At 44.8% G+C, this 69,290-nt stretch overlaps 6 protein-coding genes and 1 non-coding gene across 7 annotated transcripts; 4 read left to right on the plus strand and 3 right to left on the minus strand.

The window, feature by feature from the left end:
* Positions 1-18,878: 18,878 nt before the first annotated feature.
* On the plus strand, positions 18,879-24,326 carry ift52 (intraflagellar transport 52 homolog (Chlamydomonas)). Its single transcript, XM_030091769.1, has 14 exons — positions 18,879-18,941; positions 19,907-20,065; positions 20,212-20,299; positions 20,959-21,088; positions 21,177-21,252; positions 21,447-21,518; positions 21,618-21,744; positions 21,816-21,899; positions 21,998-22,066; positions 22,137-22,291; positions 22,363-22,450; positions 22,608-22,716; positions 22,787-22,932; positions 23,005-24,326. The coding sequence occupies exons 2-14, from the start codon at positions 19,947-19,949 to the stop codon at positions 23,044-23,046; spliced, it is 1,305 nt and encodes a 434-aa protein (XP_029947629.1). The 5' UTR covers positions 18,879-18,941; positions 19,907-19,946; the 3' UTR covers positions 23,047-24,326.
* Positions 24,327-24,964: 638 nt separating this feature from the next.
* mybl2b (v-myb avian myeloblastosis viral oncogene homolog-like 2b) lies at positions 24,965-31,961 on the plus strand. Its single transcript, XM_030092015.1, has 15 exons — positions 24,965-25,603; positions 25,848-25,944; positions 26,073-26,144; positions 26,327-26,419; positions 26,506-26,726; positions 27,313-27,445; positions 27,580-27,639; positions 27,711-27,896; positions 28,129-28,404; positions 28,482-28,624; positions 30,300-30,399; positions 30,505-30,615; positions 30,858-30,968; positions 31,048-31,179; positions 31,265-31,961. Exons 1-15 carry the CDS (start codon positions 25,578-25,580, stop codon positions 31,391-31,393), a joined length of 1,890 nt encoding a protein of 629 aa, XP_029947875.1. The 5' UTR covers positions 24,965-25,577; the 3' UTR covers positions 31,394-31,961.
* A 583-nt stretch (positions 31,962-32,544) lies between these two features.
* Positions 32,545-41,183, plus strand: rpn2 (ribophorin II). Its single transcript, XM_030092472.1, has 18 exons — positions 32,545-32,614; positions 32,939-33,129; positions 34,694-34,789; positions 34,981-35,156; positions 35,235-35,310; positions 35,400-35,534; positions 35,609-35,785; positions 35,864-35,982; positions 36,536-36,641; positions 37,143-37,234; positions 37,317-37,431; positions 37,508-37,702; positions 38,480-38,566; positions 38,674-38,769; positions 39,076-39,151; positions 39,774-39,903; positions 40,252-40,363; positions 40,980-41,183. The coding sequence occupies exons 1-17, from the start codon at positions 32,602-32,604 to the stop codon at positions 40,301-40,303; spliced, it is 1,932 nt and encodes a 643-aa protein (XP_029948332.1). The 5' UTR covers positions 32,545-32,601; the 3' UTR covers positions 40,304-40,363; positions 40,980-41,183.
* A 1,738-nt stretch (positions 41,184-42,921) lies between these two features.
* Positions 42,922-44,341, minus strand: ghrh (growth hormone releasing hormone). Its single transcript, XM_030090868.1, has 4 exons — positions 44,298-44,341; positions 43,867-43,953; positions 43,119-43,223; positions 42,922-43,045 (listed from the first exon to the last, which is right to left on the minus strand). The coding sequence occupies exons 1-4, from the start codon at positions 44,339-44,341 to the stop codon at positions 42,922-42,924; spliced, it is 360 nt and encodes a 119-aa protein (XP_029946728.1).
* A 2,364-nt stretch (positions 44,342-46,705) lies between these two features.
* Positions 46,706-51,147, plus strand: cdk5rap1 (CDK5 regulatory subunit associated protein 1). The gene is made up of 13 exons (XM_030092114.1): positions 46,706-47,155; positions 47,226-47,329; positions 47,424-47,458; positions 47,583-47,683; positions 47,750-47,960; positions 48,127-48,247; positions 49,338-49,568; positions 49,645-49,742; positions 49,813-49,868; positions 49,941-50,071; positions 50,151-50,300; positions 50,380-50,520; positions 50,629-51,147. The coding sequence occupies exons 1-13, from the start codon at positions 46,912-46,914 to the stop codon at positions 50,755-50,757; spliced, it is 1,752 nt and encodes a 583-aa protein (XP_029947974.1). The 5' UTR covers positions 46,706-46,911; the 3' UTR covers positions 50,758-51,147.
* On the minus strand, positions 50,783-57,701 carry LOC115388827 (bactericidal permeability-increasing protein-like). The gene is made up of 16 exons (XM_030092115.1): positions 57,647-57,701; positions 55,792-55,896; positions 55,601-55,715; positions 55,389-55,520; positions 55,147-55,302; positions 55,003-55,066; positions 54,829-54,889; positions 54,658-54,749; positions 54,398-54,574; positions 54,074-54,133; positions 53,825-53,992; positions 53,678-53,745; positions 53,547-53,589; positions 53,122-53,185; positions 51,941-52,017; positions 50,783-51,832 (listed from the first exon to the last, which is right to left on the minus strand). Exons 2-16 carry the CDS (start codon positions 55,886-55,888, stop codon positions 51,791-51,793), a joined length of 1,416 nt encoding a protein of 471 aa, XP_029947975.1. The 5' UTR covers positions 55,889-55,896; positions 57,647-57,701; the 3' UTR covers positions 50,783-51,790.
* Positions 57,702-59,717: 2,016 nt separating this feature from the next.
* trnas-cga (transfer RNA serine (anticodon CGA)) lies at positions 59,718-59,799 on the minus strand. Its single transcript has one exon. It is a non-coding gene; the product is annotated as a tRNA-Ser (tRNA).
* Positions 59,800-69,290: the final 9,491 nt, after the last annotated feature.

Genomic DNA, 69,290 nt, shown 5'->3' on the forward strand with positions numbered 1-69,290 from the left:
AAGACAGTCAGACTTGGCCTCATCACCGTTCTCCCTGAACTTAGAGTTGCCAACCGTTCCTTGAAAAACGGAATCGTTCCGTATTTGGGTGTAAAAGTGTGCGTTCCGTATTGAGCTGAAAAGGAACGCACTTTGTTCCGTATTTTTGTGAGAGTCAAAACGTGAGCAATGGAACATGCGCTTTTCTTTGAAAACTTACGGTAAATTGTTCACCGGCTCTCTGACGTTCTGTGGCCAATGAGCTGACAAACATGGCTTGACAACACATCTCATTGGTCAAAAAAAGACCGTTCCTAGGCCACGGCAGCTCATTGGCCAATAGTCAGTTTGGTCACAGAGCGCACGGGAAGAAGTAAATCAAAACATTAAAGCAGCGCAGCGTGGCTTCCAGAGACATGTAAGTTTGTGCCGTTTACATATCGGATATATCATGTTCAGTTCATTGATTTGTGTCTGCTGCTGCAGACTGTGGAGTGTTTTCATTTTAGAAACGGAACCTTGTTGGTTTTTCTGTTCAGAAGGTTTTTCAGTTTTGATTTTGCACTTCTTAAATTGAAAATAAAAAAAAAATAACTTGTTAAAATCCAGAAGAGACAGCAGCTGTTTGATGTTATTTTGCACATTTAGCAATAAATATAGAATAGAATAGGAATAGAAGACTTCATTAATCTCACAGTGGAGACATTTGCAGGTGTATAGGCTCATAGAACCCACAGCAGGGTGCAAAAGTAATGAATGGTGCAATAATTAACAAGTTATAGTGCAAATCATACTAGGATTGATAATAGAAGCTAAAGACAATGAAGATTTAACTGTATGTACAACCTGAATCTTAAAAATGTAACAGGATATATATATGTATATATGTATATATATATGTATATATATACAATATATACAATACAATATGCAATATATGATGCAATATATACCTATACAGTATGATATAATATGTACAATATGCTTTAGCAGAGTGAATGGATGATAAAGTGTCGCTGAATTTCTTAAAGGGGGGGTGCAGGATATTATAATGTCCAGGATTATTGCTCATATTCTACACAGTAGAACTGTACAGTCTGACAGCGGTGGGGATGAGAGACCTGTGGTAGCTCCTTCCTGCTCTGAGGGTCTCAGTCTCCTCTGAAGGAGCTGCTGAGCTGCTCTACCGTCCGGTGCAGTGGCTGAGAGCTGCTGTCCATGATGATGATGATACTTGAATGATAACTGTCTCACTGTAGGCCTCAAATACAAACAGATCAAACTGATCATGAGTTATTGCAGTCTTGCTACTGTAGGTGTGATGCAGTAGCCTAATGTGTTTTTATAGTCTGTAATAGGTATAACTGTGGCAAAATGCTGTTAGATATGTTAGATATATTGACCCCCCAAAAACCCAGTTTCTTTCAGCTGCCCGCAAGAGGTGTTCCTTATTTCAATCTCTGGGAGTTGGCAACCCTACCTGAACTCCATCAAAACACTAACAGTGTTTTGCAGCAGAGTAGATGCTTTGAGGAAATCCTGCAATGAATGTGAGGCAGCATTTATACTTTCTAGAATCTTGGTTTGCATGTTGAGCAAGAAAATAAAGGAAAATCTGTTTCTGACATTCTTAAGCAGTCTTGCTTCATCGTGCTCCTCTTTGTTGTCACTGGTGAGGAATATTTAGATGAGGGCTTTCATAACGTCTCCATATCTGTGCTTCAACACAAAAAGACTGTCATGTCAAAATCAATCTGCCCTCCGTCAGTGATGGTGTGAAATGTTAATAAGTCATGCCACGTATCAGAAATGTTCACCCTCCACGACAATCCGAAGTCTGTTGTGAAAAGAAATACTGCTTTTCGTTCCATGGTGTACTGCAATTCACCAGCACAGTGATCTGCAGACCTCAGAACTCAGAAAGTCAGTGTGAAAGGGGCAGAAAGGAACTTGGTCACCAGTTAACGTGGCGACCACTTGACATGAAACACCAGGCTCCCCCGGCTGTGTTACAATGGCACGTCTCACCTCAGCTCAGGAGAGATTTTTTTTTTTCTGAACAAGCCTCTTTCTTTAAACCATGTCTTAAAAAAGGTGTTCATCTTAAGGCTGTCAGTCGATGAAAATATTTAATGGCAATTATTCTCATGATTGTCCATTGTGAACACTCAATTTTTCGCACATTGACAGCACTTTACTTTTACGCTAAATGGTGGCAGAGAAGACAAGCAGGAAAGTGATATTATCTGGTGGTGACACTGGAATCACTCATAACAGAAAAAGGAGTGAGCAGCAGCATGTGATCAGCTGCAAACACTGAGAGAGCCACAGAGAGATGTGTGGCAGAGGTGGAGAAGAAGTGGCATGGCACCGTCAGATTCTGCTCCAGGTGGAGGCCAGCCTACACCCAAACCCACACCACTGTTCACCAAAACAGCCTCCATCTTTGGGACGGCCAGCGTGTTTGACAAAGTGTCCGAGCACTCTTTCTCCTCTGCTCCTCGACATAACAAAACATTTGTGAATGAAAAAGTGCAATAAAACAAAAAGTTCTTGAAAAAATGTAAACATAAACACTGATTTAGCTTTTTCCATTTTCATCCCAGTCAAACTGTGAACACGGGTCGTAGACAGATGACGCTTCAGACACGTTCTGTGTTGTAAATCTCGGTCTCCCACTCTTTACATGTGAACGCACTGGAAGTGTGTTTCTAAATCTGCAATGTGGCCAGAGTTTTCAGATATTTTTTTTTTTTTTTTTTTTAACATGTAGTTGATTTACATGTAATTTCAAGGGCCAAACTATTTCAAATGTCACCATTTTCACTCATCTCTGGTGTCATGTAAATGTATAATACAGGCAAGAATTTAAAACTACTTTCAGCCCTGAATGTAACGTCATACATTGGAGCCTCTTGACAGCCTGTTTTGGGCTGCGGATCTCATATTTATCATACCCGAATCTGTATGACTTGATCTGTGGAAGACTGCACTGACATGGAGGTACCTGCATGCTACAAGGACCAGAAGCAGGATGTGACCCTGGTTGGATTTCCAGTTCTCTAAAGGAGCAGGTTTTAACTTCTCTTCACATGAGTGAGGTTTAGCGTTCAATGCAAACATTATTTTATGATCATTCTTATGATAATAGAGAAAATTTCCACACAGTGTTGATGGAGGAACGCAGATTTTTTGCTGATATAATTGTGCATCCTGAAATAAAATACAATGATCTAATATAATTCAATATAATATAAGTCAGAGGCAGAGTCTATTCCTTCCAGGAAATTATTCTATTGACACAATACCAGTGAGGATTACAAGAATAAACATGACCGTCCAGCAATCATGATCATCTGTGTTTCCCTGAAGAAAAACCTATAGTTTATCGTTACTTTTATTTACAGACCATAAAACATGTTCTGCACTCTCAAAAGCACTGGGTAGTTTTCAACCCAAATTGGATAGTTTCCCAACCGAACACTGATTACATATTGGACCTGACATGTGCTGGGTTATTTTAACCCAACAAGTTGGGCTACTTCATATCACCCAAAATTTGTATTTGCCGTATTTTCCGCACTATAAGGCGCACGTAAAAGCCTGTAATTTTCTCAAAATCCAACAGAGCGCCTTATAATTCGATGCGCCTTTTTTGCAGGAATTACGGTAATCACCCTGATCACGTGAGCAAACAACCCCTGCTTGCTAAACTGTTAAGCTAGCTAGTTTAAACAGAACGGCACACATGAAGCTTCAGGCACATTCTCCACTCTCCCAACCGGCACGCGGCTGCACAGTCGGCTGACGTGGGAAGTGGCTGGACGCCGGGCGGCAGCCTGCACGCTGCGACTCCGACAACAGGTGGCCCCCGCCCGGCAGCCCACCCGCCAGGATGCCGGAGCAGCTGGTCGGTGGGGCACTTCACTCAGGAGAGCGCAGCCGGCTGAACCCCGGTGACCAAGCAAATTAGACCAGTCGTGGCCGCTCTGAGCTGCATATCCGTGAAGAGGAGCGATCATCAGTCAAACTCGCTCTGATATGTCACTTTACTCACACATTTCAACTGAGAATGTAACCACCTAGACTGCCAATATGTATTTGTATTTCGCTCATACTATTCTATGCATCCTTTATACATTTCTATACATGCTATGTACATCCTTAAAATGTGGTGCGCCCATATATGACTTTTTTTTTTTAATAAAAGCCATTCATTGGCTGTGCGCCTATTAATCCATTTAGCCTTATAGTGCCAAAAACACGGTAATGTCGTGTTGGGCGGTGGCTTGCAGGCAAGAAGACAAGGCAAGGATTGCTCTATTGCTCAACCAAGCTTTTATTGTGAGAACAACTAAAGCAAGGGAACATTTCATACACCACTCTAAGGCAAACATAACTGCAGCCCGTAGGCCCCAGGTCACTCCCCCAGCAACCCCCCTGACCCACGGTCCAATACATGTGAAAATAAAAGTAAAAGAGGTAAATGTTATTTCAGAAATTCTCAAATGACAGGACTAACTGAAGACTAGACGAGGTCTAAATTGGGATTTAACTAAATCCATGTAAGCAGACTTGGATGGGTCACTCAACCATCACATGACAATTCTGGCTAAAGGTGGTCATGACAAAGTAATTTTACTTTTACTGTACTTTTTTGAGCTAGATTTTACTTCAGCTAGATTTTTACTGCGCCAGTGTTGGGAAGTGAAGGGGCAAAGGAAAGAAGAAGAAAACTAGAATTTGGCACTCAGAGAGCACAGACCTCCGCCACAGCTCAAATCAGTCACCAACAACCATAAGAACACCATATATAATCACAACATTGTGATCAGGGTGTGATCAGAGCGGAGCGCTGCAGCGTGCGGTGCCTCTCTCTGTCACCCTGTTGCCCTCTCTCCCTGTGTGTGTGTGTGTGTGTGTTTATCTGAAAAGGCAAACCGAAAAGCAACATAATTAATGTTATTTTACTTCATTTTAATTTGAAAATTGACCGGATTCTCTCATATTTTCCGTTCCCGACTTCCTGTGTGGTGCGATCTGCTCTGTCTAGCTTTACAACTGGCGATGCATGGCACGCGGCTCGCGGAGAAAATAGAGAGGAGCGGAGCGGCCGCGGTCCACGGCGCGGGCCGCTACGCACGCGGCGCTGTCCGGCACCTCTTGTATGAACCGTCAGATAGGTTAACAGGGGCGCCGATGTGACAGTCGGTGCGCGGCGCTTCTCACTTCCACGTCGAAAGGGACGCATCTTGTGTGAACCAGGCGTTTGTCGCCCCCTGTCGGCGGGCCTGCTCAACTGTGTGAAAGACTCCCTATCTCTCAATGATAAAGAATCCTTTAAAAAATTCCTGAATCCAGACAGTGATCCGGATCATCACCAAAATTTAATCAATTCTAAGTTAGCCCAAGACCCACCTTTCCACAAAGTTTCATTGCAATCCATCAATTACTTTTTCCGGGATCTTGCTAACAAACCAACCAACCAACCAACAAACCGACATGATTACATTACCTCCTGGCGGAGGTAATAAAAATACAGTGAATATAAATATGACAGTAGTAGACTGCTGTGGGGTTACTGGACTGACATCCTGTGCTTTGGGATGGGGAGAAGCTCACAGCAGGACCTGTTGCTTGATAGGGACAGTAACTGCATAATGATTCGAGTTTTCCTGTCATTGTCTCCAAAACAGCAGAAAAAGTCGCTTGATTTGTCGCTAGTCGATTTGACAAAAAAAGTCATTAGGACGCTTTGGAAGTCGCTGGATTTAGTGAGAAACTAAACAACACTGCGTAAGCGCGAAGTTCAAATGTTACTTTATTTGTTGGGTAGCCTGAGTTAACCCAACAAATGTCTTTTCTGCTGGTGTTCTTTAGCTTCACTTTTAAATAATATATTTTTTCTATATTCTTGATTTTCCCATCTGAGTGACGCATGTCTACACTGTAGGAGAAGCAAGACGAACTCTGGATTGAATTGTGTGTATTGTATATACCTCAGCAGTGACAATAAAGTTCACTTTAACTTTGGACTTAAAAACAATGACAGAAGATGATCATTTTCCAAAACACTATTATTATCGTAAAACATCGAATATCAGCCGGCTCCAAATAAACCGCCGGGTCCCATTTAACTGCCGGGTGCAGCAATGCATTTTTACAAATAATGTCCCATGTAAACGTCAGGTCTAATTCACCAGTCACATGTCATTGCCACTGATCAACATGGCTCCGGTTCAGTGTAAAAATAAAAAATACGACCTCAAATTCAAACTGGCTGTCGTCAACTATGCTGAACAAAACTCGGGAGAAGAAGCAGCTCGACACTTCTCTGTTGACCCCAAAAGAGTGAGGGAGTGGTGAAAAAAAAACTGCTCTCTAGCATTTTTCCGAGGTGGATAGCAAAAGGGCCAGGCTGTGTGGTGGCGGGAGAAAGAAAGCTAGCGAGGAGCTGGAGGTAGACATGCAGGAATGGGTCACTGGTAAGCATTTACGCCATGAGAGAGTGACCTGAAAAATGGTCAGGGCGAAGGCTAAAGAGATTTTCACCACCGTGAGCGACAGCAGTGACGAGAGGTTTTCTGCTAGTGCTGGATGGCTGGACTGTTTCCTTCACCGCAACAACTTTACTTGCAGAAGACACACAACTATAGCTCAGAAAAATGCCAAGGAATTCACGCTGGTGAAGTTTGTAAGATTTTCATCGCGGATGATTGAAACAATGAAGATGCCAGAGAAAGGCATCATAGCGATGGATGAAACTGCGGTATGGTTTGACATGGTTGGGTCAACTACTGTGGAGACACGAGGCACGCGCAGTCTACCACGGAAAACTACCGGCCACGAGAAGAGCCACTTGACCTTGGTGCTGGTGGCGAAAGGGGACAGGACGAAGCTGAAGCCCTACGTGGTTTTCAAAGTAGGCATCAGGGAAGTTAAGGCAATGCAAAACATCAGTGGAGTGTTGATAGCGTCCTCTAAAAACAGCTGGATGAATGATGACCTGACTGCAGACTGGCTGCGGAAAGTTGTGGGGAAATTCAACTTTGGCCCGCGTCTCTTCGTCTGGGATGAAAATGTCTCATTTTACTTGATTTAAGACAAATTTACTTAAATATTATATTTGATAAGTTTTTACTTGAAATTAGTTATATATATATATATATATATATATATATATATATATATATATATATATGTAAGAAACATGTAAAAATAATTGTTGCTCTTAGAATTCTGAACTAGTCCTTTCTCATGTTGTGAGAATGACTGTTTATATTGTGTAATGAAAATGCTTTGAGCATTTTCAGGCAAATTGATGATAATTTCAGATTTTGTCCTTTTTTATAGTCCATGAACTGTGACTGCAATGAAATAATTAAAGCAAAATGTTTTGAACTGCTTTCAGTATCACTGTCCCTATGTCACGGTGCGAGGTGGAAGGAACCACGCGCAGGCAGCCAGGTGGAGTTCAAAACTCATTTATTGCAGGAAACGGGAACACAGGGATACAGAAATGCCGGATGGAGGAGTCGGGTAGACGGGGAACCGGAAAAGGGGGGACTTGGGACTGGGGGCACAGCCTCAGCAGCAGACGAGGACTTGGGACTGCACACTAGCAGCAACAGGAATGGAAACAAAACTAATCCCTCCCCAAAGGTGATCCGAGGGCGAGCTTCTATGCCAGCGGGGGCCACAGGCACACAATCGGGGAACACACTGGGAGTTTGCTCGGGGGCCGGCCGCAGACCGGGCCGCACACCGGGAGCTCAACCGGGGGCCAGCCGCAGACCGGGCCGCACACCGGGAGCTCGACCGGGGGCCAGCCGCAGACCGGGCCGCACACCGGGAGCTCAACCGGGGGCCAGTCACAGACCGGGCCGCACACCGGGCCGCACACCGGGCCACACACTGGGAGCTCGACCGGGGTCCAGCCGCAGACTGGGACGCACACCAGGAGCTCGACCGGGGGCCGGTCGCACACCGGGCCACACACCGGGAGCTCGACCGGGGGCCGGTCGCAGACCGGGCCACACACCGGGAGCTCGACCGGGGGCCGGTCGCAGACCGGGCCACACACCGGGAGCTCGACCGGGGGCCGGTCGCAGACCGGGCCACACACCGGGAGCTCGACCGGGGTCCAGCCGCAGACTGGGACGCACACCAGGAGCTCGACCGGGGGCCGGTCGCACACCGGGCCACACACCGGGAGCTCGACCGGGGGCCAGCCGCAGACCGGGCCGCACACCGGGAGCTCGACCGGGGGCCAGTCACAGACCGGGCCGCACACCGGGCCGCACACCGGGCCACACACTGGGAGCTCGACCGGGGTCCAGCCGCAGACTGGGACGCACACCGGGAGCTCGACCGGGGGCCGGTCGCACACCGGGCCACACACCGGGAGCTCGACCGGGGGCCGGTCGCAGACCGGGCCACACACCGGGAGCTCGACCGGGGGCCGGTCGCAGACCGGGCCACACACCGGGAGCTCGACCGGGGGCCGGTCGCAGACCGGGCCACACACCGGGAGCTCGACTGGGGGCCAGCCACAGACTGGGACGCACACCGGGAGCTCACTCGGGGGCCAGCCGCAGAGCGGGCCGCACACCGGGAGCTCGCTGCTTGTAGGTATCAGAATTTTAGCTTAGAGGGGGTCAATTGAAACAACTTCCCCGGGGGCACGTTAGTGTCTTAAACTGGCTCTTGCCCTGGCTATCATTTGGTGTTTTACGGTATTTTCAGTTTTTTTCCACAGAGACAAATCCCCACGCTGGTGCAGCAATGTTCAAGCACAGTCAGTTCTTTGGGTGGGAAAACCAGAGCACCTGGAGAAAAAACCCACACTGATCTGCTTCCATGACCTTCCCTGGACAGTCGTGTGACTGCTCTTCACCAAGTCGTTCAGAGCTACAAAAGACAAAACAGATAGAGGAACCACGTTAAGTCCTTGTGTTGTTCATCAGTTCAAAGTGAGGATGTGTCTTCTTACCTGTCTCTTGTACATAAGGATGTACGCAGAGGCTTGTCGCTGCTCACAAACATCACAGCCGGTTGTTTCTGTGACCACTGAGTCATTAAAGGTGAGCCAGCGGTCGGTCTTCCTGTCTGGGTATTGCGGGTCCACGCTGTCGCAGATGTAATGGCCTAACAGGAAAGAGAAAAAGTCATTTTTTGTCTGAATGCAGTGACTGTAAACTGAGTTTCTATTGAGAAGTGATTATGGAAGACATCGCTGTTATTTACTGACCGCTGTGAGCGTTGCCAAAGTGACTGATCACACTTGTGAGACTGTAGGCGCCAACACCCTGAGAAGAAACACAGTTCATGAAAGTTAGACTGATAAATGCACGAGTGGACCACACACGGTCGAAATGCTCACTTTTACATCATCTGATTGTTTAGAGATCAGATCTACATGATTTACCATGTTGAACGGCACGATAATCTCCATCTGCAACTCCACAGGTTCAGACACCTTCTCCAGATCAAACAATGGAGTGTAGCGGAACCTCTTCAGGTGCAGGACAAGCACTCTGTAGGAGAAGAAATGACAAAAAAAGACAAGTGGGTCAGCATTGAGAGGAAGCAGAGAAGACTTCAGTAATAGTTACAAATCTTAAGGACCTCACATGGTCACATGACCACATGTTACGGGTGATGCACTTACTCTGGCAGCGTTACAAACTCGGACCGTCGAAATGACGTGTCGTCCCCACAGTCACACCTGAACTCCAGCGGAACCTCCTGAAAATCAATAAAGACACAGAAAACTGTTAAAGATGGAGCAAAGCAGTAACAACAGTATTTACACACACACACACACACACACACACACACACACACACACACACACACACACACACACACACAAACACACACACACACACACACACACACACACACACACACACACACACAAATCTTGATATTACGCATGATGTTCCTGAGTGAGGATCAGTGAATCTTACCCTCATGTAGTTCTCAAGGAGATCCTCCGTGGTGCATTCAGGGTCCACATCCACAGACAAGTTGATAAATTCCTCCAGTTGTATAGACTGGATTCCACACCTGCACATAAAAAAAAAAAAAAAAATACAAGTTATAATGAATCCGCTGAGGTTCCGGTGTGCCTTTATGCCACATGGAACAAAAAATGGTTCATTTCAGATCTCTGTTCTTGCTTTTGAAGAAGCAGATCTGTGGGTCTTCATAATGTTAACCTTGATATTTCAGTTACAGAAACGTGATGAAAGAACATTGGTCTGTGTTGAACACAGGCATCTTACCCGCTGCACGTCCTGATGTTCTCCATTGTGAACATCATGTGCTGCTCCACTGGACAGACGTAGCTTCTCCCCATCAGAGACGCTGTGTGCTGGAGTTGAGGAGCCAGAGAGCGCACCTGGTCCAGAACTGTGGTGAGGAACTCATGGACATCCTGGAATCATAAAAACACAGACAGAACTTTAGACATGAAGCACAAACTATTAGCAAGAGTTGAAAGTATGTAAAGAACCACCATTCTCACCTTCTGTCCATTGTCCTCAAAGTCAGCACACTGAGAGGAGACGGTCTCCTTGAATGAACCCAGACGCTGCTTGTCCACGGACTGCATGGACGCCCGAAGCTCCTGGAGTTCGTGAAGTTGTCTGCAGACAGACAGAAAGACATATTTCTGTTTTAATATCTGTTCTGTACATGACTTCTAATATTTGTATACTTCCTTTCCCCAAATTCTCTTTGGGCTTTTTTTTTTTTTACATGTTGGAACAATTTGAAGTGGTTGATGTACCTCAGGAGCGCTGCCTCAGGGACAGAATTCCAGATCTCCTGCGTCGTCGAGATGTTGCTGATGAATCCGTCCAGGGTCAGCAGACTCTGCAGGCTGGAATTCATGTAGCAGCTTTGACCGATGTTGGGGAACCTGAGGAGTCAATCACAAGAGAATATCATCAGTTTTTCATTGCGCAAAGCTCATTTCCTTCAAATTAGATTTATGTCTTGCACTGATGCACTTACCCAAAACAGTCTAGTCTGCCACGCTGGTCATCACAACCAGCTCCCAAATTATCGTCCTTGTCCCTACAATGACATTTGAAAAGACTCAGTAAACATGAGATAAAACTTGACATGTGAAACTCAACACTGATTAACAAAATGGATCTTACAGAAATTCCCTGTTGCCAAAGTCATCGTTCATGTCCTCGGTGCTGTCGGAATCCTGGCTGTATAAAATGTCCTTCATGTACTCAATAAAACTGATGTGGTTGAAGGACCCTATATGCTTCAGGGACATCTCTGGTTTGGCCTTCACAAGATGCTGAAGGATCTCTGAAATGGAGAGCTCTTGCTGCTCCAACTCATCGCTACTGGAACTGTTTACGGTCAAAAAGACAGATATTTAAATGTTAGAATTCAAACATGTCTTACTCTGTTGTTCTCATCAGTTTTACATATGTTTAAACTGGCATCTATTCTGCAATTAAAGCTGAATTGCACAGGATTTTCAAAGATGAGAAATCAAGGAGAAAATGTCTTACGAAGATGACGACAGGTACATGGGACTTGGCATGTCTTTCTCCATGGAGCTGATGGTGCTCGAGGATTTGACGCTGCTGGTGGAATTCAGGCCAGTGTCCTCAAAGGAACCCGGACAGATCTCCTGGATGACTTCAGCAGGATCCTGCATGTCCAAGCCATTGCCAGTGGAGCTGTTTATGGTCAGAAAGACAGAAATTTAAATGTTAGAATACAAACACATCTTCTTCTGTTGTTCTCATGTATTTTATCTTGAAATAAACAGATTCTTGGAGGACAAACTGGCATCTAATCTCCAATTCAGGCTGAATAGGACTGTTAGATTTTCAAAGATCAGAAATCAACGAGAAAGTGTCTTACAATGGTGAAGTCTGGTCCATGGAGTTTGGCACGCCCTCCGTGGGGCTGATGGTCTTCAAGGATTTGACCCTGTTGCTGGGATTCAGGTCAATATCCATGAAGCAACCCGGACAGATCTCCTGGATGGCTTCAACAGGATCCTGTGGGTCCGACTCATCACTGTTCATGGTCAAAAAGAAAGAAATGTACGTGTTACAATTACAGTACATACAACTCAAATCAATCCCTGTGAAACTTTTGCAAAAGCTTCAGTCAGTGACTCCACTCCACCAGCTGTAACTGCTCGGCTTGAAATGATGCCAAAACTGGTGTTTCCTCATATTTTGCTCAGGACTTCCATGACTGTCTCAGTATTTTATCATTAGGACTAACATGCAGGTGGAAGTGAATGAATTGATTGATTGATTGATTGATTGATTGATTGATTGATTTTATTTGTTTCATTCTTTTTTAAAAGAAAGAAATGAAAAGGAACAGAAAGAAGTTATGAAGTTATGAATATATATAACCTCGTGTAAATGTGAATGAACTTGTTTAGATGAAGTGACAGGACGACATGAGAACAAACAGAATGACAGGAGTGTTACCTTTCTACAGGAGGCACCGAGATGCTCGTCTGCTCAGGAGCGGGGAAGAAACAGTTGTTTTTCTGTTGGAATAATACAACAAGATCATGCTATTGTTAAAAATGCACAACAATAACAATTTTGTAGCATTTTATCAGTTATTATTGTGGTCACTTTTCCTTTCAAACATACCCTGCAGCATTTAAGCCACCGCCAACATCCCTTCTTCTTCTTCTTCTTCTTGTTCTGCTCTTGAGTGCCCTGGATGTCTGAGGAGGCATCCCTGTTGACAAAAAGGATTTTCAATGATTTTACTGTTTGATGCTGTGGAGGAAATAACTGCAGACTTCTGTCAGACATCTGTAGAAATCTGTCAGAATATTTACCTGTCCTGTGGAAGGGAGTCCTCCACCTTTGTGGGCTTTCTCTGCACAACAAAAACAATACTGTAAGAAAACTCTATGAATGAAAACGTAAATATTGGACTATGATACCACAAACCAATAAAATTACTTAAAGGTGCTGTAGGCAGGATTCTGCATCTCCGCCATCTTGCTTAGGGTTACCTAAGCAAGATGGCGATTTGACCCATCTAAGATGGCGATTTGAAACCCAGCACAGCCAATCCTGTCCTGTTTTCTCTGACATCACGCTCTTACGCAAGTTAAGCCCCTCCCACAAGAGCGCGCGACAAACCCCCCCTCGACCAATCACGGTTAGAGCCTCATGGACTCCTCTGATTGGTCAAAGATACCTGGAGCTGTTGAGATTCCTTTTCAGCTCAGAACAGAGACAGATGGAAACGCTGCGCCCTCGCAGTAGTTCAATTATGCTACACTCCTAAAGGATTATCAATGGATATTCTAACATTTAATACAAAGAAAACACAGAAAAATTAGCATTGACTAGCAAAATCCTGCCTACAGCACCTTTAACAAACATACCAATAATTTTCCAAAGAGACGCCGATACCATTTCTTCTTTGGTTGTGGAGCTGAAGAGTCAGCAGATGTATCTGGAACACGGCTGACAAAGACAAAAATATATACAGTGATTCTCTATTTTTCAGTGAATAAGCAAAACAACCCAAAAAACTTTCACATGGTACGGACAGGGATGGCTTTGCTTACCTCTCCATCACCACTGTCAGCTGAGAATCGTTCATGGAAGAAGGGTGCTTAATATTCATGCTTGATGTGAGAAATGTTGACAGAATTCTCCTCCAAGACGAAAGAGAGTTGACCAGTGTCAACTTTTGAAACTTTACCGGGGAGGAGTAAAAAAATACTGAAAATATGTCGAAGAAACTTCAAGTTGTCGAACAGAGAGCGCGTCGGTTTGACCGATAGATTCAAATTTGATCAGAGTGAGGGGCTGTGCAGAGAACACAGTTCACTTATGACATCATAGTCTCAAAGCAGCCTCCTGTGTTGCCATGGTTACATGGTTTCTTTTTAAATACAACACAGTCCAATGGTGTTACCAGGATGCCAGGTGTAGGAGGGCATTAATCTTACTGGGGGGCGCCGCTGCACCTTAAGACATGTTTTTTTTTCTCCTCTGTCAATTAAATTCCTAACCGTAATTGTAACATTTAGGCCCGCGGGACGAGAACGCCCTCATCCAACGGGAGGCGGGGCTTCTACTGACATGGCGTGTTGGAGCACCGGGCGGGGGGGTCACATGCACGATTCATTTGCACGGTGGACGCCAAGGACTTCTACAGAGAAAACCCAACAGTTCCACATGAGCAAGCCAAGCGACTGTGAAAAGGGAAAAGTCCATCTTAAAAGGAAGAAATCTCTGCACAGTGACTCAGAATTAAGGTTTATTCAGAATACATATTGCATTTGGAACGAGGCGTTTAGTTAGACATGAATGGGAGTCAATGGAAGGTCCCCACAACAGTGGGAAACCCAACACGTGTGTGTGTGTGTGTGTGTGTGTGTGTGTGTGTGCGCGCGCGCTGCCTATAAAAAGACAGTTTTGTATGTTTCAAAATGGTGGCTTGAGTTTCTAGAAAAAACTTCAGTGTAAATGCTCGTTTTGTTAGTTCTTAACGCTAGCGTGAGCGCTCATCTCGGTGCATTTCCGTTCAGCGCTGCAGCGTAGCGTTGTTTTCTGCTCGCTTCAAGCACACTTCCATATGCCAGAAACACGCCAAACAAGTTGCTGTACACATGTTGTTGTCAAAGTTCCTAATATGCTTCTGCCTTGGAGAATATTTGTCTGTAAGCTTTGTGCAGATATTTGGGAGACAACTCAGGTGTTATTCTTTGCTATATTGCAAATGTGTTCTGTTACTGTCAACAGACAAGTACAGCAGTATGAACCAGCAGGTTTCTATGTGTTTGAGGAGTTGTGTAGTTATTGATGAAAACTGTGTGTTGCTGTAGTTATGTAAATGTGCTTAGTTCAGTTTTCATTCTAATCATGGAACATTAGACCAGCTCTATACTCTCCACAGGGTACTCCAAGGGTCGTTGGATTTTGCCCGACAAGTTCACATGTGCTTTGTACATTTGGAGATGGCATTGGACTGCGTCCCTTGTGGCACCTCATGGGGGGGTGCTTTGAGATTTCGGAGTCCGAGGTCCCATGTTGAGGACCATTCAGTCTCTGTATGACAGAAGCAGGTTAGGTCCACATGGCCGACAGTAAGTTGGACCTGTTCCCAATTCATGATGGACTTCAGCAGGGCTGACGTTTGTCACTGGTTCTGTTCGAAATATTTATGGACAGAATGTCAGAGTGCACCCAGGGGCCGACGTCCTGTTGGCTTCATTGAGCATGCACTGGGGCAGTTTGCAGCTGAGTGGGAAGCGACGGGGATGAGAATCAGCAACTCCAAATCTGCCTATCAGCTGGATTGTCAGGTTGACCAGATGCTCCCTTGTGGGTGCAGAGAGGAACTGTGAAGTCAATGAAACTATGGAAGATGACGTTTAAAAATACAGTGCTGCTGCTGCAGCATGGATGATGTGGATGAATGTCCATTACAGTGCTGATCACAAAGAAAATTAAAAAAAAAAAAAAAAAAAAAATCAGACACACAATTTGAATTTATTTCATGTAAATATCCCTGAGCAGCTCCACCACTGTGTGGTCTCATCATTCATAACAAGAGAGCAGCTCTCTGCTCCAACAGTGTGGAGACCAGTGGGTATCAGCAGCTGGATGAATGTAAAAGAGGAAGAGTTATTTGCTTATCAGTTGATTGGAATGTAGTTAAAGATACATTTCAGTGGAATACAGTGAATTTTCTAAACATAAAATGAATGTACAGTGCATCCAGAAAGTATTCACAGCGTTTAACTTTTTCCACATTTTGTTATGTTACAGCCTTATTCCAAATCGGATTCAATTATTATTTTCCCTTAAAATTCTACACATAACACCCCATAATGACAAAATGAAAAAAGTTTTTTTGAGAGTCTTGCAAATTTATTAAAAAACAAAAAACAAAGAAATTACATGTACATAAGTATTCACAGCCTTTGCCATGAAGCTCTAAATTGAGCTCATGTGCATCCTGTTTCCACTGATCATCCTTGAGACGCTTCTACTGCTTAATTGGAGTCCACCTGTGGCAAATTCAGTTGATTGGACCTGATTTGGAAAGGCACACACCTGTCTATATAAGGTTCCACAGTTGGCAGTGCATGTCAGAGCGTAAACCAAGCATGAAGTCAAAGGAATTGTCTGTAGACCTCCGAAACAGGATTGTGATGAGGCACAAGTCTGGGGAAGGGTACAGAAAAATTTCTGCTGCTTTGAAGGTCCCAATGAGCACAGTGGCCTCCATCATCCGTAAATGGAAGACATTTGGAACCACCAGGACTCTTCCTAGACCCGGCCGGCCATCTAAACTGAGCAATCGGGGGAGAAGGGCCTTAGTCAGAGAGGTGACTAAGAACCCCATGGTCACTTTGTCACAGCTCCAGCGTTCCTCTGTGGAGAGAGGAGAACCTTCCAGAAGGACAACCATCTCTGCAGCAATCCACAAATCAGGCCTGTTTGGTAGAGTGGCCAGACGGAAGCCACTTCTTAGTAAAAGGCACATGGCAGCCCGCCTGGAATTTGCCAAAAGGCACCTGAAGGACTCTCAGACCATCAGCAAAAAAATTCTCTGGTCTGATGAGACAAAGATTGTACTCTTTGGTGTGAATGCTCGGCGTTTTGTTTGGAGGAAACCAGGCACTGCTCATCACCAGGCCAATACCATCCCTACAGTGAAGCATGGTGGCGGTAGCATCACACTGTGGGGATGTTTTTCAGCAGCAGGAACTGGGAAACTAGTCAAGATAGAGGGGAACATGAATGCAGCAATGTACAGAGACATCCTGGATGAAAACCTGCTCCAGAGCGCTCTTGACCTCAAACTGGGGCGGCGGTTCATCTTTCAGCAGGACAACGACCCAAAGCACACAGCCAAGATAGCAAAGAAGTGGCTTCAGGACAACTCTGTGAATCTCCTTGAGTGGCCCAGCCAGAGCCCGGACTTGAATCCAATTGAGCATCTCTGGAGAGATCTGAAAATGGCTGTGCACCGGCGCTCCCCATCCAACTTGATGGAGCTTGAGAGGTGTTGCAAAGAGGAATGGGCAAAACTGCCCAAAGATAGGTGTGCCAAGCTTGTGGCATCATTTTCAAAAAGACTTGAGGCTGTAATTGCTGCCAGAGGTGCATCAACAAAGTATTAAGCAAAGGCTGTGAATACTTATGTACATGTGGTCTCTCAGTTTTTTATTTTTAATAAATTTTCAAGAATCTCAAAAAAACTTTTTTCATGTTGTCATTATGGGGTGTTGTGTGTAGAATTTTTAGGGAAAAAATGAATTGAATCCAATTTGGTATAAGACTGTAATATAACAAAATGTGGAAAAGGTAACGTGCTGTGAATACTTTCCGGATGCACTGTACTGTTGTACTGGTGTTGCACTTTTATTTCTTACAGTTTAACAAAGTTATGACTCCTTACTCTTCAGCATCTCAACTTTTAAATGAAGGATAGTTCAAATTAGACATCTGTGAAACTGTGTTCAATTCAAATAAATCCTCTACTCAAGCTGAAACATTCAGAATAGACAAATTCTGTTCATTAAATTAGTGATTTTGTACTGATTACAAGTTCACAAATTATATGAATACTCGCAATAAACTACAGATGTGTAATTGATCGATTTTAATCAATTGACAACACTAAATTTAAAATAATATAACCCTGGATTATTTAGATTCTTAATTCTCAATAGTGTTTCTGTTATTTATTGAATCTTCACATTATGGAAATAGAAATGCTGATAACATTTATGTTCAAAAATAATAAAAACATCCAAATATATATAAACACACAAGTTGGAAAACATAAATAAAAGAATCCAGACTATGGGATATACAGTAATCCTTAAGTGGTGTGCACATACACGCAAATACAAGATTCATAAACTAAACATATAAAGGGTAAATGGCTTTATGTTGGATGATGAAGGAAAGTACACTAGTTTTGAAAAGAATGGTGACAAATGTTCATGAGACGCACATATTTATTTTCATCATTACTTACAAATGAAATATTTTGTCAGTGACAAGATAAAATGTGCAGCAGAATCAAGCAAATATTTCTATAAACATTTTTAAAAGGGTATATCATTCAAATAAAGATAAAGTTATTATTTCAAATCTATATAAATGGTATATGAACATGAAAATGGATTCCATCGTGTATACTGAAGCAAAAGTGGCAAGTGGATGCAAAAATAGAAATGTAGCAGCTCACAGAGTTGGAGAGGGTTAGGATATTTTATTACACCTCATTATTAAGGAAACGCTGTAGCCTGCTGGAGAAATTGTGGAAATACACATGTAAATCATTTTTATTATTATTATTATTATTATTATTATTATTTTTTAGACACTCATGTTGCAAGAACCTACAAAAAGAGAACACAAAATGCAATAAAATAATTTTTTGGAAGTCATCTGCCTCAAGGAAACCTTTTTTATATACTCCTGCTTGAAAGGTGAACAAAGAGAAAAAAAAAAAAAAAAAAAAAAAAATATATATATATATATATATATATATATATATATATATATATATACACACACACACATATATATATATATATATATATATATATATATATACACACACACATATATATATATATATATATATATATATATATATATATATATAAAGTAATTAGGAGCATACTCATATTTAAAACATATAGTTGGCAAACTGTAAATGTAGTCATATTATTTTCATTTTGTCCTCTTTATTTACTGAGTTTGTCAGTAAAAAAGCGCAAATTGTCTCCTTTGCTGCTTAAAAAAAAAAAAAAAAAGAGCGCGTGAACGCGCTCTATGGACTCCGCGCGCAGCCGCTCGGCTGCGATGACGGTTTCCTTGGTTACCACTCGCCTCCCACAATGCACCGCTTCCAGCAGACCCTTTGGGTATTTTGTTGACATTTGCGAGCTCCGTACGGTAAGTTTTAACTCACACCTGAAGCCGAATGCCACGTTTGCCTTCGTCCACATAGATAGACAAGAAACGGCGTTCACGAGGAGCGCGCGCCTCTAATATGAGGTAAATACAGCTGGCTAACTAGTAGCTTACCATTAGCCTGTGGCTAAGTTTGCTAACAGCGGACAAGCTTACGACACGATAATACACAAATACATCTCATCCATCTTCCTTACATTGCAACGAATAATCAAGCTGATAGCCCCCAAAAGCTCGTTGTTCGTGACACAACTAAAGAAAATATTAAACAACATTTTTATGATTGGTCGTAGATGAAAGTCTATGTTGGACTATTGCATTCAGCGAAAATGATGAAAATCAGTTGCAGTTCTATTAATGATCAGGGATCTGTTCATTTGGAAAATGACTTTACAAATTCATTATTCACACAGTCCTGCACTTTAAAATGTCGTATATTTATAAACGTGAAATATTACATGGGGTTCTTTTTTGTACTCAACTGTTAATATTGAGAGAAGGCAAATATAATGCGAGAGAATTTATTATTTTTGCTTAAAGGGCGAACTAGTGCACAATATAGAATGTTTATGTTCTGGGAGTTAAACACTCAGTGATGAACTCATATGCTGTACAGCTCACCGCCAGCTTAAAAAATGTAAAATGCCAATTAAGGGTTCCAGTTCAGAATGATGATGAGAGAAAATTGACATCTTTATGTTTATTCTCATGGAAAGGCCCTGTGATTTTTTTTGTCTTTGGTTTTGTTGTTTAGCTTATGGTTTACAAATTTTAGGTGTTTTTGTAGAATTTATCGGATATGCAGAAATAAGCTTCAGCCTATTCCTTTTCTTGGTCAGTTAATGTGAAAAGTATTTGTTGTATTTTCTATGTGATAAAATAATACCAGAAATAAACCCTTCATTCATTCCTTTTATTTGTGTTTTTTTTTTTTACATCTTTTTCAGGAAAATCCAATGAGAACTGTGTGAAAATTTTCAATAAAACATGGAGAAAGAGCAGCACAACACAGTGATCTTCAATGCCTCAAAAAAGGAGCTGTTTACAACAAACAATGGCTTCAAATCCATGCAGAAGAAACTACGAGCTCAGTGGAAAGTCCAGAGGTAACCTGAAATCCATGACCTTTGAGATTATCAAAATGTATCTATTTGAAACAATGAAGCTTTTATTAAAGTAGGTGGTGCTGAGTGGTAGAATGACAGGTCTTAAAATTCTTGTTTCCATTGCAACAATTTGCTTTTTCTTCTAGCATGAAGGAAGAGCTGTCCTCGGAAAAACTGAAAGGTGTCAAGTTGTGGATTACTGCTGGTCCCAGAGAGAAATTCACAGCATCAGAGGTGATTTACAAGTCACAATATGTTTCCTGGCTGCACGGTGGTGTAGTGGTTTGCACTCTTTCCCCACTGCAAGAATATCACTGGTTCAAAAAGTTGATTTTGTGTGTCCCCGTGTGTGCGTGGGTTTCCTGTCGGCACTCCAGTTTCCTCCCATGGTCCAAAAACATGCATGTGAGGTTAACTATGATGTTCTTATGGTTTTGTCTTGAACACACGTCTAAAAGGTAACCAGTATAATTAAATGAACTTTGAAAGTTTTAAACAATTCGGCTGACACTAGCCACGAAATCCTAGCATCACTGTATGATCCTCTCTCACATCCACTACTGCTTCACGACCTGTTCATTTGCTCTTGTCACTGCTTAAAACCTTTAAACAGTTTTACAGGGGAAAAAGCCAGTCCTGTCATCATTTTACAATCTACAAAAGATATCAATTTCTAATATTTGAGAATCTCAAACCACTTAAAAGGGTTTCCCTGTGCATGAGATGGCGTAGAGAGGATGGATGGATGGATGGATGGATGGATGGATAATGTATTTCCTCACAGATCTCTGAGCAATCTGCTGTGACTCAAGTCCTTCCAGCTGGGGTGTCAATGTGGTAAACATCTGCACCAGAGGGTCACTTTTCACTGGTTTCCTCCTTCTTTCACACAGCTGGAGGTGCTGAAGCATTACCTGGATGCAGGAGGAAATGTTTTGGTCATGCTCGGCGAGGGAGGAGAAGTAAAATACGACACCAACGTCAACTTCCTTCTGGAGGAGTTTGGCATATTGGTCAATAACGGTGTGTGTTATGGTGATTTGTGGAAAATCATAGAATTGTGCAGGCAACACAGCCATCATGAGCATCCCATTGTTTTCTTGCACTGCAGATGCTGTCGTGAGAAATGTGTACTACAAATACTTCCATCCAAAGGAGGCTCTTGTGTCCAATGGCGTATTGAACAGGTGTGTGTCACCTCATGTGAACTGTACCACTTGACTCATAATGCAACTTAAACCACATTTTTGAAATGATAAACTAAAAAAGAAAATAACTAAATAGGACAACATGAAGACATTTCAGGGTGTTTTCAGTGTTTCCTGTAGCATGTTATGCTGTTAATATGTTTAAAACTGTGTTAACTCTATTTCCTGTTCAGAGAGATCAGTCGCGCTGCCGGCAAAGTGGTCACAGGAATCACTGAGGATGAAAACATTGGAAACAATGCTCAGTAAGTGACTCGCTCTACCTATCTTCTGCATGTACTAATAGTCAGTTTATCTTCCAGAGCTGCTTTTCAGCTGAAACTGTGGTGTTTTTGTCTGTGCAGGGCTTTGACATTCGTATACCCGTATGGTGCCACGCTGAGCGTCATGAAGCCCGCCGTGGCCGTTCTGTCCACCGGCTCAGTCTGCTTCCCCCTCAACAGGCCCGTCCTGGCCTTCCATCAGGGAAAGGTGCGAGATGCCTTCGGGAGTTGTACTGATGTGAGATGATGGCTTTTAAATATGCGTCCTATCCTCTGTAGGAGTCTGGAAAACTGGCGGTTTTGGGTTCCTGCCACATGTTCAGTGACCAGTACATTGACAAAGAGGAGAACAGTAAAATCATGGTGAGCTCAGATGAGTTTTCTTGCTGCTGAATCACTAGAAAGAAAAGTGCTCCCATTTCTTGCCTGATTTTCTGTTGATTTGCTCCATTTCATTGCAGGACGTTGTGCTCCAGTGGCTCATGACTGATAATATTCAGCTCAATCAGATTGATGCTGAGGACCCAGAGGTGAGGAAATGTGACGTACATTACCGGAGAGTGTTGCTCAAGTAGCTGACATCCGTTTCCTGATTGACAGATCACAGATTACACCATGCTGCCGGACACGGGCTGCTTGTCAGACCAGCTCAGAGTGTGTTTGCAGGAGGGTGACGAGAACCCGCGGGACTTCACCTCTCTCTTTGACATGTCTCTGTTCAATCTGTCCACTGACACTTTGCCACAAGTTCTCAGGTGAGTGCGCAGAAGCCACAACACTGCAGTTCTTGTTTATTTTCATCATTCTTATTCTTGTCATTTTCCAGCACGTACAAGCAGCTGAATGTGAAAGACGAGCCCCTCCAGCTGATCACGCCACAGTTTGAGACGCCTCTGCCTCAGCTTCAACCCGCTGTAAGCTCCAGTCCTGTATCACATCTCATGTTTGGTCCTGTGCATTTTCAAATACCAATAAGGATTTGCTCAAGAACCACACAGACACACACAGTTCGGATCCACTGCTGGAAATGATCATTTGCAACAAGCTGAATTTTTTTCCCTTTTTGAAAAGGTGTTTCCGCCTGCCTTAAACGATTTGCCTCCTCCCATGCTGGACCTCTTCGATCTCGATGAAACGTTCTCATCTGAGCAAGTGCGCCTGGCACAGCTCACCAATAAATGTACGTATGGTGAAAGGAGTTTGTTTGAATCATTACTCTGAAGTCAGCATCCATCTTACTGTATCTGCAGGCACAGATGACGATCTGGAGTTTTACGTGCGGAAATGTGGCGAAATCCTGGGGGTGACGCCAAAGTTGGAGAAAGAGCAGCGGGATGCCAAGCATGTCCTGGAATACGTGTTCTTTCAAGTTGTCGAGTTCAAGAAGCTGAATCAGGTGAGAAAACTCAGAAAGCCTCCTGCAACTGAAAACCTGAACCCCTCTTTGAAACATCGCCGTTTCTTGCAGGAACACGACGCAGACGCAGAGACCAGATTCACTCCTGAATGAGCAGAATCCAGCGAGTCGCTACAACCAATACAGAAAGGACTCCTCCAGATGTTGTGAGCTGTGCAGTATCAGTTTTATACTGTTGAAGCTTTTCTTAGCGCTACGACCATTTTGATATATTTGCATTCAACTACAGGAACAGTACACAAATGGAGAAAATATACTTTATTTAAGCAAATTTAAAAAAAGTCAAATTCTTATCAAACAAGGACCATTCATTAGCAGAACTTCCATTTCTCAGTTATGCAGACTGATTTTGGACAGAAGCAGACAGCAAGTCCGAACATCTGACTGTTCTCTGCATCAGTCACGGAGAAATGGTTTGGGGACTCGGACTCCATATTTGCTCCATGTCGAGTCTGGGGCTCTCCGACTTAATCAGAGACACGTCCCACGACATCTGAGAGACGCTGAGGTCTGCGTTGGACAGGTCGAGGCCAGCAGTCCGTTTCAGCTTCGTAAGTGGCAGCACCTGCGGAGTGGAAGACTTTCCCTGGAGAGGAACGGCCAGCTGGTAACGGTCAGTGTCCGGAAGGCTCAGCATGTTGAGAGGGAAGCCATGAAAAGGAGAGCCGCTGTCTGACAGCAGGCGGCAGGAGACCTGGTCGGACGGCTTGCCGTCAGCCCCTTCAGGAAGCGTCATGTTTGAAGCCCTCGACGTGGACAGCTGCTCAACAGACGTGGCCAACAAACTCTGCTCCCCATAAAACCTCTGGTCCAACTCGCACAGAGACGAGCACTCGAAGCTTTTCAGATCTGGAAGACAATGAAGGTTTTTAGAATCAAATGGCAGAGTCTTCATTTACATGAATCAATGTTCATTTACACAAAAACAGCAACACAGAAATCAAGGTTTTCAGCCAGGCCATGAGTCAGCACATTTTCATCATGAAACCACACACAAGCCCACAGAGAAAAATATAGCTGTGGTGCACATGCACAAATCACCCTAAACACTTGAAACAACTACATGATCGAGGCTGGAACCGGCCCATTTTTCACAGAATCAAACCAGCTTCACTCACCTTGACTGGTCAGGGCCCTCTCCATTGTCTCCTCAGGCTGGTGAGTGTCTGCAGGACTCCGGCTCTGCTTTAAAGCGTTGCTAATTGGTCCAGCTTGAGGCTGAGCAGGTCGTCATCCTGCAGAGGGTGGGGTTAGTCTGCAGCTTTAGCAGAACACGGCACATAACCAATGTGCTTTTCATATGTTTGTTTATTCATAAGTTTGTTTTCCATACTTATATTTGTGAAATAAAGGTTTTTCTTAAATATTTGACCTGGTTCTTACCTTCAGATGTTTGAGTAGTTTCATAAAACATGAAGGGGAAACAATCCAAACCTCATGCTGACAATGGAAATCATTTGAGCTGCAGTGAATAAAATAACAAAGAAACCTACAGTTAAGGGAAAAAGTTTTTACTTTATCCTCTTTGATGTATTTCATACTTAATCACTTAAAATTAAGATCCTTTGTTTTACAGCATTCACTTGAACAATTGGTGTCATTTTAATATATCTCTTTCCATTTACGTAGGGATTTTGAAATGATTAAAAGTGCATCAATGGCCACATAAAAGCAGTTTGTATCAGGTATACCAAATTTTTTTTTTTTTTTTTCAGGTCAGAACAAATGTCAAATTTTCAAAACAACCAGTAGTGCAGTTCTACACAAAAATCATGACTAAATTTACATTAAAAAATAAATGCAAAGTTGTTTCAATGCCTTGGTCACCGGAATAATTGTAATCCAAAATTATTGGATGGATGGAATGATTTTTACCTTTCAGCTTTTACTGAAGCATTATAAAATTGGTACTTTTTCTCTTATTGAAAACAGATATTGTTCTTTGTTAGATATTGTCTAATTATGCAGTTTTAAATTAGAATTAATATTTTGTCCGTTTAGTGAGGGAAGAGATAGGTGTAAAGAGAGGTTGCTTTTATAATATAATATTATTGAATTTTGTTGTCAGAAGTTGTCAGTGTAGAGATGCATTTACAGACCAAATTAGAATTTCTGAAAACAGACAGAAAAAAACAGACATAACAAAACAAAATTTAAAAAATAATCCAAAGGCAGATCACTTGATGGGAAGTCAAAAGCATATAAAACAGGAATAAGTAAAGATATGCAGATATATTGATTGATTCAATTGCATGCAATCTATTTACAGTGTATCAAATACCCTTCTCTTTACAATGTAACATATTTATGCATTTTGAAAAGCGTTCAGTAGAATAACGTTTATTTTGTATTGTTTCCATTTCCGGTTGTTGTTTGCCTACTTCCTGTTTTGTCACTGCGCACCTGTTCTGCGCAGCTATCCAGAAGGGCGCCAGATAGAAATCTGTTACCGCGGATATCCAGGTCCGTCCCGCTCCTCCGCTCCTCCGGGCCTCTTGGTTTACGGATCAAGGTCTCCGGACTCCCGGGACCTCCGGCACCGACACCGACCAGGACGGACACGACGGTCCAGCGGAGGGTTCACGAGCGTCGGCTTTAAAAACCGTCAACAGTCGAACGCGGGGATGGAAATGTCCTGGTGGGCGCGCGGGTAAGAGCCGCATGTTTATGTGAAATAATTCCGACAGTTTCAGTTATGCGGTGACAAAACAGGATTAAATTCAGTGTTTCGTGTGGTTCGGTGAGTGCTGCTGTGCTTGAGTTTGACTAAACTGAGACTACTGTCCTCGGGTTTGTGCCGCCCTTTTTTCTGAACACTGTCCAAGCTAATAGAACCCCCCCATCCCCACCCCGGCCTGTCAGCTGAGCTGGTCCGTGTCTTCTGTGTCTCTCAGGGAGGACGGGGAAGAGTCCATGCTGCAGGACACAGACTCGGATGTGGCCGAGCAGAGGGACGGAGGGAAGGTGAAAGTCAAATGGACCCAGGAAGAGGTGATTGTTGTCCTAACCCCCCCCCCACCACACACACACACACACACACACACACACACACACACACACTCACAGCGTCAGACTGACTCCCGAGACCCTCTAACTGTTGATTTCACGCTTGTTTGCAGGATGACAAACTCAAAGCCCTGGTTCACAAACTAGGAACCAACGACTGGAAGCGTGTAGCCAACTACATCCCTGTGAGTATGAGCAGCTGTGGATCGCTCCATAGTCTGTCAGTTAGATGTTGCGGGTTCAATTCCCCGTCTTCCCCACTTTCACATGTCGAGGTGTCATTGAACAAGACACCGAACCAAAAAGCTGCTCCCAGATGTGCTTGATGTTGTCCGATCACATTTTTGAAGCTTGTTTTGTTGCTTAGAGTCATTCTGAGCATCAGTGTCAGCACCGATGGTTCAAGGTCCTGGATCCAGAGCTGATTAAAGGGCCGTGGACCAAAGAGGAGGACGAGAAGGTGCGTGGCCTTTCAGAGGATTACAGTCTATCTCACTTATCACGTCCTTCCAGTATTTACATGCTCAGTGTCTTCTCCCCCCACAGGTTATCGAGCTCGTGAATCTCTACGGTAACAAGCAGTGGGCGATGGTGGCTAAACACCTGAAGGGCCGCCTGGGGAAGCAGTGCAGGGAGCGCTGGCACAATCACCTCAACCCCAACGTGAAGAAGTCGTCCTGGACGGCCGAAGAGGACCTCGTCATCTACAAGGCCCACCGCATGCTGGGTAACCGCTGGGCCGAGATCGCCAAGCTGCTCCCGGGAAGGTGAACACATACCTCTGTTCTCCACTGTTCTCAGCTCACAGGGGCTTTAAATCTTGTGTCGCTGGTATTTAAAAACAGATGTTCAATTCAGTTACCTTCTAATTTAGAATATGTAATGCATGTCTCAGTTTAAGGTTTATCTTTAAAGTCTTTTTTCCAAACACAAACCTTGTGAGGCGGGTCGTCTTATAATTAAGGTCACCTTGTATTTAGACCAGGGTTGTGGGCCAACCAGCCTGCAAGAGGCAGTCATAACTGTTAGCCTTTTGTGGAAATATATACATTTTCATAATGCCTATTGTGTATTACAACAAAGAAAAAGTTTAAATTTAAAGGCTATTATGGCAGTATTTTACCTCTCCTGTCAGCTGAAGATGAAAGTGGGCTGTTTGTCGCTGCTGAATTAAAATAAGTCAGACTCTGATATAGACCAATACAATAAAAAAAAAAAAAAAAAAAAACACACACACACACAAATTGGTGGTTGCATTTATCTGAATAAGGTCACAGACATGGGATGCGTTGTGTATTTCTAGTAGTGCTGTGGAGTGTGAATCTGAGTGTGTGAAGCATGTGGTATTTACAGGACCGACAACGCTGTGAAGAATCACTGGAATTCCACCATCAAACGCAAGTTAGAGATGGGCTTCTACGCCGGAGAGGACTTCAGACCCAACGAGCTGGAGGAGCTGCTGGCTCATGTTAACAGAGATCTGCAGGTGGGTGGGGCAAAATACTGGACCTTGAATTATAGAAAAATCATGATGGTTAAATTAGGCGACTCGCTGGGTTGGACTGTTGGTGCCGACCCTGCTACAAACTGCTTCCGCTGAGTTTTGGTCTGGTTCCTCAGCTGGCCAGCTCCTCTCAGGACGGTCCAGACAAAGACCTGGAGCAGAAATCTCTCCCTTCGGTAAGCAGCCCTCATTTCTAACATATCACCAGTTATCGGTAAAGACTGAACTCTCCACTCTCCATCAACAGGAAGCGTTCGCCTCCAACGCCACAACGACCGGCGCCTCCTCTCCGAAGGACAGTCTGAGCCCGAACGGCGACATGGAGTCCGACGCCACGGGAGACATGAACATGACCAACTGGGTGGTGGACAGCTCGGGGTTTCTCTCTCCGACCGGCCCCGCCATGAAAGAAGTGCTGGACATGGTGGACGGGGTAAATATCCAACAGCTTCTCATGGGGGTGGGCAATATGGCCAAACTAGAGTGGATAGCGACGCAACGGCATGTCCATGGTCTGCTGTCATTTGCTGATTGGTTGGTCAGGTGGATGTGAAACGTCTGAGTCTTTCTAGAGTTGCAACATGTGGAATGAACCCGACAGATGGTTCTGCGTCGTCAGCATGTTCTGATCCGTCACCACCTAATGTCGTCTCCTCTGTCCGAAGGATCTGGACGGCTGGTGCAACATCGTGGCCTTCGACCTGCCGGAGGAGAGCCCCAGCCCCGAGCGCCACCACCAGTTCCGCCTGGAGGGCAGCGCCCTGCAGGAGCTGAGCAAGGGCAGCAGGGGAGAGCTCATCCCCATCTCCCCCGGAGGGGTCACCCCGCCCTCCATCCTGAGCCACCGCAGCCGCCGCCGCATCGCCCTGTCCCCCGAAACCGGCAGCTCCATGACGCCCAAGAGCACGCCGGTCAAGAGCCTGCCGTTTTCCCCGTCTCAAGTAAGACCCAGCGGCGGTTATTCCACTGTCCCGGGAGCCGCCGACTAACCTGGCCACTTTTCTTTCTTTTTTAACAGTTCCTCAACATGTGGACCAAGCAGGACAGTCACGACCTGGAGAACCCGTCGCTCACGTCCACGCCGGTGTGCAGCCAGAAAGCCATCGTCACCACGCCGCTGCAGCGAGACAAGACGCCGCTCACGCAGAAGGAAAACCTGGTGTGAGTTACATCAACAACAGGAAGAAATCTCGTTAAATTCCCTTCTGGCATCATTTAACCAGTGGAAATAATATAAAATGCACGGAAAGAGAGATTCGTGATAAATCGATCAGATGTTTGCATTTTCAAAGTGACCTTTATACATTTATACGAGGGGGTACCCAAAAGAAACCGGAATTTGGTCAGAAAACAATAATAATAATGAGTTCCGACTTCTGGCCGTCAGATGTGCTGCAGGTAAGCCTCATGCACATCTGTGAGAAATCTGAGCTCTGAGAGTGACACTGACGCCTGTCAGGCGCTATTTATAGTAACAGAGTGCAGCAGCGGTCTGCGATTTTTTTCCAAAATGGCGACATTAACCGGGAAGCCAGAGCAGCGCGCAAATATTAAATTCTGCTTTTTGCTGGGAAAAAAACACTCAGCTTGTTGCAGCAAGCCTACAAGGATGATGCTCTGGAGAAGACTCAGGTCCATGAGTGGTCCGGGGGTTTGAGAAGGGCCAGATGTCGGCGCGTCAGGTCCGCTCAGACGTGAAAACAATGCTGAGCTGCTTCTTGGCTGTCCAGGGTATTGTCCACAGCGAGTCTGTCCCTCCAGGTCAGACTGTAAATCAGGACTACTACAGGAAGTCCTCAGACGCTCCGTGAGGATGTGAGGAGGAAGCAGAGCGTCGTGGCGGAGTGGAGCCGGTTGATCCACCACCACAGAGCGCCAGCGGACACGGCGCTGCGCGTCACGCAGTTTCTGGAGAAGAATGAGATGAATCTCCTCTCCCATCCGCCTTATTCGCCAGATGAAGCCTCCAGTGACTTTTTCTTGTTCCCCAAGTTGAAGAAAGAGCTGAAGGGACAGCGGTTTGCAGATGTGGAGGAGGTGACAGAAAAATCGCAGCCGGCAAAAAATGGCACAATTACGCACGGGTCTGACGACGCATTGGTGAAGTGGGAGACACGACTGGAGCGCTGCATTAATGTGGATGGAGATTATTTTGAAGGCGACAGTGATGTTTTATTTTGAAATGTCAGAAATAAAAAGTTACAGTCAAATTCCGGATTCTTTTGGGTACACCCTCGTACATTTACGCACCAGAACTGAGTAGTTGTTCTTTTCAGCCTTTTCTTGCTCTTGTTTTCTCTGGTCTGACTGTACTCAGACTCCATGAGGCTGAAATGATGTTTCAGTTATTCACTCTGAGGGTTAAACTGCTGGAAACATTTCTGCAGCGGTTTTCAAGAAAAACAGCAGTTTTTGCCACTATCCAATCAAATCAAACTTTATTTGTAGAGCACTTTTCATATTAATAAAAACAACGCAAAGTGCTGAACAGTAAAAAACAGTAATAAAAACAAAAGAATAAAAACCGCACCATCAATAAGTATACAACACACACACAGACATACTCCCAATTTTTACACACAAAGCAGACTTTTCTCCAAATAATGTTTTTCCAGAATCACAAAACCTTTACAATGACAAAAAAAAAAACCAAATTCCTACAGTTTCAACTAAATGTACCAAACATCCACATATTTTTTGCATTTTGAGAGTATTTTGTTTTATTTTAGCTGTTTTTATTCAGTTGAGCTAAATAAACTGCTTTTTAAAATGCATCAGGTGTGCAAATGAAGTAGATATACTTAAGCTTTCGCTCTCACCATCTCTCCCCCTCCAGGTTTGTCACGCCTAACCACAAGTCGGAGCTCTGCACGACGCCGCGCACTCCCACGCCGTTCAAGAACGCCATGGAGAAGTACGGCGCCCTGCAGCCGCTGGTCAGCGTCCGCCCGCCGTGTCGCTCTTGATTGTGTTTTGTTTGTTTGTTGCAGTCAATGTGAACACGGGCCTCTGCCTGTTTTTGTTTTGTTTTTCTGCTGCAGCCTCAGACTCCAAACCTGGAGGACGACATAAACGAGGTGATCCTCAGAGACGCCGGGATTGATTTGGCCGTCAGAAGTTCCACTCCGCCTGAGCAAAGGCGCAAAACCATGGTGAGTGCTGTCCGTTGCTGTACCTGGGTTTAGTTTAAGGCCCGGTTTCCAAAGCTTTTGTTGCATTTTGTGTCTTCATTTCATTAATGTTTATGGTGGTAACTGTGATAGAAGGAACTTAATACGAAGCTAACTAGTAATTTTAGGACCTACCAGCTGAAACCTGAACTGAATGCCTTCAGATATCAATGTCAGCTCATTAGGTGAAGCATTAATTCAGCGTGCTCCTGTTTTCCTGCCAGCATCGGCCTCCGATGAAGAAGGTCCGGAAGTCTCTCGCCCTGGACGTGATGGACTGTCAGGCGACGTCCAAACGCAAGTCTGCGAAGTTGGAGGTCAGACGTGGCATCAAGGTAAAGACGGCGTGGCGGCGTTGGACGTCAGCTTGTCTGCGGCTTCCTCGCGTCTCATTCTGCTGCTCTGCGTCCGCAGGAAGAGCCCATGCTGATCTCCCCCAGCACGTCCTCGCTCTGCAGCAAGCGGCACGACAGCATTCTGGACCAGGGCTTCCTGTTGGGACCGAGTGACAGCGCCATATTTCCCAGCACGGTCCCTCCAGTTCCGGTACCTTCCGCCTTCTGATTCTCTAATTTCCCGTTTCCACCACAGGGGCTCGGAGCGATCCGACTGTGACTGTCTTCTCTTCCAGATGTCCAAAGAGTGGGAGCGGGTCGTGTGTGGACAAACGAAAGACCAGCTCATAATGACGGAAAAAGCCAAACGCTACCTTCGCTCGCTGAAGTCTCACCCTCCCAGCCGAGCTCTGATCCTGTCCTGAGGACTCTCACCAGCAGAACAACTTCATGTTACCATTGCGGTTTTTCACTTTAGTTGTTGTCGTGGAGAGGAAATAATGTTCGTAGGGTTAGCACACAGTTTGTTGTAGCCTGGTCTCTCATCTCACACAGAGAACAGTGCCTTTAGATTTAGACTCCAGACAAGCCCATCTCTTCATATAAAGCACAAATCAAGGCTGAATACTTTATCAGTGAAAAGATGTGCTTTTACATTAAATAATGTGCCTGTAACTTAACCGTTTTTAAAGTTGTGAACTGTTGGGACACTTGAGCTCCTCTTTGGTGCTCCTGTTTGTTGTAGTTGTGGTAAAGTCTGATTAGTACAGCGATGCAGAACGATTGTTACATGGAAAAGGCCTTTAAAACACGGGAACAAAGAATAAAACTACAATATTGATGTGAATTCTCAGGTGTTCACAACGGTGACCCAAATGCAACAGGGCTGAAGAAAAAAGACATTTTACACATGAGGGGATCATGTTATTGACACTGTAAATATTGTTTTGATGTTGGAAAACAATTTGTTATTGAAATTAAAGGAATATATGTGCAGAGCAGATTTGCTTCTTGAGCCTCTTTATTGTGATCTCATGTATGACATCTGCAGAAAAAATGCAAACTGTATGGAAAGAGCTGCAAATCTTGTAGTTCTTGTATCTATTTTATTGTAGCCTCTTCCTTTTCCTGTCATTTAGTTATATATATTATATAAGTTATATGTGTATAATTTTGTATTTCTTGACACTTGTATATTGTCTATCAGGAAATGTGGAACAATTTTATTGTGTTTTCGAAAATTTACTGCAATTTTGTAAAAAAAAAAAAAAAGCGACTGGTTTCGCCGCCATCTTGGATGAGGACGTTCTCCTCTATGCGCATTCAGGAAGTAGGTCTTCACATGAGTTCATTGGAAAGTAAAAGCATCTGACGAGCGCTTGAAGACTTACGCTTTTTATGACCTATGGATGTCAATCCCAAACTTTACACAGACTAGAAAATCCATATTTCAGCCATCCAAGTGTCTCTGGATGTGTGTGTTCGATGTGTGGAGTTCTTTTTTTTTGTTTTTAGATCAACCGCCCCACTGATTTTTGATTTGTGCTGTTACTTTGAATTCCACCTCGCCGGATTTCCTCTCTCAGCCGGAAGTAGCTGTCGGTTTTGGTGACGCTGCATTAGACTGCTCGACATGGACCGGTCTGGTTAGTCAATTCATTCCTAAAAACTCCAATACAACGTGATATTTTCTGTTTTAGTTTCGGGATATATCGTCTATGTTAATTTTAAATCGTCCAGCGGTGAAATGAAACGAATAAAGCGGCGCACGTTGCACGCGCGGTGCTGCTTCCGACTGCCTGACGTTAGCTTACGTGAAGCTAAAGCTCGAGTGTCTTCTTTATGAATGAATGTCACTTCTCGGGGCTCCCGTTGAACAGTCTTCCGGGATTGTGTGTGGCTGCACAGTGAGGCCTGCTTGGAGGTTAACCTGTGAACATGTGTGCGTGTGTGTGTGTGCGCGTCCCCAGGGCTGCTCGGATGGCTCCTCTTCAGCCTGGCTCTGGCCGGAGCCCAGGCTCTCACCCCGGCTCACTACCTCTCCCTGTCCGACGTGGCCCGGCTGCAGAACCTCCTGAGCCAGCCGTTCTCCGACCTGGAGGCCGCTTACTACTCCGTTATTGGCCTGACGAAGCTCGGAGCCACAGTTCCTGATCACGGCGTAAGGAAAATGCTCGTTCACAGCTACCCGGGCTGGTAATAAATGACAGCACCAGTCAAATTGAGATATTCATAAGTATATTAAAAAACAACGCCACTTGACACCTTAAAATCAGACATGCACGCTCATGATGACCCTTTGAATGAATTAAATGAGACTGTGATCCAGTTGGCACGAAAAGGTTGTGTACTTTGTCCAATTCACTTCTATTGTGCATGACTTGAAAAAGCCATGACAGGCCATTTTACTCCAGAGTCACTCTGAAAAACCTGCAGACACATGCTGTGATCCATCGATCTATCAGTTTCCTCTTAGCCTTTATGGGGATATGGTGACAGAATCCAGAGCAAAGAAGCCCAGACATCTCTGTCCCCTGCAGCGTCCTGCAGCTCTACTGTGGGGACATCAAGATGGCCAAACCAGAGATATAAAATCCACAGCATGTGCTGGGATGAATTTAGGAATGCATCCTGGTTGGACATGCGAGAGAGCATGTTAATCAGATACCCTAACAAGCACAGGCTCCTATCAATGTGGTGGAGTAGTCGGTCGAACACTTATAACTGATCACTGAACACTTAACTGCTGATCAGCTGTTGGCCACTGTGTAGAAAAACCATAATACGCTTACTTTGTCTTAGTCAACAGTCCAACACAAGCTGTTCTTATAGAAACTATGGGAATTAAAAAAAAAGGATCCACTCAATAATGTTTAGTTTGCCAAATAGTTCAAGATGAAAACATGTTTGATTTCATTGCCTGCATGGAAAACTTAAAGTAATTGATGTTTTTAATATTTTTAATTTTATCTATGAAATTAAGAGATTGTTTTTTGTCTTCCTCAATAACCTGTTTCTTGCTCAAATGCCCTATGAATTTATCTACATTTTTATTGTATTTTATTAATCACTTAAAGGTATAATGGACGATGTTTCAGTCAATGAATTCCGGGATGCGAATCTCAACTATTGGTCCTCCAACATGTCAATCACGCTGGAGAAATGCTTGCGTAACGCCGTCACGCGCTCCTTCCCTTTATCTGCGCATGCGCATTCAGAGTGTTTATGTAGCCGATGAGCTTCAGTTTCAGCCAGTACTTACCGATGCCGAGTCTGATATAATGAAACTGTAACTGTTTCAGAAAATAAGCTTTATGAGCGAGGCCGATCGCAGAAACTGTAAACAGAGACGTGCACGCCCGGGGAAGATGAGCTCACGGTCGCACGCTTCCGACATTGATAGGCGTTTCCTCAGGAGAAGCAGTAGAGCAGGTAGGATGGTCTGGCGCATGCGCGTTTTTCAAAAAGCGAGTAACAGACGTTTGGCTTCGACTTTTGAGAAAATCGTCCACTGTACCTTTAAAGTAAAACAATAGTTGAAGTCGTCTATTCCCAAAACGTCTGATCATGCTATTGAATTCCCCAACATTTAATGAACTAATTGTGTTTTCTGGAGGGTTTCTAATTTCATCCATTTATTAACTTCAACTTGGTGAATGGTGACGTCTTTCTGGCTCTCATGTTCAGCTCCAGTAGAAAGCCAATCCGCCTGGTTTGTTTTGTAGGAGGTGTGTCAGTTCCTGAAGTCCCAGGTTGATCCCACCAGTGTTGATTCTCTGTTCTTCGCCGCTGAGACCAGTCAGGCCATCTCAGGATGTGAGGTACGACGCTCTCCTCACTGCCTTGATGTTGTTTCCTCCATAATGGAGGCTCAGTATTTCTCAGTTAATCCAGCGGGATTCTGTAATGACGCTTTTCTGATCTGGGCAGTGCTGCTGACTTCTGTCTTACTTTTCCATCGGTGATGTTTCTCAGTGGCTCCTTTTCCACACGACCTCTGTCTGTTCCTCAGATCCCCGTGTCCAACGAGACCCGCGACATCCTGCTGGCAGCAGTCAGCGAGGATTCCACCATGAGCCAGATCCACCGGGCCGTGAGCGCGCTCAGCTCTCTGGGGCTTCCTCTGGCCTCGCAGGAGGTGGTCGGCGCCCTCACAGCTCGCATCAACAAGGAGGACAACGTGATGGCGTGAGTGTGGAGGAGGAGCACATGTTGGAGTTACCTCAGGAGGCAGATGACGAACCCGTGTTGTGTTTTCGTTTACAGCATCACCTCAGCGCTGCTGACAGCGTCGCGTCTGTCCAAGCAGGCCGAGCTCGGAGGCATCCTGGAGGAGATTGAGGTGAGGCTGAAAGCCTCCACCAGGGGGAGCTCTGCCTCTGCTGTTTGACCAAAACAGAAGCTGAATGTTTTTCTTTAATAATCTGTCAGGATCTGACCGTTCGCCTGGACGACCTCGGCGGCGTGTACCTGCAGTTTGAAGAGGGGCTGGAGGCGACGGCCATGTTCGTGACGGCTGCTTACGCGCTGTCTGACCACGTGGACATGGAGCCGCCTCTGAAGGAGGTGAGCGTGTCGTACCTCGCCCGTCTCTCACGTCGGCGCTGAGGCCTGACGGACGCTGTGCCCTCTGCCTGCAGGACCAGGTCATCCAGCTGGTCAACTCCATCTTCAGCAAGAAGTCCTGGGACTCCCTCCCCGAGGCCTTCAGCGTGGCGAGCGCCGCCGCCGCTTTGTCCGGCAACCGCTTCCAAGTGCCGGTGGTGGTGAGCGCGCAGGGTCCGGCCACAGTGTCGCACAGCCAGCCCACCCTGCAGGTACGGAGCCGCGGCAGCTCGGCCGAGGTCCGGTCTATCCCGGCGGCGCCCCGCTGACCCTCTCCGTGTGATTCACAGCTCCTCGTCACGGACGTCATGTCCCAGCCGCTCTCCTCCGCCAGCGTGCTGGTGGAGTCCGCGTACGCCGTGGCCTCCAAGAGCGCCGTCCTCAACCAGGCACCGTTCACCCTCAACGAGTGCGTGAGACAGGACAGATCCCCCCGGGGCCACTGCTCGTCACACGAGGGCAGGAAAAAACAGGAAGGGTGTTAAATTCCAGCAGAAATGGAATGAGTGATTTTTTACTGTTATCGTTAGTGTTGCAGGTTCTTTTCAGTTTATTAAAAAAAATAAACAAATAGAGAAAACAAGACTCATAGCAGAGCTGTGGACTGCTGGATATGTTTTTCTTTGTGAGAGCTTTAAATTGGGTTAATTTGGACTATAATCTTGATTTTTCTTTATTTAGTTTCTTCAGGCATGTCAAAATGTAAAGGAGATACAGATTAAAAAAAAAAAGCCTGTTATGTATATAGGATTCAGTTCACCCACAGCTGTAAGAAAACGTGTTAAAGTATCGTTTTGTTTTAAATGAATTGGTCCTAAAATGATCTTTTGTTAAAAAAAAAAAAAAGTGTCCATAAAGAGTGAGTTGGAGTTATGACTCGTGAATCCTGAAGCGTAATTGGGATTTCTTGAGGTTTTTGAGCGTTCAGTGAGGATTCATTGCTGGTTGTTTCTGCTCTCCAGCGGCGTCTTCGAGCTGAACTTCATGTCCAGTCAGCCGGCCAGCGGATATTACCAGTTCACCGTGGCAGTGACCGGGGACAGCCGGCTGGTCGCCAACCACGTGGAGGTAAGCCGCTCGCTTCGCTCCAGGATTTTATCAGCAAGGGGATAAAAAAAAAAAGAATAATAGAGTTGTGCTGAAGTTCTGGGTTGAATGAATGGACGCTGCGATGACGGCTCTCATCATCTAATCCCATTGAAATGGGGTGAGTCAGCCGTCCCAATCAAAAGAGCGTTACATAAAATAAATAGGGTGAAAACCAGTTCAAGGACTTTTTAAAGTGTTTTGCCGCGCGGACGTTCACGCTGCGGGAGAAGCATTGTGTCTTTCAGTGTCGCTCTGGAAACAAACAGCCTTTGATGTCTGATCAGTGTATTGTTTACTTCAGTGTTTCTGTCCCGCCTCGACATGTAGCGTTCCCCCCGAGGAGCTTTTTAAGGCAAAACATGGCATTATCGTGGTTTAGTTTGAATTTATCCATCCTGAGAGTCAGCATGCTCCAGATGTGTGAACATTCTGTGAAAAGCTGGATTTTCCAGTTGTCTTCATCCTTTCCTGTGTCTGCAGCTGAAAGTGAAGGTGTCCACCGAGGTGGCCGTCACCAGCATGGACCTGTCCGTGGTGGACAAAGACCAGAGCATCGGCACCAAGACCACCAGGTGGGCTGGCGTTGCTCAGCGAAAGCAGTGCTGGACTTCCTGTTTCGTAGGCAGAATGAATTCAGCGTTGCTTTCCTCTCAGGGTGGATTATCCCTCCAAAGCCAAGAGCTCGTTCACGGCGGACAGCCACCAGAACTTCGCCATGTCCTTCCAGCTGGTGGACGTCAACACCGGCGTGGAGCTCACCCCCCACCAGGTGAGTCGACGCCGTCCGCCCGGCTTCTGCTCTCCGTCACCGGGCGGCCGTCACACCATCCGTTGTGCCCCTCCAGACGTTCGTGCGGCTGCACAATCAGAAGACGGGTCAGGAGGTGGTGTTCGTGGCCGAGCCCGACAGCAAGAACCTGTACAAGTTCGAGCTGGACACGGCCGAGCGCAAGTCGGAGTTCGACTCCATCTCGGGAACGTACTCGCTGTACCTCATCGTGGGAGACGCCACGCTGGAGAACCCCATCCTGTGGAACGTGGTGAGTGTTAACTGAGCCGCCTCACCGGATTATCGACAGTTTACGGCTGCAGAACTGTTTAAAAGTGTGAAAATGAATGAATTTTTTCACTTTGTGTATTTGATGGTTCTGAGAAGCAAATGTAGAAAAGTTCTCGGGAATCTTCTGATTGAAGAACCATTTCTTACCACTAGATGTCACTGTAAGACAACAGAAAGTTGCAGAGCAAGAAAACGTCTCAGCACAGCACAGTTTATATTTAACATTATGAAAGGCGTCAGAAAACAAACACAGCAGGAAGAGTTCAGAGTGTAAGAGATTTGTGAAGGAGTGGGGAAACTTTGTGATGAGTTTTTTTCATCCATTAAAAAAAACAAATTGGTTCAAAAATACAGAAAATTTTTTATTTGCTTAATGAAAGGAAGCAGCGCCCCTTCAGCTCATGTAATCATATTCTACCCACACTGAAAACAAACACAAAACAAAGGAGGCTGATTGTGGCGTTTAAAGCTGGGAAACAAAAATCTACAAAAGAATTTAAAAGCAAAGAATTGAAATGAAAGGGAAAAAAGAAACGTATCAATAAGCGATCAAAAGGGAACAATAGGTTGAGTGTGCTCAACTCCCCCTCCCCTGTGCAGAATTTCTCTCTCTAGTAGTTTGTTTTTTTGATGAATGTGTGTAAACACTGCAGTGTTTCCTCTGTCCCTCTGGGCCAGGACGTCATTGCACATCGACCGACCTCTTAAAGAAGGGGGAAGGAATGAAATTAAAAAATCAGTTTTGAAATGTTTTCAGGCCGACGTGGTGCTGAAGTTCGTGGACGAGGAGGCGCCGGCGACCATCCAGCCCAAGACTCTCTACGTCCCCAAGCCGGAGATCCAGGTAAGGCTGTGCAGCAGGAAGCGGTGGCGACGTCACTGCAGCTCGTTTTAACCCTCCTCCTCCTCCTCCTCCTCCTCCTCCTCTTCCTCCTCCTCCTCCTTGTGCAGCACCTCTTCAGGGAGCCAGAGAAGAAGCCCCCCACCGTGGTGTCCAACACCTTCACCGCCCTGGTCCTGTCGCCCTTCCTGCTCCTGCTCATCCTGGTAATTCAACACACGGCAACGGAACACGCAACTTTTTGAAAGCGGCTCACAAACGCTGGAAACGCCGCTCCGGCGGCTGCTGCTAATTCAGGCTCTTCACGCACAACCCGGAGCGGGCTCCGTCGTCATTGTTTCAGCCTGACGTCAACAAAGCTGCATGCTCTCTTCTTCTTCCCGGTGTTTTCACCGCTGAGTCATTGTGGCCGCACATCAGCGTCATTGTCCCTCCGGCGGTAAACACGCCGTCAGGCCTTTTGTTGGCAGCTCTCACTGACCATTGTGCGTTTTGTCTGTCCGTCCCTGTAGTGGTTTAAACTGGGAGCCAACATCTCCAACTTCAGCTTTTCGCCGAGCACCATCCTGTTCCACGTCGGACACGCAGGTCAGTGCACAGACCGAATACCCATCATGCATTATTCACGGCCGTCCGGCAAAGGAAGCGTCCTCAGAAACAGCCCGGCGTCTCCGGAGCGTTGACATGAGCACAGAATGAACAAATGAGATGCTAATGATGCTAATTTCCATCCGCCGCTGTCATGAGAGTTTAAGGCTTTAATTCCAGGTGAGTCATCTCGTGTCCGGAGGGGAAGTCAGACTCATGATAGTCCGAATTCAGACTTCTGACTGCTGCGAAGGAGTTTACATGAACTCATCCTGGATTTCTGTTTGAGTGATGAGGCTGGTGTCAAATTACAAGCACCTAGTGGGGAGAAAAACGGCAGAAGCGCGTGTTGAACGGCATAAAAGTTGAATCTAATCAGCAGAGCGGCGTGCTGTGAAGTTTGATTCTACAGTCAGGAATAAACGGAGGCGCTTAATGAAGCAGAAACACGGCTGTAACCGGGAAATGTGGCTGAAATGAAGATGAATGAACCTCCTGTCGCCTCTTTCTATGAAGCACTGGAACAAGTCAGAAAGGACCAAAACACCAGGTCACGTCATCATCAGCTAGTGGTTGATTGTCACTATTGTTGGTGTGTGTGTGTATGCGTGTGTGTTTTCAGCCATGCTGGGCCTCATGTACGTCTACTGGACCCACTTGAACATGTTCCAGACCCTGAAGTACCTCGCCATCATCGGCGGCGTCACTTTCCTGGCCGGAAACCGCATGCTGGCCCAAAAAGCTGTGAAGAGGTACGTGAACACACACACACACACACACACACACACACACACACACACACACACACACACACACACACTTGGTTGGGCCCCTGGAGACGGCGCTGAGGAGCGTTTAGCTCTGTAGGAGTGGAAGAGTGGGCAGTCGGTCCTGGAGGGTCCCGGTGGGCCGTGTGGAGAGCTCACCTGGCCCCGGCCCCCCTCTGGAGTCCTCTATAACCCTCTTCAACTGGTACAGCGACGCTGACCCTCCTCTGCCCCCCCCGACCCCCACCTGTCCTCTGAAAGCTGTCTCTCTCTCTCTCTCTCTCTCTCTCTCTACCTCGTCTCCTCGCTGTCTGTCTGTCCTTCCTCTTCCAGGATCGCGGCAGAGCAGAGTAGTAGGTTGGCAAAGTATAGGAGCCTCCGATAGAGCCCCCACCCCACCCCCACCCTCCCCATTTGTAACAGTTGGTTCTACTTCCAGGCTGAAGTAAGGGCAAAGCATCCGCGCCGCACCTCCATGACGTGTGTTCACAAGCATGGCCGACACTCATCCCAGCCCCCCGCCGTACCTGCTGCCCCCCTCCCCGCCCCTCCCCCACCCATCTCACCCCACCACAGTGGTCCAGCACCAGTGACTCTGCATCGTCCTCATTGTGAACGTGCGCCGTCTGCTCAGTAACATCGTCTCTGTGTGAAGGCGGCGGCAGATTCGAGAAGCTGCACGATTCAGCCGACGGGAGGAGTGGAACGTTCTCAGTCTGACCCGGGGGGTGGAGGAGGGAGGGGGGATCAAGTGGACATAACATCAAAGTGGTTGTCTTTGAGGAAACAATATTTGGAGTTTATATCCTCTACATCGCCCAGCCCGACTCAATCATGGCTATTTCTGGTTTAATTTCACTAGTATGTTGGAATTATCACAAATAAATACGCCATGACAAACACACGCCACTCCGTTTCAAAGGAATTAGAAATGTTCTCTGTATTTATTTAAACGGAGGTTTGAAGCAAACCCAAACTGCAGCGTTCCACTCCGGCCTGTCTGTTCATCAGATATTGATTCTTCTGAGAGCACTCACTGATGTTTCTGTTTTCTCCCACAGACTTGAGAAAAAATAGAAGACATCAAGGATCTGCCCTGTTTCTTTATTTTGTTTTGTTTATTTTTTTTTATTTTTGAATGTCTTCAACAAACGTGGATTTTATTAATAAAAAAAAAAAAGTTCCAGAATTCTTTCATCGGTTAAAAAATTAGCGGTTTTTGTTGCCAAATGGACAGACTCTGAAAAGCTACTGATCATTGCACTTCATCGTCCTGTGAGATTCTTTCTGTCCTCACGCCGTCGTCTGTTTTGTTGGTCTCATGGCGACGTCTGGTTTTGTTTTTTGGATTTTTTTTTTTTTTTTTGTTTTTTTGTACATTCCTCTGTTGTCGCTCATCAGTGCCCGTTTCACCTCAACTCCCATCATGCACTGATGATCCAGAACTTTCCGTTTGGTGCAGAGACCCCGAGGAACGGCTGTTCATCATGAAAACCTGGGCAGTGTGAGGACTGGATGTTTTTGTAATGAAGAGGAAATAAAGATGTTGAGGTGAAGAAACGGCTGCAGCGTCTTCATTTAGCGAAATGAAAGTGAAGCTATGTAGAGTGTCAAACATAAGGCCTGTGGGCCAAAACCGGCTCACAAGATGCTGGAATCCAGTCTGACAAACCAAGTAAATGGTAAAAATGCAAAAGGAAATGCAGATTTTATTTTTTTAAAGAAATTTCATAATGGTAGCGACTTCAACGCTTCAGTTTGACATTTGTTAATCACGTTAATCATGGTTCTGTTTCACCGGTCTGTTCCACTAGAGGTGAAGCTGAGATGAATGTGTCTCCTGTTTGACACCTCTGATCTAAGAAATCCAAATCTGCTGAAAATCATGTTTAAATAAAATTGATTATTTCTCTCTTTTAATTCCCCTTAAAGCTGCTGTAGGCAGGATTTTGCTAGTCAGTGCTAATTTTTCTGTATTTTCTTCGGATTAAATGTTAGAGTATCCATTGATAATCCTTTAGGAGTGTAGCATAATTGCACTACCGCGAGGGCGCAGCGTTTCCATCTGTCTCAGTTCTGAGCTGAAAAGGATTCTCGACCGATCCCGGTATGTTTGAACAATCAAAAGAACCCCTGAAGCTCTGTCCTGATTGGTCGAGGGGCAGCGCTTCAAAGCTCTGCTTCTCGTGAACGCGCATGAGGAAGTCCAGGCCCGCATATTTACCTGCCTCGTCAGACATAACATCATCGAAACTCCATGGGGGACACCGTCTGTTTCTACTGTAGTTTTTTAAAAAAAGGTTTTGACCCCAGGCCCGCCGTGAAAAGGTCACAGGTGAATCAACCCGCCGGCGCAGGCGGCCGTGACACTGCCGGCCCTGCTCGGCACCCTGAGGTGGGCACGACTCCGGGTTTCAAATCGCCGTCTTGCGAAGGTAATCCTGCCTACAGCACCTTTAAATTCCCCATCTTTTTCATGCTGAAGCCCCTCAAATATTAAACTTTACGACCAAAACAACACAAACAAGGATCCCAGAATCTGGGTGTTTAGTGACTAAACACCTTGTTTAGGCAGCAAAAAAAAAACTGAATATAATTTTAAAACCCTGCAGAATTGTACATATATCAAGGCATCCTCTGCATGCCAGGTCTGTGTTTTGGGAGATGATTTGGGAATTGTACCCACAGCCATTTCCTTGGACTCTTGTCCTTCAACCTAAACTATATCAAAACATGCTAACTTATCCTCAATCTTGTTTTTCCTTTCCCCCTCAAGAACGAGCCCATCTGAGCATTTTCTCCACAAATTTTAATGTGAATAACAGACAACAACATCATTTCCACTTGGAACAAACAGTTTGAGGAAAATAAAAGAAATCGACGAGAAAAAGTTTGACGAAAGCCGGCGGATCGTCTCTCTCAGCTCAGCAGTCTGTGAAGAAGGGAAACTGGGGTTAGTGTGTGTGATCCTCAGTGTCTGAGCTCTCTGGAGTGTGTTTGCGTTTACCGGGGCCTGGAGGCGGTCCCGCGCACGCCGCTGTAGCCACGGTCACTCCGGATCGACGTGAGGCGTTCTTTATAGGTCCCTTGGTAGACGTCCGGCCGGCGCTCCACGTAGCTCTGGGCTCTGTGGAGGCAGCGGGTCGGGCGTTAGAGCGAGTCTCTCTGGACGAGCTGCAGCTGAAACGTTCTCTTCTCACCCCAGACGCTTGCCCATAATGGTCTGAAGGAACTTCCTGGCGGAGATCTGTCCCAGGACCTTCCTGTAGCTGTTGGTGAAGATGGCGTGGGCGTGGCGTCCCGAGCTGGAAGCACAAGACTGTTGATCCGACGCCGCTCTGACAAACTCTCATCAGGAAGTCAATTCACAACACGAAAACGACGGAAGTGACGTCGATTTTACAGGGCCCAGACCAAATCCAGACCGAGACCAGAGAATCTCAAGACCAAGACTTTGAGGATCCGGGACCAATTCAAGACCGTGAAAATCTTGTCTTGGGTATTAGAACACTATTTGGTGCCAGGCTGTCTGATCACACGCCATCGTATGAAGACAAATTCAACATACTTCACTTCATCCCACCAGCTGGAAATGGGACATTTCCAACATAACGCCATCACACTACAAACTCTTCAATCTGCCCGGAATTTACCTCAAACACACCATGAACGTTGGCTGACGTTGACTAAGCCAGCACATGATCAGTCCTGAGAAAGAGGCCAAAGCTGAATCAATATATTTTGACTAGGATTACTAGGATACTAGGGAAATACCCTAAATATCAGCAGCCTATCAGATGATGAGTCTGGTGTCAAATTACACGCTGTCAGTTTTGGATCAGGGCAGAGTTGTGGTTGTTGGAAGGGGGAAACCTCCTGGCAGTAAATCCTTCAGATCTTTATATTTTTAAAGGTGGTGTGGTTTGGTGTGGGCGTGGCGGTACCGACCGCAGCTCTGCTCGCTCCCGGGCTGGACGACGGTCCGGATCCTTCACTGAGGACGTCATCAGGATGGACGTGTCCCTCCGGCCAAACCTGAGGAACACCCGCCAACACACACAACACAACGCACACGAAGCCCGGCATGAAGGGAATCAGACTCAAACGCTCACGTAACCCAAAAACAAACGGAGGAATCCTGATGTGACTTAATGGTTTGTGAGGCAGGACTTCTTGTGAGTCTGATGACTCCCTCCCTGCTTCCTAATCTGGCATGTTCTGCAGCGTGGATGTAACACGGTGACTAATGCAGACATCTTGACCCTCGTTAGCATCACAAATGCAGAGGACAAAACCGGGTCGTGCAAAACAAGCCGAGAGGCTGGAAGCTTCAGCAAGTAAAACCCATCAACCTGCAATGTGTTTCATTCAAATCTGACATCCTGTCCTTCCACTTCAGCTGCTCTTGTGACATTAAAGACATTTCGGAGATGAACTTCTTCTCTGAGGAGATTCCTGGATGTGATGTGTGAGAACGGCGGCGATCCCCTCACCTGATGGACGGGTCCAGCAGGGAGCCTGAAGACGACGCCAGCAGGCAGCAGAGCAGCAGCAGAGCGGCTTTCCCCATCATCATCACCACCACGGCCGGTCCTGGGGAGATTACAGAGGAGACACGACCAGCTCCATCAGTGACAGGAGGAGGAAGGTGCTGAGAGAGAACACTTTTCTATCTGTCTGCACAGGTGGCCTGAGTGGAGTGTCAGGAATCAGTGATCTTCAGTCTGCTTCACCTGGATGTTCTGATGAGTTCCTCTTCACTCTGCGCCTCCTGCTCTCATCGTCTCCCAGCGAGCGAGCCACGGCGCCGTCTCTGCAGCCGAGAGCTCACTTTATAACCAACATGTGGCTCCCTGGCACTCCCCCTGCACACATCCTCTCTCTCTCTCTCTCTCTCTCTCTCTCTCTCTCTCTCTCTGATTCACACTCTACTTTAATGAGATTTCTACACTGTAATGAAACATCTAATGAAATACTTTTTTCTCTACAAACCGCAGAATTGCAATAAGCTCAATGTTTCAAAAGTATAAAATATGATTTTCTTATAACACATTTATATAAAAAATTTTCACTTGTTACAATATTTTGTTAAAACACTGAATCAAATTGAATGATGATGATGAACAATAATTTTCCTCAGAAATGAATCAATGATTGAATTAGTTAATGAATGAACTTAAATGATTTTCCACCAAAAAAAAAATTTCAAGGCAAATTTATTTTGAATAAAGTAGAATAATACATATACTAGAGAAATTCTTCAGAATGGAATAGTATGAATAGACAATGTTACTATAAAATGAAATTGAGTGAAATATTGAATAGCAACATGTGTATGGATTGAGGCTACAGAAAGACTGGAATCTCCAGAAAAACACAAAGAAAGCTATTTATCAAGAAAAGTTAATAACATGGAGCAGCTTTCAGACACAAGGCAATCCACAGTACCAGATAAGAAGTGGATGGATAATGACAGATAGATAGATAGATAGATAGATAGATAGATAGATAGATAGATAGATAGATAGATAGATAGATAGATAGATAGGTGTTAGCATTTCTTTCTGTCTTTCAAACATTTTTGCAAACACTATTTTTAAAGCCATTGCTTACTGATTTGTCTCCTTTAAAATGAACAATATTTAGAACACTTCGATTTCTGCAACATTTGTGTCACTCACAAAAAATAAAAACTCACCTTTAATTGCATTTTCCGGTTTTTTTCGACGAGGTCGTTATACATAGACAAACGATCAGGAAAAAAACTCTAATTAAATTTTGAATAATCATAAATTATGGAACGAGCTGTTATCGTCTACTGTGTGCGTCCACAGGTTTGTTTCACAATTTTTGTCATTAGAAACATTCAGGTTGATTGTTGCAAGATAAAAGTGTCTTCCTAGCACTATTTTTCAAGTCATTACTCTACTATGTTTTCTTCTTCTTTAAATTTAGTTGTGTTGTGACTTAAATGAATCTAATCGAAGTATCACTTTGAGAGGCGGAACCCTGCTTCACGTCGACGTTTCCACGCGGAGCTAGAAAATAGACGTACCCAGGGAATGTCTGAGAACACGGACCTGGACGTTGATTCAAGAGAATTCAGGCTAACCACGTCCGGTTTTGTCGACTACGTCCTTCTGTATCGAATGTCGATCAGAAGAAAAAAAAAAAGGTAATCACCATTACAAATGAGGAAACAGACTGTTGTCGTTTACCAGTCGGATTTGTTGCTCAAGTTTTAGTGATTATACACGCAAAAGTTTAGGTTGATTGTTGCAAGATAAAAACATATTTTTCTTCTTCATCGGCATGGCTGTTGGCTGCGATATTTCCACCATTCTACACAATGCAAAATAACTAAGGCTAACAGCTGAGAATGATGACGAGAGGAAAGGGAATGTCATTAACGACGTTATTCTTCCGTTATGTTGATAAAATGTGCTTCTGTTTTTTTTTTCCTTGCTGATTGCATTGTTTAAGGTTTTTGTTTCTAAGTTCTACACATCGGTTATTCGTAGAATTTATAGGATAGGCACAAATAAGCGTCAGCCTAAGTGGACAGCATTTTTTTACCATTTGTATTTTCTGTTTTGAAATTCGACCAGAAACTTTCCTCCGCTCATTAAAACAATAACTGATATATTTATTATTGTTAAAAGTCATGTCTACCTTAAAAAAAATAATAGACGCCAGGAAACCTAATATTTATTCTGTTTCTTTCCGTTTTGTCTCGAAATGCTCATTTGACTGTCATATAATCGTCATTAATTTCAGAACGCGATCATATGATACGAACAGCGAAGGGGATAGAGGGATTTCTCTTGACGTTCATTCATCTTTGTCCCCTCATGCGGTTCCTGTTGTGTGACATTTCTGCACTTCGCTGTTTGATTCGAACTCATTCAACACAGACTTTATCCCCTCACAAAATGTTTGTTCCTGGCCACTGGTGAAGTGTGTTATCTGAAGTAATCACAGGAGCAGGAAGTGATGGAGCTCCTGAGGACTTTAACGCCACTGTTTACCGCCCAGAGGTTACCTGTCAGGTGTGTGCAGCTCAGATTAAACTCCTCACAGAGGAGGAGAGATGACTTCAGGGGACACATGTCCTCTGGTCCCAACTTCCAGGACTTCATCCGAGGACTTCCTCACTCTCAGAGATCTGCAGAGGAACATCTCACAGAGCCACATGACTACCTGAGTGAAGATCTGCACATGGGGAACTCCAGGAAAGGTCAGTGTGCAGAGCTGAGGGAGCATCTGCAGAGCTGAAGCTATTTGACTGATTGATGGTTTTTCTGCAGTATATTTCGAAACCTATGGATGTCAGATGAATGTCAGCGACACACAGATCGCCTGGTCCATCCTGCAGAAGAAGGGCTATCAACGCACAGCTTCCTTAAATGAGGTGCAGCTGGATTGCAAGGAGAGTTTCAGATTTCTGTGTCACCTGTTTCAGGTTAAATAACCTCAGGTGTGTGTTTGTGTGTGTGTGTTTGCAGGCCGATGTTGTTCTTCTGGTAACGTGCTCCATAAGGTGAGAGGTCGCTCCCCACAACTGGGAAACAATCCCAGGATGATGCTCTATATTCTGGCTGTTAGAGGAGGAAGATGCTCTATACTGTGGATGTTAACTCAGTAACTGAACTGTTTCTGAACAGAGAAAAGGCTGAACAGACTATTTGGAACCGCCTGCAGCAGCTCACGGCCATGAAGAGGAAGCGAGTGAAGAGCCAGACGCCCATGAAAATCGGGATCTTAGGTAAGAGTGTGCAGGACGGCGTGTTTCCCACGCCGGCGCCGCTCTGAGCTGACGCTCTCTGTGCAGGCTGCATGGCGGAGAGGCTGAAGACCGAGCTCCTGGAGCGGGAGAAGCTGGTGGACGTGCTCGCCGGGCCCGACGCGTACCGGGACCTCCCGCGCCTCCTGACGGTGGCCGACGGAGGCCAGCAGGCGAGCAACGTGCTGCTGTCGCTAGAGGAGACGTACGCCGACGTCATGCCCGTGCACCACGCCCCCCGAGGAAACAGCGCCTTCGTGTAGGTTTGATGAATTCCATTCCTATGTATTTAAAGGACCATATTTTTCCATATTTATTACATAATATCAGCATCATGCCCACTATGACCCATCTTTATCTCCTTCATCTCTCTCACGGTTTCTCACACACTCTGACGTTTCCCTTTTCGTGTGTGTGTGTTTCAGCTCCATCATGCGAGGCTGCGACAACATGTGCAGTTACTGCATCGTCCCGTTCACTCGCGGCCGGGAGAGAAGTCGACCCGTCGGCTCGGTTCTGGAGGAGATCCGAGTTCTCTCTGACCAGGTGGAGTTCATCTAACAGCGCCATCCACCAGGGACACACACCACCCGGCCGTGGGAGTGTGTGTTATCGGAATCACCCATCGCTGGCTTTCACGCGGACAGAGTTGTACAAAAAGCAACAGTCTATAAATTCATTTAAGAAATTCAGAGAATGTCTGCAGTCGAGAGAGAGAGAAGAGTTTTGCAGTGCTTGATAGAAAAAGATAAAGAAATAAAAATGAAGCGTGGATCAGTCAGGGGTCAACGCTGTGTAAACTCTTTCAAACCCGCGGAGCAACTGCTTGACGCTCCTTTTCACGACTCTCTCGACCAGCCTGATCCTCCAACGCCTCCTGTCAGAAACAGAAGCAAAAACTAAAGAGGAACAGCCTCCAGTGCAATATAATGTTTAAAATGAGATATTTCAAGTGACCGTTTTCATATAGAAATCATCTATTATGAAAAACAAGCTGTTGTAATTGTTCTTGAGTCGTCTAATTAAAATCTTTAGAGCAACGCATTAAAATGCCATTAGAAGGCCTAATATTCGACTGGCTGATCTCTGCAGAAACCCTGTGGTAAGCTGTTTCAGGATTTACACCACAGTGTTGATAAAATGCTAATTAAATACACAATTTTATAGATGGGTTTAAAAATGGCTCTTTTCACCTTTTTTGATAATCTTGCGGTAAATTTGTAACATTCAGTGGTCTCTCTGTCAATGTTAAGCTGTGAGCTTCAGTGCGTAAAATGCAAACAAAAAGACATTTTCCTATTGAATTTGTGTCGCGTATAGAGTGAAAATGTGTGTTGATATTTGAAAACAACCAAACATGGTGCGGTAATGTGTACCATTTGCTAATATTAGCATAAAAAAATAAGTATCAATTACTTTGTAAGAGTCTTGGGAATTGTGAAGTGAAGATTTCAAGTTGACTAGTGTAATCCCAAACAGCGTTGCAGTTCCACTTCTCACCACTTGATGGTGTAGTGAGTTGATCTTTTCTGTCGTCTTCTCTGAAGCTAAACGGACTCCTCACTGTGATGTTGTCGTGAATTGTTGCTCCGTATCCCCAGACTGTGGTTTCATGGACTCGCTGTTTGCTGTTCAGGGTGTGAAGGAGGTGACGCTGCTGGGTCAGAACGTGAACAGCTACCGGGACACGTCCCAGGAGAGCTTCTGCGACTCGGCGCCCACCAAGCTGAGCCGCGGCTTCAAGACCGTCTACCACTCGAAACGGGGCGGTCTGCGGTTCTCCGACCTGCTGGACCAGGTGTCGCGCATCGACCCCGACATGAGGATCCGCTTCACCTCGCCTCACCCCAAAGATTTTCCTGACGAGGTTCGAAATAACCGTCCGAACGCTTCCTCAGGGCGGACGGCTCTGAAGTTCTCAGAGCGGATGTTGACTTCTGCAGGTTCTGCATCTGATCGCGGATCGGGCGAACATCTGTAAGCAGATCCACCTGCCCGCTCAGAGCGGAAGCAACCGGGTGCTGCAAGCAATGCGTCGTGGGTAAGATGTCGTTTCAAAAAACACACATTCCAAGTAATTCAATCTGTAAAAGTCTAAACTATTTAAACAGATACACCAGAGAGGCCTACCTGGACCTGGTCGACAACATCAAGAAAATCATCCCAGGTACTGTAATCTGGTTCAGTGAGAATAATTAAAAAAAGACATTTCCTTAAAGTGTTTTAAACTCTGTGTCAGATGTGAGTCTGAGCAGCGACTTCATCTCCGGTTTCTGTGGTGAAACGGAGGACGACCACCAGCAGACGCTCTCTCTGATCCGAGCGGTGGGCTTCAACGTGGGATTCCTCTTCGCCTACAGCATGCGGAAGGTCCGCGACTGTTTCTTCTTCGCTGGCTGCCCGGGGCTTTAGAAGCACGGTTTCACCGTTTCTGATGTCGCCCTGTCAGAAAACGCACGCCTTCCACCGGCTGAACGACGACGTGCCCGCCGAGGTGAAGCAGCGCCGCTTAGCCGAGTGCATCGACGTCTTCAGAGAGGAAGCCCTGAAGGTCAACGCCGCGCTCGTCGGCAGCACGCAGCTCGTCCTGGTGGAGGGAGTGAGTAGCGCACACACATCTACACGCCGTGATCTGCCGTCCTGCAGTCTCACTTTTTGTTTGCTCGTTTTGTGTTCAGGACAGTAAAAGATCTGCCGAGGATCTTTGTGGGCGGACCGACGGCAACATGAAGGTGATTTTCCCCAAAGAAGACGTTCCTGGTCGGAACGCCGAGTCCAGCAAGGCTCCCATCAGCGCTGGAGACTACGTGCTGGTGCAGGTAGGTCACGGTGGAAAAGTGCTAGATAAGTGAAATCCATTCAACATTTCATAATTTCAGTTTTTAGTGGAATTTGTCCCTCATATTTTCATGTCTTGGGTGTTTCAGATCTCTTCAGCCAGTTCCCAGAGCCTGAGAGGTCGAGCGCTCGGTCACAGCCGCCTGAGAGACGCCGTGCCCGGACTCAGACCTGGCGACCTCGTGACCCTGGGCACTGCCATGACAGAAAACTCCTGAGAAATGCTTGTTATGTGAACCCTCCTCTTTTTATTTAAAACTGTGCTGCTGTGATGAGAAATAAAAACATTTAATTTTGTGACTCTCAACAAAATATCACAAATTTATTGTAATATCAGCATGAACGATGTACACATCGCCTCTTAATATAAGTCACAAGACTGGGCAAATATCTATCAAAAAGCAGAACTTAAAGTCCACAAAATACAGGAAGTCATAAAAATTTTAACTAATGTTTGATGGCTCCGATTATTCACTTCCTCTTGGTCACAGTTGAAAAATCAGAACCACAACTACAAACGAAACAAAAACAAAAGTTAGCAAGCTGCCCTGTTTATGAAATGCTGCCGGTAGAAACTAAGACACAGACTTTAGAATATTAATTAAAGAAATAAGTCCAGGTAGTCACAGGTTTGAAATGTGAAGGGGGTGCGGGAGGGGGGTTTGGGGTACTGAAAAAAAGTTTCGTTAATATAGAAGGAGAGTAAGAGGGGGTAGGACATGAAAAGCTTTAGCTTCTTCCTACTCCTTTTTGGACATATTAAATGATTTATTTATTTGTACTTATGGACAATTGTGGTATTATGTACCCTTAACTGTTTTCTTATTTTATTTTTATTTTTTAATTGTTTTCGTTGTCCAAATAAACTAAACTGAACTGAACTGAACTGAAGACATTGACGTCATCTGCATAAGTGTTGATATTTATCACAATACCCAACGTATTGATGGGAAGAAGCAAATGTTTTTTTAATGGCAAAAACTCCAAGTTGCTCCTCCTGTTTGTTCCGTTGAGGCTTTTTCAGTGACTGAATCGTGTTTCATGGGACTCTCGGCTACAGGCAGGACAGCAGAGATCAGCACATTTGCAGGAAATCATATAGAAAAAAAAGAAGTCTGAAACTCAGAGGGAGAAAGTGCTTCAAAAAAGGGAGCGTGTAACTTCAGAAAGGATGATTGTGTCCACATTAAGAGGACCACATAAAGAAACAACAGCATGAAAATCTGTTTCATCTGTGTTTCGCAGCGCGGCTCAGCCCATGAACTGAACGTCCGTCCCGATCAGCATGTAGTCCTGCAAACCAGAAACAGCTTTGAGATGAGGAATTCTGCTCATCAGGTAGAAAATGTGTATTTTTTTAACCAAGTTCCTGGCACAGTGAAGCAGAAAACTCCATCTGACCTTCAGGATGTGAAGCTGACTGCTCACAAGCTTCATCTTTCCAATCATTGGCAGTGGATATCCTTTAGCAAGACGCTCTGTGGAAGGAAACCTGTCAGCTTGAGGCGGCTCAGAAAGAAAATTATCTTGTTTTTAATATGTTTGTGTTACAAATTGACCGCAGTGAAAAGTTCCTGCACTAATTGAGCCTCTTATTGTTGATTTTTATTGTTTTATTAAAACAGAAATGGATCCCAGGCAGCATCCCTTGACATATATAACGTATTGAAACTATATACACATTTGGTTTTTATAGATTTTAAACTAAATTTTAATTATCTGATGTAAATCTAATATAATACTGCAAATTCAAAGAAAAAGTGTATTAAATCAGCCAAACAACGTCACAACTTATCCTATCACAACAATCTTATATGATACTGAGAATTGACTGAAAGTCAGTCATGCCATGTCACAACCTGTTTTTTAATGTTCACATTGAACTTTTAAAGCTGTGACACATCAACTGCTTGAACTGAAACACAAACTGTGTCTTTCTCATGGACGAGCAGCCACAGCAGGAATGGAAACTTCCAGGAATAGGAAGTTGAGCTAACCCTGAGAAGCTAGCTGCGTTTCTGCTAACCTCAAACTGAACGTTTCTATCTTATAATCACCAACACAACTCACTCAGTATTTGGCAGTGACTGAAATCTTGTTGACTACATAATTTTAAATAATAAAAAAAAGGTTTTCCTGAGTCAACAGTAAAGATAAATGTTATGAAATGTGTCAACAACCCAATATTAGCACAGATAATATTTTTACCGCAAAAAGTAAGAATATATGTTACTCATTGACAGCTGTCAGTTCTTTTCCTCACTTAAACCAACACAGACATTGTTTCTGAGAATACCTTTATGATAGCTGGTAAAAGCAAACAGTGGGTGGACTGAAACTGTCCTGTTGACTCTCAGTTTATCAAGAAATCAGATTTAATTCTGGTGAGTATTTTCAAGAAAACATGATACTGGAGAGAAAACAAACATCTGACAATGTGTGAAAGAAACATTGATACGAGGCAAAAAAAAGTACTTAATCTGACAGACAAGTTCTCATTCATTATGCTAAATATTTTGAGTGCAAAATGATTAAGCCCTCTTAAACCAATAATGAACGGAGTAAAAATAAAAACGACTTACCATTAAGGTTGGGTATTATCACTAACTTGACGACCAGTTTGAAGATGTTGTCAAGTGATTCAACCTGCAAGGAAGAATTAAGCCAGTTTAATGTGTTTCCAAAGTATATTTACTGATTTATTTCTGAACATCATTGTGAGGTGTCAGCAAGGAGCTTATGGTAGCCCTGAGTACTTTCTTTTACACATATTGAAGTTACTCTCATACTTTATGCTTCTGTATAAAGTGTCAGACTGATGATTGTAGCTGTCATTTTACTTGGGATTGGAAACTGGTATCACATATATCACTTCTTAGAGCAGCACAGATTTTGTTGGTCTGAGACTTAATTTCTAAACTGTTCAAATTTACCTTCCTGGTGTTAAAGTTCTTATACTTGACACACACTTTATAAACTGTGGCTGGTGTAAGAGTGCGGTTCTTACGCGAAAATCTCCGACGTAACTGGTGACGAGGGTCATATTCATTCTGTGCAAATCAGGAGAAATTACATGTCATTTACATTTTTACAAGAGTTAGAGTTCGGCTTCAGTTTATTTTTCTTTTTGTGACTCACTCGTGGAAGGTGACTTCTCCGGCCAGCTTTATTCCGCTGACAAACACCCGGCCGCTGACGCTGCTCTCCTGTCAGGATAGTGGTTTGCAGGGTTGAAGTGTTTTTTTCTCCGAAAGTGGCTGTCATCACATCAGCTGAGTGTCTTACCAGGCTCAGGACAAAGAGAGGAGAGAGTGTGGTGTTGGGCTGGATGGCGTAGGCTGTCACCGTGGCAGCGGCTTGGATTGTCATGTTGTCGGGTTCAAAGGTAACAGTGGGGCTTTTCACCGCCTTCACCAGCAGTTTCATCGGCAGATCAGGGAACTTCGCCTTAACCTACGTTGAAAGGTGCAGGAGTTGGTTTGTAGTATCACAAGACATATTTGTAGTTTTTAAAGTGATGGAATGGGTGGCTACCTGCGGTACGAAGATTCCAAATGACTTGGTGGTGAGTCGGAATGGAGAACTCTTTGGGATCTGTTGAGACACAACGACAAAGGTTAGCAATTAGTGAAAGTTGTGGAGCAATCATAACGGTGTCTTTTGAAAATGGTGGACTAACGTATCATTGATGCGGTTGAACGATCACAGACTCTTACTACACCTCAGAATGTTCATTGTTGTGTCAGGATAACATTACCTAACTCATTTTCCTGCTCTGGCTCAACCGAGATCAGCATGTAAGTTGCAGTTCAACTGAAACGAGTTGTTTTTTTGGCGATATAATAAGAAGCGTCTCACCATGTCATCAGTGATGTAGAGGCTGAGGATTCCGGCTGTGGTGTAGACGAACGCTGCCGAGTTAACGGTGAAGGCGGATATTCCCATGTACATCATGTTGTTGGCTTCAGTTGGCATGGAGAAGTCCGTGGCAGTGAATGGAGGCTCTTGATGTTTCCCAATGTTGTAAAATTCTCCCTAGGAATGAAAACACACAAGAAATGTGAAATTTTGCTTTACCTAAAGCTGATCATTGTCTCTTGTTCAGGCGTGTACTCTACCTTCAGATTCAAAACTAAAGAAGTATTAGAAATGACGGGCGACGACACCATGGAATATTCAATCTCTGCATATTGGTCCACCTTTGCCAAGACTGCAATGAGGCTGTTGGTTATTTTGACATACAGAAACCGAGAAATTAGCACAATGAGTGAAGCAACAGGAAGTTTTACCATTCATGGTCTTCAGCTCTGGGTTTAAGTCTGATACTGCTGTGCCGACCAGAGGGCAGATCTGAAACAATAGAAGCAACACTTTATCAAGACCCCAAATAAAAGATACTAAAAACAAAATCATATACTTTTCTTTTTACAACAAGGAAATAAAGGAGGCTGTTTGGCCCTCACCTGTTTCTCCAGGGTTTTACGCAAAGCCTTGCTGATGGCATTTCTGAACAGATTGTACAGCCAGCTGGAACCAACAAGAGCGCCATTTGTGACTAATAACTCACATCCCTTCCAACAGAACATCCAGTTGACTGTTTTTCCTACCTGGCTCCACCGTGAAACTTGATCTTTACACTTCCAACAGAGGCCGAGCAGCTGATGGTACTGACCGCAGGTCTGCCCGTATCGTCACTGTCAATTTTGAGGCTTGTTGTGATTGTTAGTCCGTTCACGTTGAGATCGAAAGAGCCGTGGTCCTTTCTATGGGGATGGAGAGAATTTTTTACTGTAAAAGAAGCTACCATATATCCTTAATGTCTTGCATGAGGAGATTTTCAGTCACTCACATGAATTTGAGATACTTGACCTTCCAGTTTCCACGCAATTTCAAGTAGGCGTCACCAATGGATAGTCGGACTCCACTTCCTGTCACCAGATCCAGTGCAGACTTTGGTAGCCCTACCTCCGTTATTTGCAGACTGAAAAAGGCCATATGTTTAACTGTTAGTGCAGGAAGTATCACAGCTAAAATATCACTTGAAAAAAGGTCATGTCTTACCCTGACAAACTGTACTTGACCTTCCCAATAGGAGACACTCTGGTCTTTCCAGACATATCTGGGATTCTGATGGACTTCAGTTTTGACTGAATGGAAGCTATACCCAATTGTCTCCCTGACAAAAAGGCATGAAAATCACACTGGGAAACAGAGGGGAAGCAAATGATTTGAGCGTTTCTTTGGCACCTTACCATAGTCGATGCCTTTTTGAGTCAGCTCCACTTTCACTCCAGGACTGATGCTGACAGTCGCAGGAAGAAGAGTCAACAGAGCCAAGCACAGGAACATCCTGAAGTCTGGAAGGAAACACACAAGATCCTAAACATCTCATGTTCATCTGAGCCGTTTACTGTCAACAAAGCCAAATTTGGACTCGGTCAGATGATCAAATCCAATGGACCTGCTTGACTTGCTATGAGAAAGTCTAAAGTTCTGCTTCTTTTTTTCTTTAAGGCAAATGTTGCTGTGATTCTTCATCTACTTGCAATTATTAAGAAGAATTCCAGCCATATTACACATGCACAGTAGAAGAGTTTCAGAGAAGTTGCACGTTCTCCATTTACACTGAAATTGGAGCGTTGTCTAAAAGTTCCACCTCAGGAGCCATTTTCAGTGGCTATGAACACTGCTGTCTCACGCAATGAAAATTTCCCCTTTTCACTAGATAACACTGTGGTGGGTGGAGTCTCAACGCTGCACTGAATTAATGCACGTGACCTGAGGTTTGGGTTGGGGGACTAGAGATGCGCGGATGGCTCATTTTTCCATCCGCAACCGCTTCTTAAATTCTCCATCCGCCCGCTATCCGCCCACACGAACGATTTTTTTTTATCAGTTTTCAAAACCGAACCCGCCCGCCATCCGCAGAATAGTTTTTAGGTTTATTGAAGATCCCTCTGCTATTAAAATGTTGCTTTTTTTTATTTGACTGCTTCAACCACAACCCGCCCGAATATAATTAAAATCTTAATTTTTCAACACGTCTTCCCCCCGATCCGTGGTTATCTGCGGGCTCCGCGGGTGCAACCGCAATCCACGCATCTCTATTAGGGACGGAAAACTGTCTCAATCATTCCATCTGCATTTTCTGATAATTGCTGTCCACTGAGTCAACTGGAGAACAATAAACTGCAAGTCTGTGATCCTCAATTGCCCTTCCAGAGGTGTTATGTTCTTGTGCAAGTTTGAGATGGGATTAGCTGTAAGGTTCAGATTATGATTGCCTGTCACTAGGGTCTGTGGTTTAACAATTTTTGCTTTTGTCACTGAGACAGAAAAAATGTGTGTAAATCGTGCATTTTCCTAATTTGCCATGACGAAACACCAGATAAATTTTACATGATACTGAGGACACGCTTGCTTCACCTCTGTGTGAAGCAATCTAGTATACTAACAGGGGAGTTCTGCTTCAGTTTTTGACTGCAAATGTGAAACCACATGACCTGTAATTGACTGGAATTTATTGAATTAAAGTGAGATCCATTGCATGTAATTAATCATCATCATCCAGTTTGAATGTGAAAAACTGAAAAGTTTATGGCTTTAGAAAAAGAGAAAGCAACTTTGAGGAAATTTGTTGGAAGAGAGAACTGTTCGCTTCTCGTAACATAAATCCGAACAAACATGCCTTCTTCTGCTTCTGTACTGCTTGTTCAAACTTCCATGTTTTGTTCTGATTTACAGCTGTTTTAACTGGACAGGAAGAGCGAGTTATTCCTTGTTTTTGTCTCTTAGCAGATTCTTTCACAGGCAAAACATGAGCAATGCAGCACAAACTGGAAAATTAATCATCTCTGACAACACAAACCAAGTATTTAACTGAACTCAAATCTCAAAACACTTCACAATCAGAGGTCCATCAGTCCTGATCTGAACACTTTACCCAACAAAAACAGAACATTTGCATGAACACAGAAATCAGTACTGAAGCGAGAGCTCAACACAGCTTGGCTCTCTAATTTTCACCCCAGGTTGTTTTTCTTTTACAATTCTTCTTGTTCACATTAAAAACCAGAGCTGTCACCTTGTACAGACGTGCACACTCACCTGAAGTTAGCTGGGCTCAGAGGATTTCCCCGGGTGATGTTTCACTGATGCTGCCAGCACAGTAAAGTGAAAGAGGAAGGCAAGGCACATGGCTTTTAATTCACTTACAGTTAATCAGGAAGTTAGTGTGAGTCCTGGAGGAGGAGTGGCCCAGCTGCAGCACAACCTGGAATTTCTCTTGTTTCTTTCTGCTTGCTTCATAACATGCACAGTCAGACTGGTAGAGAAATCTCTGAGCTCTGCGTACTGAACACACTCCAGGCCTCTTGTGCTGTTTGTGTGCTCCCACTTACTTTTTTTGGATTTCATCAAAATTGTCACCTCGGAAAGTTTAAAGCATTTCAGACAAAAATCAAACCAGTTTCAGCTCCACAACAAATAAACTAAATATCCTTGACTCAGTAGACATTATGGAGTGACACAAATGGAGTGATCTGCATATTCTCCAGATCTGAATCAGGAATAGAAAACCACTGAGGTCAGCTGAGTCAGCGTGCAGAGGCTCGCAATTCTGTAACCAGAACTTGAACAGAAGAAGAGTTTGATGTCTCGGTAGACAGTCAGTCCACTTACGGTATCAACAGCAGGAGACGCCACCAAGCTGGAATTGATGCGCAGAGACACATGACAAGTTATTGAGATGGAATTTTATGAGACAAAGATGAGAAGTCAGGGTTTCAGTGTGCACAGAGTTATTTAGTGTTGCAAAAGAGAGAAACACAGGCCAATTGACAGAGAGTAAGGTTGTTGTTTTGAACAGAACTCCAACTCGCTATCGTTTTCTTAGTCTCTCTCGGTTCAAATAGTAGCAACAAACCACCAGAATATCACCCACTATCAGTCCATGGCACCTGGCGTCTGGGTCGACCAGCAATCAGTTCATGACTCCTATAAATTCATCCAATGCCAGAGCTATTTAACATTTTCAAAGGTGTGCTTGAAGTAAATTGAAGTCTAAATATTAAGTCAAAGTTTTCCATATCTGAGACAATAGTATGTTTTGATCATGGTTAACCCACCACTGTTGTTGGATTTTGTTGGAATAAATTGTTTGAGATGGGCACTGCATATTTAAGCTTAAATGTACAACTTTCAAAGATCACCATTAGAAAAATATCTCATTAAAATGATCAACTATGTCATTAAAATTAGAAAAATAAAATAATCTAATTACAGCAACATACAGTTTAGAAAAACGTTGATTTATTGTGGCAGTTCTGAGCTATTGTATCGACTTGTTCAATCTGATCTCTTTAAACATCTCATGGCCTTCTTAAATAAGATTTTCTGATCTTCAGTGACATCCAGTGGCCGTCGATGCACATTACACTTTCCCGCTTTGGTTAATAAAATAATTCAGCAGTTGTGGGTTGCCCTGTTCACTGTCTCTGATGTTTGTAACCTCTATTAAGGTAATATTTAATTGGTTTAATATGATTAGGTGCTTGCTGCTGATTTAGATGGGTGTTTATAGAATTTTGTTTTGAATCACTTTTTGCCTGGGTTGTTCAATAAACATGCCTTCCTACATGTTAATATCTTTTTTAATCACTGTTTCCTCTTGTTGCTTCCACCTCTTGTTAGACTGCCCTATTTCTGCTCAACAGAATTGTCATAATCAGCTGTGCTGACGTCAGGACATCACCACACTCAATCAACATCCTGTTGATGACTTCTGCTTTGCATCAAACACACTCAAATGATTTCTTTTCAATAATCTCAGTTTCTAAGAGAACCAATGAAGCCTGGTAAATATTTATGTAATGTATTTTAGAATCAATTTTCATTTGCAACTGGGCTGATACTATTTTGGTTATTGTGGTCTTTAGTCAGTAATCCATAAGGCTCACCAGTTCAGAGACAATATATTTTCATATAGATTTAATTTACAGTTGCTGACTGTATTTCTTGGATAGATTAACCACAACCTGTAAGAACACTTGCTGCCTTTTTCACACAGTGTTACATACAAACTCATTTGAATTGTTTTTTCCTGGAGTGCAAGAGCATCAATAGACAGTTTCAATGTCTTTGAGAAGCATCAGCCTGTAAACTTAAAGGTATTGAGCAGCGTTGTTGGCAGGATTTGAACCTGCGCGGGGAGACCCCAATGGATTTCGAGTCCATCGCCTTAACCTCTCGGCCACAACAACACGCCAATGTTCAGCTGTGTGGCATCTTAAATAGCCAGTCAATATAAAAATAATCTCTAGAAATGACTTGTGAAACATCACACATACACTCATTATAAATTAAACCAGTAACCGTGGTGGTTATGTTCACTATTCAGGTCATCATATCCATTATTATATGTAGGTACATACATAAAGCTCATTTCCTCTTGCATTGAAGAAACTCCACACAGAAAGGCCCCAGCTGCTGTCTGAATACGGGCCTTCTCACCAAGAGGCGAGACACACTCAGTAAGTTCTCAGGGAAATAGTTCAAACTGTGGAGGATGTAACTTAAAGGGCAACTCCGGTTTTTTGACACCTGGACCTTATTTATAGGTGTGTGCATGCTCATATACTCACTCAGACAAACATCGTGCAGCTCGGAGTCCTTAAGAAGTTATTTAGATCCAAACGATTTAGCCGCACTAGCGGGGGTGCCACAGCAATGGAGCGTTAGCGCGGGACATAATCTCTGCAAAATCGCTCATTTCGGCTGTATTTCTTCATCCATCGCCAGTGTTATCATAAAGTCAGCTCGTCTACCGTCTTATGGTGGGTCATCTGAGGAGCTGACAGTTTTCGCTAACTTAGCCACAATTAGCTCGGATGGGAACGTTGCGGCGCTCCTCTCCCCAGCAGAGAGGCACTTTGAGTCGGCCTCGGCTGTCACGGTGCCCCGGCGTCTGACTTCCAGGAGCCGAGTTGGAAAACGGCCCTCAGCTGCTCCACGGAGGCTCCGGACACCCGCGAAGACGCACGGCTCGCGCGCGGCCGCTGGCCCGCTGGATGTCTCTCCTCGCCGGGAGGAAGCGCATCTCCGCTCCCCGGCAGATGTGCGCTCCGGGCCGGCCGCGGGACGTGCGACGGCCCGGAGCTCTCTCCTTGCCGGGAGGAAGCGTATCTCTGCTCCCCGGCGGATGCGCGCTCCACGCCGGCCGCGGGATGCGCCACGGCCGGAGCGCTCTCCTGGCCGGAAGAATCCAGATCTCCGCCGCCCGGCGGATGCGCGCTCCAAGCCAGGCCGCGGGACACCGTCGGAGGCCTCCCTTCCGACCGAAAGGCAACCCAGCGCCGATGGAGGAAAAATACAGCCGAAATGAGCGACTTTGCAGAGATTATGTCCAGCGCTAACGCTCCGTTGCTGTGGCACCCCCGCTAGTGCGGCTACATCGTTTGGATCTAAATAACTTCTTAAGGACTCCGAGCTGCATGATGTTTGTCTGAGTGAGTATATGAGCATGCACACACCTATAAATAAGGTCCAGGTGTCAAAAAACCAGAGTTGCCCTTTAACAATATCCAAATGTGTCTCTACTTACCCATGTGTGCTAATATGTGACTGATATTTCTGTGATATCATGAATATAACTACAAACTGTGTCAAACAGGAAAACCAAGAAAAATGTGTCAAATTAAATCTAGAAAATAAACATAGTCAGGAAATGTGAATTTGAGGCAATGAAATATTAATTTTGTTGGAAAAAATAGTATTCCGTAGTTACCAACTGTTAGCTCATGGCCACAAATAAGTATTTTGTGGCCACTGATTCGGATTTTGTGATATTAAATAAGATGGACTGAAATGTATCGTGGTTACTGACACTTTCTTCTCTGTCAACAGAACAAACAATCTGATAGCTGGATGTGACAAGCTGATAAGATGGTGGGTGGATGAGCAAAGCAGCAGATTGTTGCTCTTGTTTTCTTCTAGATACAGAAGTTATGAGGCTCAGGAGGGCAACCAGCAGTCCGAAAGACTGGACCCCCTGCCTTCCGTCATGGTGTTCCTGAGGGAGCAGAGGGAAATCGCCATGTCTGAGTTCAGAATGAGTGACAGGACCATGTCCAGAACAGCCCTGGGACTGAGGGTGAGTGTCTGATCTGCTGTGTCTCCACTCAGCAGTCGGAAACAGTGAGAATCTCATCATTATTAGATGAACAAGCTGGCTTGTAGTTCAGCATCAGTGTGTGTGCTGACAGTGTGTTTTCCTTCTTCAACAGTGGAAGTAGCAGGAGCAGCGGGCTCCGTATTGTGAGCAGGCCAGACGAGAAGCTGAGCTTTATGCTCAGAGATATCCAGGCTGATCCACCGGTGAACACCATGTAAGTGAGCGCTGTGTCCACAACATACTGTATCGCTGCTGAAACAATCTGTCGATTCATTTCATCATGAGGAAAATTCTTTATTTTTCAGGGGACAGAAAAAAGAGGAGAGCTTTTTTTCTTGGATTCGATGCTTCGATCCACACTGCAAACACAAAGAAAATGTCCTGTTGGCCATGCCTCTTGAAAAAACTGTCTCAGGGATGTGTTCATGGTGAAAAGGAGGTCTTAGGGGTCCAGAAATGACTTGTAGTCCTTAAAAGACCAGGAGCTGCCACTGATACATACACACAACATACACACAACATGACCCCATATACATTAATTCACTTACTCACTTGTATTCATGAAAACCGAGGTTGAACTTTGACCTGCAGCCAACATGCTGCTGCTGCTGCTGCTTCATGATGGAAGTGATGTGAAAACACATTATGATATTAGCCACAATCATTGAGCAGCAGCGTTTTACTTAAATTTCATGAAACCCTCCAGCCATCAAAATAGTCCGTCAGAAAGTACTGTCCCCCAGAAACAAAGCCTGATCTTCCAACTGCTTCCATTGTGATCGTTCCTGTTGTGTTGTGGCTTTTGCAGTTGTGCTGACCCTTATGGTCCACTGTAATAACTAACAAAGAAACAGTCAGATCGTCCAGAAATTCACAAAGTCTTTATAACTTTTGACAAACTGCATAACAGCTGGAGCAGAGGGCTGCCCTGCAGGAGAGTTTTGGGCACAATGCGTCTTCAAAAGAAGATGTGGAGGCAGAAAAGGCTTTGGATCAGGTGGAATGATCCAGTGAAGTGGATTTTTTTCATTTTTTTTCCAGTGAATGAGGACTAGTTTTTAAGTACAAGAGGCCACAGGGCAGCAGATGGCGCTGAATGATCCTCTGAAGCTTCTCTGATGCTCCCAACGTAACAGAGTGGATCTGACCTGATTTTATTCTGAAAAGAATTTGAGAAAAAAACAACAATGCTGTAAATCTGTTGAAGGACACAGTGCATTAATGCAGAGGTGGTCTTCATGAGCTTCATTACATGTTTCAAATACTTTATGTGGCTTTCTCCTTTGAGGATACAAACTGCAGGATCTTAAACTGGATGGAGCAGTTTCAGGGAGCAGATGTCGTTGCAGTAGTGAATGCCTCTTCAGACATTACGGAGACTCAGATGTCTTTGATGAACAATTACAGTTCAGCCTTTATTGAACAGTGTGAGTAAACTTGCTGTTTCCTCAGTCAAGTGAACAATCACAACCACAACAACAAAATCAGAGCAGTTCCTGTTAAGTACTGAAGGGTTTTCTCTGTCTGGGAGAGGATGAAATCAGTTGGAGCCAAAGTCCAGCAGAAAGGATGTCTTTTATTACAAGATGCGCAGTCAGGGAGCAGATTCACACAGTTCAGAGTCTGCAAGTGAAAAAGCTAAAGCGGTTCTCATCAATCGCTGTTTTATGCCCTATCTGAGGTGTGGTCACTATTACATCGGCCTCTAAGAAACTCTCTGAAGAGCAGTATTAAGCAAAACAAATCCCCTATAAGGCCGCCTGGGCAGAGGTCATAAATCTGACCCGTACCAGGTTCGTGCAGGTACCACATTCCAGCAGGACACATCAGCAATCAAAAGCTTCTTTTAACAGTACAGAGTATCACCAGTGTATTTTCACCCTTCAGTCCCCCTTTGAACTTTGTAAAAAGTTCACATAGCACTGTTAATAGAAACCCATATAAAATGCATTGTTATAAAATCCACAAGGAATGTTACAAAAGCGTTATAAAAATCCATATAAAATATTGCAATGGTGTTATAAAATCCATATAAAATGTTGCAAAAGTGTTATAAAAATCCATATAAAATGTTGCAAAAGTGTTATAAAAATCCATATAAAATGTTGCAAAAGCATGGCCTTCTCGATCCGGGTTATCTCACATCTGTACTGGATGGAAAACCTTTCCTACAGGAACTTGGAACCTTCACAATACCACAGATCATAACTCCAGCAATGAGCATTAGATTATATATTTCCAGTAGAAAACAGCAAGAAATTTTGATTTTTGGGAGTCCCCCTTTGAGTTTCACTAGAACCTCACACCACCAATCAAAATTTAGAGAGCAGGACCTTCCTGGTCCCCTAAAAGGATATGTCCTTCTGGCGGATTATTACAGTCTTTAGTGGACAGCAGGGTGTACATCCCAGAGCTGACTCCGTTTGACACTGTTTTGTCAATGAAGCATACACAATGAAGCGCATGCATGGTACACCGCAACATCCACATACTATGAGGATTGATAAGAATATTGCAGCGGACATAAAGAAAGCCACAGCGAAAGCACGCCATTTACCGAAGGTCTTGTCTAGCTATTTATTAAACCAATCATCTACACCAGAGTGTGCCTTCATTTCTGCTGAGAGGGCTCGCAGTCCTTGCAAGGTTCTAGTAAGAGAGCCGTCCGGGGCAGTATTATTAGGGATGAAGGTGCAACAGGTGTCTTGGAACATGGAACACACGCCACCTTTTTCTGCTAACAATCTAGAGCTACCCTATTTTGATACGCCATGAGAGAAGTAGCAGAGAGTTGTTCATGGGTTGCGTCCACCGCGTCTCTAGTGAAATTGGCCAATCTCTGAACGTTATAGTGAATGTAATTAATTCTCTCCGCGTTCTTGGGGGCCTGTACTGCCGCGCCTGACCAGCCATCAGCAACCTCATCCAGTAATTTAAAAACAGCAGGAATATTTCTTGGTTGGCCAATTGCATCAAAATAAACAGGAGATGCGCCTAAAATAGAGTCCAAGTTAGAATTAGCGTCTCGTTTCTGGAGACGTTTGCGAGCATTGGCCGCCGGGAAAATCAAAGGAATTTCCACCAATTGGCGGACCGAGATAGGGGTAATAGAAATTGGCATGATGAATGACATGAGGATACAGACTCCAGTCCAGTTGGATGGAAGGGTGCCGAAAGCTGTTCTACGACCACAATGCCACCAAACATCGGATCTAGCCACAGTCAGGTTCACTGCAGAGCCAACCGAGATATTGGTGTAGCAAAAAGTATTTACATCAACAGAGTACCAACCTGGGGTCCCCCACCTGGACCATGGAAACAGGTAAATTGGAAAGCTGAGACAGGTGTAAACTGTGGAGCGACATCCAGAGCTTTAGTGACTGGATATACATGATCTAACCATAAGCAATTGCTTGAGGGTACATCCTTGGACATAATATCAAGTATAAAATCTGTGGCGTTGGTGGAATTATCCATTACCGTGGGCATCATCACCAGGGTGGGTCTAGCTCCCATGCACACCAGGCAATCCCCTTTGTCTGCATCCTGGGCAGCCTGTTGAGCTGTATGCAGCCATTCATTGTCCATGACTCTACCTGTTTCAAATGCAAACAGGTTGTTAAGGTCCCATTTGGCGAACGGCTCCTTACCTGCTTCAGATGCAACTACAATGCCTTTTGGTTGGTAATTTCCTATTGTGGGTTTGGAATCATTCATTGTACAAATCAACAAATACCAATGAGCATCGGTCCAAGCATAGGGTGCTAATGTGAAACTGAAGCAGGCATAACTAAATCCAGCCAATGTATTTTCTGACACAGTGGGGCCAGGAAACCAGTCAGAGGGTTTTTCAAACGAGGTCAACTCTATCGTGAGGAACAGAGTATGTCTGGAGTGGGACATCGACATGAATTTCTGGAAATGTTTGGAGTAGGAAGACAAGTCCCAATATGGTGTCCAGCCTGACTCATCTGCTACCAGATTATTCCAAGAACGGTCATTTTTATTACCCCAAGTGATGTGCCATTGTTTCCAAAAGTACCCCGAGGGAGAATGTGGTGTACTAGATAATTTTGAAAGGTCTATTTTAATTATTGATTTGCTACCTGCAAGGACGCAGGCCTGAACCACCTTACCACCCATCATCCAGTACATATCACACGATCCCTGAGGTGGTCTGTTAGTGGGTGGCGCGGCTCTCCTCCTTCTAACCCCAGGAAGGGTTGTTATGTCCGAGTCGGTAGCAAATTCAGGACCACTAATTGTAGTTGGGGTTGGACTCGGGGAAGGTGCAGTATCAGTAAATTGATACCTTTCCCAGGGACGTTCCAGCCAGATCAAAGCTGCAGCCAAGCACAGAGATACAAAGAATACAAACCACGTTGTCCTTCGCGTGAGCCATGGGGTCACACCAAGGTGCCCACCTAGATCAGGATCTGCTTATTAACACAGTATACTGCATCATATTTTCCTGCAAAAATTAACAAACACAACGAAATACAAAGTAGGAGGGTCTTCCACCCTTGCCCTACTTAATTCTTGCGTTGGTAGCTTGGCACACTACTTGGAGGAGGGTGAGCGCTCCGGTATCCTCACCCCCTTTCACCTTTTGATGGTCCTGGAATCTTGTCTTCTGAGGCTAAGGGTAGACTACCTTGCCTCTCTCTCGTGGGGAGCGTTATTCTGGCTCCTTGTTGTTCGGCTGAAGTGCAGTCGGGATGGTGTGACTTAGATGGTACCACGTGTCACCTTTTCCTTTAAGCCGGACCGCGTGGGAGGTGCGTTCCGTCACCTCGTATGGTCCAGTCCAACGGGGTTCAGACCACTTCCTCTTGTAGGCCTTCAGCAGAACGTGAGTTGTACCACCGCCTTCAGTCACATGGGGCGTTGATTGTGACTCTTCAGGACCTCTGGCGTTCTGGAACCTGGAATTATAAGCACTCACAACATCAGCCATGTCATGCTTACCTTCACCAGTCTTTGTGGGCAACGGTCCTGTCGGTCCTGGGAAACTCCGCTGAGTGTTAAGTTCGTATGGAGACATTCCTCTTCTAGAACTTAGGGACATTCTGACAGACATCAGTGCAAGAGGGAGCGCCTTCAACCACGTCAGTCCTGTTGAAGTCATAATTTTGGCCAGTTTTTCTTTCAAAGTTCTGTTCATTCTCTCCACCAGTCCTTGGGACTGAGGATGGTACACCGAACCGAATTTGTGCCTGAGCCCAAGCATTTTTTCCACCTCTTGGAGGTGTGTGTTTTTGAAATGTGTACCATTGTCAGATCTTATTAATTTGGGGAACCCATGGGTTGGAATATAATGATTTACCAAGGCTTTTACCACATTCTGTGCTGTTTCTCTCCTGCATGGATATGCTTCTGGCCAGCCTGAATAGCTGTCCACAATTACCAGCAGGTACCTGTACCCATTGCAAGTGGTGATCATGTCAGTGAAGTCCATTATCACCTCAAGTCCAGCTCTCGTCAGATGCGTTCTCGCATTGTTCTCGGTAGGTTTTGTTGCGGGCCTGGAGTTGTGACACTTACATATAGTGCAGTTGGACAGTTCTTCATGAACCACATGGGTCATGAAAGGGTGCCGCCAATGTTGTAGCCTGCGCAGGACTTCCTTTTGACCACAGTGATCTGGTAGATGTGCCTCCTGGATCATGGAGATCAGTCGGCTTTGTGGTATTGCTTGCTTGTCGTGACCTGTCCACAGTCCTTCGTCACTCACCTTTGCTCCTCTCCTTAACCACATTGATTTCTCCTCAGGAGACGTTTCTTTCTGCCAGTCCTGTAATGCTTCTGGTGGATGTGGGAATGATGTGTGTCCTTCTGTGTGTGGACCTGCTTGGATCATCTGGTTCGCATCGGCTGGGATGTAGCCTGCAGTCCGCTTTGCCACTCTGTCAGCTTCTTCGTTACCTTGAGAGACCTTGTCTCGGGATTTGGAATGTCCCTTGCATTTTACAATTGCCACCTTTGAGGGGAGCAGCAATGCCTGATGTAACTGCAAAACTTCCTCCTGGTGCTTGATAGGCGTTCCTGTTGCTGTAATGAACCCTGCCCTCAGCCATTCACTCAGTGCTACATGTACTACGGTGCATGCATACGCCAAATCTGTGTAAATGTTCACTGTTTTTCCTTCTGCCAATGTATGCTTTGGTTACAGCCAGAGTTTCTACTCTGAGCTGATTGTTTACCCTCAACGAGTTGTGTGTGTAATGTCCTGTATTGTCCTGTTCTGTCTGCTGATGGGGAAATGTCCTGGACGACTGCATAAGGCGAGATCAGACCGTCTGGTCCTTTGTAGCAGCATCCATCTGTATAGATGTCCATGTCTGCGTGTTGTATTGCATCTGCAAACAGTCCTTCTCTGATTGTTGTTTTGTAGCCACATCCACGCAGTTATGTGGATGGCCTTCTTCCTCATTCAGTATCAGATCAGCCATGTTGACAATGGATGACGAGAAGAAAATGTGTGGTTGATGCAGTGTCACTTCAATCTTCCTTTGCCTTCCTGACGTCATGGAGAACAGTTTGCTTGTAACATAATGCATAACACTATGTTCTGTGTGAATGTGTAGTGGGTGTTTCAGCACTACATGCGATGTCTTTTCCACCAATCTTGCCAGAGCTGATGCAAAGGCTGCACAATTAGGATGTCGTTTTTCATAGGGTTGTAATGCTGTGGACGCATACAAACAGACTATTCTGTTCTCCCCCTTCTTCTGATATAAAATAGCAGAAGCAGAGGATGCCTTGGCAGAGACATCAAGATGGAACAGGAGTGAATAGTCAGGGATAGGTAGGTCAGCTGCTGTGGACAATTTCTGTTTTAAGGCAATGAAACAGTGTTGAGCATCAATAGACCACTGAAGAGGGGCTGAGAGGTTACGCATACCAGCCTCATTGACCATTAGGCGCAATGGCAATGTCAGAGAGACGAAGTCTGGGACGTGGTACCTGGAAAAATTTGCAAGACCCAGGAAACTCAACATGTGTTTAACAGTGACAGGCTGAGGATGAGAAAGAATGGATGAGCGATGGGAGGACGAGAGGCCAGTCCCTGCAGCAGAAATGAGACGGCCAAGGAAAGACACCTGTGCTCTGGCACATTAGACCTTTCCTCAGGAGCATTTGAAACCTTTGGAGTGCAGCCACAGGAGGAGAGATTTTGTGGCCTCCAAGCAAGTCGATTCAGTTGGCACGGCCAGCAGGAGGTCATCGACATACTGGACCAGAAGAACACCATCCGGTAAAACCAGACCCATGAGGAGAGATTTCAGAATTGCGTTGAAAATGCCTGGGGAGAGTTCAAAACCTTGAGGGAGACGCGAGTAAGAGTACTGTCGTCCCTTCCAGGTAAACACAAAAATGGGGGTGACTGTCGGAGAGAGCGGGAGACAGAAAAAAGCGTTGGCCAAGTCGATGCAGGTAAAGAATTTATGAGAGGGGGTCAAATCAAAGAGAGCAGAGAATGGATTGGGTACAGGAAGTTGGGGAGTAGTAACCGCAGCATTGATGGCCCGTAGGTCATGAACCATGCGGTACTTACCCTCTTTCTTCTGTACGGGGAGA

The sequence above is a fragment of the Salarias fasciatus genome, chromosome 5, assembly GCF_902148845.1.
Source record: "Salarias fasciatus chromosome 5, fSalaFa1.1, whole genome shotgun sequence".
Taxonomy (NCBI): Eukaryota; Metazoa; Chordata; class Actinopteri; order Blenniiformes; family Blenniidae; genus Salarias; species Salarias fasciatus.

Excerpts from the sequence above, each read along its gene's own strand:
- LOC115388827 (XM_030092115.1), bottom strand. The coding sequence starts at position 55,888 with ATGTTCCTGTGCTTGGCTCTGTTGACTCTTCTTCCTGCGACTGTCAGC. Across the intron at positions 54,750-54,828 it reads AGAGCTGAAGACCATGAATG|TCTTGGCAAAGGTGGACCAA; the intron begins GTAAAACTTCCT and ends GCCTCATTGCAG. Across the intron at positions 54,134-54,397 it reads TCTACATCACTGATGACATG|ATCCCAAAGAGTTCTCCATT; the intron begins GTGAGACGCTTC and ends GTGTCTCAACAG.
- cdk5rap1 (XM_030092114.1), top strand. The coding sequence starts at position 46,912 with ATGGAGCTCCTGAGGACTTTAACGCCACTGTTTACCGCCCAGAGGTTA. Across the intron at positions 47,330-47,423 it reads GCACAGCTTCCTTAAATGAG|GCCGATGTTGTTCTTCTGGT; the intron begins GTGCAGCTGGAT and ends GTGTGTTTGCAG. Across the intron at positions 47,459-47,582 it reads CTGGTAACGTGCTCCATAAG|AGAAAAGGCTGAACAGACTA; the intron begins GTGAGAGGTCGC and ends GTTTCTGAACAG.
- ift52 (XM_030091769.1), top strand. The coding sequence starts at position 19,947 with ATGGAGAAAGAGCAGCACAACACAGTGATCTTCAATGCCTCAAAAAAG. Across the intron at positions 20,300-20,958 it reads AGAAATTCACAGCATCAGAG|CTGGAGGTGCTGAAGCATTA; the intron begins GTGATTTACAAG and ends TCTTTCACACAG. Across the intron at positions 22,717-22,786 it reads GGCACAGCTCACCAATAAAT|GCACAGATGACGATCTGGAG; the intron begins GTACGTATGGTG and ends CTGTATCTGCAG.
- ghrh (XM_030090868.1), bottom strand. The coding sequence starts at position 44,341 with ATGTCTTTAATGTCACAAGAGCAGCTGAAGTGGAAGGACAGGAT. Across the intron at positions 43,954-44,297 it reads CTGAAGTGGAAGGACAGGAT|GTTTGGCCGGAGGGACACGT; the intron begins GTCAGATTTGAA and ends GGTGTTCCTCAG. Across the intron at positions 43,046-43,118 it reads ATTATGGGCAAGCGTCTGGG|AGCCCAGAGCTACGTGGAGC; the intron begins GTGAGAAGAGAA and ends CTGCCTCCACAG.
- rpn2 (XM_030092472.1), top strand. Across the intron at positions 34,790-34,980 it reads AGGCCATCTCAGGATGTGAG|ATCCCCGTGTCCAACGAGAC; the intron begins GTACGACGCTCT and ends TCTGTTCCTCAG. Across the intron at positions 35,157-35,234 it reads AAGGAGGACAACGTGATGGC|CATCACCTCAGCGCTGCTGA; the intron begins GTGAGTGTGGAG and ends TTTCGTTTACAG.
- mybl2b (XM_030092015.1), top strand. The coding sequence starts at position 25,578 with ATGGAAATGTCCTGGTGGGCGCGCGG. Across the intron at positions 27,640-27,710 it reads AGCAGAAATCTCTCCCTTCG|GAAGCGTTCGCCTCCAACGC; the intron begins GTAAGCAGCCCT and ends CTCCATCAACAG. Across the intron at positions 28,405-28,481 it reads TGCCGTTTTCCCCGTCTCAA|TTCCTCAACATGTGGACCAA; the intron begins GTAAGACCCAGC and ends CTTTTTTAACAG.